This window comes from Cryptomeria japonica, chromosome 9 (assembly GCF_030272615.1).
Source record: "Cryptomeria japonica chromosome 9, Sugi_1.0, whole genome shotgun sequence".
NCBI classification, from domain to species: domain Eukaryota; kingdom Viridiplantae; phylum Streptophyta; class Pinopsida; order Cupressales; family Cupressaceae; genus Cryptomeria; species Cryptomeria japonica.
The window spans coordinates 272,838,273-272,910,361 of NC_081413.1; the positions used below are offsets into that span (position 1 = coordinate 272,838,273).

At 35.5% G+C, this 72,089-nt stretch overlaps 2 protein-coding genes and 1 long non-coding RNA gene across 3 annotated transcripts; all 3 read right to left on the minus strand.

Moving 5' to 3' along the window:
- Positions 1-20,788: 20,788 nt before the first annotated feature.
- On the minus strand, positions 20,789-21,416 carry LOC131858035 (uncharacterized). The gene is made up of 3 exons (XR_009358841.1): positions 21,228-21,416; positions 20,950-21,019; positions 20,789-20,869 (listed from the first exon to the last, which is right to left on the minus strand). It is a non-coding gene; the product is annotated as an uncharacterized LOC131858035 (long non-coding RNA).
- Positions 21,417-23,840: 2,424 nt separating this feature from the next.
- LOC131032991 (ATP-dependent DNA helicase PIF1-like) lies at positions 23,841-26,000 on the minus strand. Its single transcript, XM_057964090.2, has one exon. It carries the CDS (start codon positions 25,998-26,000, stop codon positions 23,841-23,843), a length of 2,160 nt encoding a protein of 719 aa, XP_057820073.2.
- A 4,351-nt stretch (positions 26,001-30,351) lies between these two features.
- Positions 30,352-32,128, minus strand: LOC131032989 (replication protein A 70 kDa DNA-binding subunit A-like). The gene is made up of 3 exons (XM_059211597.1): positions 32,084-32,128; positions 31,399-31,676; positions 30,352-31,297 (listed from the first exon to the last, which is right to left on the minus strand). The coding sequence occupies exons 1-3, from the start codon at positions 32,126-32,128 to the stop codon at positions 30,352-30,354; spliced, it is 1,269 nt and encodes a 422-aa protein (XP_059067580.1).
- Positions 32,129-72,089: the final 39,961 nt, after the last annotated feature.

Consider the following 72,089-nt stretch of genomic DNA (forward strand, 5'->3'; position numbering starts at 1 on the left):
TGGTAGAGGTAATGATGGTGGTGTGGCGTTTGTCTTCTCTAGTTACAAGGGGCAGCATTCTAATAATCTGATGGAGGCCCTTGCTATTAAGATTGCTGTTGAGCGTGGATGCTCCTTAGGTTGGAGAAGGATCATCTGCGAGTCGGATTCTCAGATTGTTGTGAATTTTTTGAACAACCAAAGGTTGGATGATGTTAGTTGGCAATTGGCTTCTGTGGGCAGACAGATTTTGAGTCTTTGCAGCACCTTGGATTTTGTCTCCTTTTGTCATATCCCTAGAGAGTGGAACAAAGTGGCCGATTGTTTGGCGAAGTGGGCCTCCGAGAATGTGGATGGTTGGGATATTAGTGGAAAGGATGAGCTTCCTTCTAATTATCTTGGGACCCTGGAGAGGTTATTAGTGGAGGACATGAATAGGTAGTGTGGTTGTTGGGTGGTCTGGTGGTGGTCTTTTCTGGTTGGCCTCTGGCCGTTGCTTTGTACTCTGGCTTTGATTGAATAGAATTTTTACCCCTTTTTTTAATAAAAAAAAAAAAAAAAAATGAATAATATGTTTTGTTACTTTTTAGAAAGCATCTCTTTGTTCTTATTGCTTTTTTCTTAGAAATCATCTATTCTTATTGCTTTTAAGAATGAAGATATTAGAGTGTGAATAAATATATATGATTAATGATACAATCATAGTGCATAAAATAATTAAATAATAGTATTAAAATCTAATAATATTATAATATAATAACAATATAAAATAATAAAATAATAATATGAATTTTTATTTTTATAAAATTTGTAAAAAAGGTAATTGTATAATTTTTTCTTTAATTTTAAAAATTTTAATATATAATTGACAGAAGAGGAAGAACACACGCACTCATTAATCTGTAAGAATAGTGCCTTGCCATTTATATCACTAACATTCGGCAACGGGCATGCTTTTTAAAATGGTAAAACAAGCAACAATCACCTATTTTTTTAATAGGTGATGGATAGCCATGTGAAACAGTAATGCTTTTTTATGTTGTATATTTAGTTTGTCACGCTCCACATATGGATGAATCCAGAAACAAAATATAGTTATAGGTTAATAATAACAAAATATTTTCTAGTGGGTGTTCAAGTGAAGCGCCCTTCTACATCTAGAGGCGAATCCTCCGGACCGTAAGACTAAATTATGAAAAGTCCTAGAACAATGGTGAGCCAACAGGCATGGAGTTTGCAAGGCTTTCCCCAGTGACCAGAATAGAGGGGCTTTCCCTAGAGTCGAAGCTTTACGCGCCCATGGCAGGCTAACATACATCTTCATTTGTCAAATAGAGGAGCCAAAGGACAAAGAAGATTGAGTTTGAAATGACAGAACTATGAGTTGCCTTGGAATGTTGGGCATCCTAGGCTCTCAAGGCCACAGGCTCTTTAGAATGTTGGTCAAACCAAGTTTTCTAACTTAGACTCTTGGGCAAGCAAAGTGGATACTGGTCCAAATAGCATTCCTCTTCAAAGCAAAAAGCACAACTTTGCCAGGACCAAAGAGTTTTTTCCCCCACAAAAGCAGGCACATTCTTGGCGCCCCTGCTCTCATATCAGTACTCAGAGAGAGCCGGTTATTCACAGAGCTCATGGGGTTTGTGGAGGTAGAAAGCCTTTTCCTCCTTGGCAAGTCCCTCCTTTCGATTCTAAGCTTCAAAAATGGAAAAGGAAAAGTATGGGGAGTAAGCTTTTTGTCCTTCCCTCGGATTCCATAAAACCAACGGTTGGTCGCTACCAAGAAAATGTCCTCTTTGCTCAATGGTGTGGCTGTCATGGGGATAACAATGAAATCATGCCCTAGTGGGCGTTCTCGTTCTTAGGAATGATCTCAATCCGACCTTTGTAGAATGATTTTTCTTCATAGAATGTGCGGACTCTACCTTGAAAGAAGCTATCATCCTTGGAAGCCCTCTCTTCTTTCAAGGCTCGACCTTCCACTTCCTAGACTGGAAACTAGGCTTCGACCCTGCAAACCACATATTCCATAAATCCCTACTATGGCTTTCTTTAGTTGGGCTACCTTTTGAGTTTCTGCTGTCTGAATGCACTTTTGAAGATAGGAGATGCTTTAAGATCCCTAGTGGGCATTGATGAAGACTTCTTGAATGGTCTTAAAGAAGATGTGGTTAATATATATGTGGAAATAGATTTAAAGCAAGGTTTCTATAGCGAGTTAGAGATAATCTCAGAGGTTAGCAGATGGAAGCAAAAAGTTGGGAGACTGGGGGAGGAGATTCCTGGCAGATGCATCCTTCAAAATCAAATAGTGTTGAACTGCTCTATGGAAGCTGCTAGAGGCCCTCTCTCTCTTCACCAAATAGTAGCAGTATCCAAAAATGATGATAAGGGCCTGGAGTTGGGGAACAATGGAGAGGCTTCCCAAGCAGATACACTTGCAGTGGATGCCTCCTACCAAATACAAACTTCAAAACCCCCTCGGCTTCCTAATGCTTTGGAAGAGAATATTAAATCTCTTTCTCTTCCAGGATCTGCTTCACCTACTTTTTCTTAGATTCCCCAATCCATACCCTGACTCATTTTGTCCTTGATTGTTAAGGTTCATGGAAACAAAACTTTGAGGAGTCTATTTGACCAAAAGAGAATCCCTTCTCTGACTCGGGGGGCTTTCAATATCTTTGCTCAAAATCCTAGAAAGGCATCCAAAAAAAGGAACAAAGAGAGGAGACTACAATATGGGGGTGCTCCCTCACTAATAGCAACAAGCAAAGGAAAACTTATGTCCCTAACTAACATTTTACAGGAGGAGAAAACTATTGCTAATGATAGTGTAGAAGAAATGGGGGATTCAGATGATCTCTCACTTCTAGATGAGAAGGATTCTTCAAATAGAGAGTAAGTTAATCTACCTTTAAGCTCCCTGCCCCCCTCCAAGAGGAGCCTCTCAAAGGAGCATCCTTCTTTTTTTGCATCCCCGTTCAATGATCCTCTGTCTTCTAAGCAATGCTTTGATCTCTCTTCTGAACTTCCAAACCCTCTTCTGAATTCGTCCTCCATGTTGCCTCCTAGTTTGGATATGCACCTGGACCCAAAAACTCAGAGAATCCTTCAGGATTATATGGATGATGATGAGGATATGGATCTTATTTTGGAAACCCCCTGTTTGTTATGTATTTGAAGATAAAGGAGAAAAGGAAATTGGGATTAAATCAATTGCTAGAAGGGAAGGAGAAACTTGATTATGGTCTTACTCCACCTAAGAAGGGTCGTAGAACTTTGAATGAAGTAAGAACTTTAGAAGGTGAAGCAAAGAGCCAATCCAAGATTACAGACCTTTGGAAAGTAGGGAAGGGAAATACCCTTCCTGAATAACAATGAAAATTCTTTCTTGGAATGTTAGGGGTCTCAATGCCCCTAACAAACAGAGGGTGATCAGGAGAAGGATTCTCTTGGCCAGTGCTCCTCCAAGAAACAAAACTAGATTGTCAGCAGTATCTTTTGGTTTGGGAATCAACTCTCTTTTTCAAGCTTCTCTACAAACCTCAGTGGCATCAGAAGGGGCCCTCGAGGGATCTAATGATAATCTAAAAGTCATCTCAAGTCCAAGTGGAAGGAGTTGCTTCTAACATAAATTGGCTACTAGTAAAGATCACACACTTGCAAACAAATACATCCTTCCTTATCATCAACATTTATGGACCAACATCTCCTCTCAATAGGTGACACCTCTGGCTAACTCTTGATGGGGTTATTTCTCAACTCTTGGATCATCATCTCATCATAGGAGGAGACTTTAATTCTATTAGGAATTCTTCAGATAAAAGGGGATGCATTATCAGGCTAGGCAGATCTCAGCAAGATCTTAATGATTGGATTGATAGGAATGGGCTTTTAGACATTGATTCTGGTGATAATTTTTTTACATTGACAAATAGGAGAAAAGGATTTAGCAACATCTCAGAAAAAATTGATAGATTTTTCTGGTTGGGGGATCTCAATTCCTTCCCTTTCTCTTTTGAGTGCTTAGTCCTAGCTTTCTTAGGGTCTGATCATTTTCCCATTATTTTAGCCCTTCAAGGGGTCTCAAACAACTCGAAATCTCCCTTCAGATTTGAGAATATGTGGATGAAAGATCCAAACTTCCTAGCCTTAATTGAAGATTGGTGGAAAGAAGAAATATTTGAAGGCTCTAAAATTTATTGCTTCATCACAAAGATAAAGTATGTCAAGTAGAAATTGTTGCAATAGAACTCCCAGCACTTCAAAAACATATTCTCTAGGAAAAAATACTTAGAGGACAGGCTGGCTGATTTAAATGCAAAAATCATCTCTGAAGGCATGGATCAGGATACCTTTGATCAAGAAAAGATGTTGCTCATGGAGTATGAGGATATTGTATCTAAAGAAGAAATTTTCTGGAAGTAGAAGTCCAAAGAAAATTGGCTTTAGATGGGTGACAAAATACCAAGTTCTTCCATAATGTGAGGAAGATTCGCAAAAGTATGAATAGGATCACAAAGCTGGATTTGAATAAGAACCAATCTATAGTGGACCTCGAAGGGATTAAGAGAGAAATAGTCTCATACTACTCAAAGCTACTAAACAATGAAGATGGCCTGCATCTTATATAGCAGGAAAACTTTCTGGTCCTGATTCCAAAGATCATTTCAGATGAAATAAATAAGATGCTCAATCAGATCTTTTCATTGGAGGAAGTAACTCAAGCACTCAATCAGCTCCCTTCCGGTAAGGCCCCTGGTCTAGATGGATTCCCAACAGAATTTTTCAAGAAATGTTGGAAAATTTATGGACAAGACTTAGTTGAGGCTCTATAATTGGCAAGAAGATCAGACAATCTGCTTAGAGAAATCAACAATACTTTTGTAGCCCTTATTCCAAAAAAGGAGAAAACTTCTAAATTAGGGGATTTCAGGCCTATTTCACTCTGCAACATAGTTTATAAAATAATTTCTAAGGTTATGACAAACAAAATGAAACCCCTCATGGCTTGCATTATATTGGAAGAGAAGACAAGATTTGTGCTTGGCCGCTCAATTCTAGATGACATCATTGTTGCCCAAGAAGCTATCCACACTCTCCAAAACACGAAGAGACTAGGTATGATTGTTAAATTGGATATTTCAAAGGCTTGTGATAATGTGGATTGGCGATTTTTATGCAAAATTCTGTAGGCTTTTGGTTTTAATAAAAAATGGATTAATTGGATATTTGAATGCATTTCCATTCCTAAATTCTCAATCTTAGTAAATGGGAAGCCAATTGGTTATTTCTCCTCATCAAAGGGGATCTGACAAGGAGATCCGATTTCCCCCTTTCTTTACATCATCATGGTTGAAGTTCTAGGGAGGGCTATCAAATCAAAACAGTCTAACAATCTCTTGGATGGAGTGAAAATCACTAATAACTTTGTAGCCACTCATCAACAATTTGCAGATGACAACCTCTTTCTGGGTGCATCTAAGATCAAGGAAGCAACTCAGCTGAAAATGCTTCTGGATACTTATGGGAAAGACTCAGGTTAGATTATCAACAAAGACAAATCAATTTTTTTTGCTTCTCCACCCCAGCCCCCTTAGAGGTAAAGATCCAAAGAATCTTTAACTACAAAATAGGCAATCTTCCTTGTATTCACCTGGGCATTCCAATTGATAGAGGATTGAGGAATTCAAAGCTATGGGATCTTCTAAAGATAAAGATGGATTAGAATATCAACTCTTGGATAGGGAAATGGCTCTCATGGGCTGATAGACTGGTTATACTCCAAGGAGTCATCTCTGCACTCCCCATCTACCTTTTATCCTATCTATCCCTCACTGCTAGTATAAATTCCTTCATCATAAAAAAGATGAGAAAATTCTTCTAGCAAAACATTGAAGAAAAGTAGAAAATCGCTCTTATTGCATGGGACAAATTCATCAAACCTAAGTCCCTAGGAGGTCTAGGAATAAAAAACCTTCAGTTGCAGAACAAGGCCTTGGGAGAAAAACTAGTATGGAAGATCATTAAAGACCCCAAAGAAATATGGGTGAGGATGATGGCAACAAAATACGTCACATATGGAGAACCCCAGAACCTCCTAATATCTGATTCCCATCCAAAGGGATCTAGGACCTAGAATTTCATTGTCACATGCAAAAATTTAATTGCAAACTCCATGTCTTGGGACATCCATGATGGGTCTTATAGCCTCTTCTGGGAATATTCATGGGGCAGATACCCAAGCATTGACATATCTCTCAATATACCAACAACTAAGAAATGGCTCCAACACCATTGGGGAACTCGAGTTAGTGATTATTTGGTTTTGGACAGGGACACTAACATGCAAGGTTGGAGATGGAAACAATTAGAGGGATTGCCTATTCCTATCAATGAAACCAGCTACCAGATCTCATTGGTGCAAGAACTATAAATCCTAGAATAGGAAAAGATTCTCTAATATGGGCCTCTTCCAAAATAGGGCAATATAATGCTAAAGATGGTTTTAGGGTTCTATCAAACTTTGGGAATCAAGAGGAACAAATTATCCCACAAAACCTCTTTTGGAACAGCAAGACCATCCCAAAGGCAAGTATTTTTGCATGGCTGGCATTCAAAAAGAAGATCCTCCCAGTAGAAAGATTCACTAAAATGGGCTATGAAGGGCCTTCAAGATGTATCTTGTGTAAAGCTCAAGAAGAAACAATGGATCATCTCCTTCTAAATTGCCCATTTGCTTCAAAATGTTGGCGATGGTTATGTGCAAAACTTGGTTGGATAACAACTTTCCCTAGTGATATAGTCACACTCTTTCAATGTTGGCCATTACCTTCCAAGGAAAGCGCCTTAAGTCAGATTTTGGAAATATCTCCTTCCTGCTTTGTTTGGGAAATTTGGAAAGAAAGGAATCAAAGACTTTTTGATGACAAAGAAAGAAGATTTGAATCAGTCTTATCCTCAACTGAAACATCAAAATAAACTGCAAACTAGCCTTTTCAACAGACTCTAGCAAAGTGTTCTCTTCCCGGGATGATAGTATAAGAAACAATTGGCATGGAATCAAGATTCCTCCTACCTTTAGGAAAAAATCTAGTCCAAGAGTGGATGCTACATGGTCTCCTCCAAAGCAGGGTTGACTCAAGTTAAACTTTAATGGAGCCTCGAAAGGAAACCCAGGTGCTTTAGGTATAGGATATGTGATAAGAGATCATAAAGGAATAGTAATTGGCAAGATGGTCGTGCCATTGCCACCAGATACTAATAATATAATAAAATTCAAAGCCTTGCATCTAGGTTTAATAGACTACCACAAACATGGGATTATAAATCGCATAGTTGAGGGAGACTCAGTGATAGTAATTAATGCAATAAATTAAATCAAGGAGAATTCCAAATTGGCGACTACAACCAATATTGGATAACATTATAGAGAATTTGATCAAGCTATCTAGCAATATAAGTCAAAACATGTCTACAGTGAGGCTAACACAGAAGTAGATTCTCTCTCAAAAACTGCAGCAGAAGGCATTTCTCTACATTGGTGGGAGGATAATAACAATTCTCATGGTTTAGATCTCTGAGAGAAAATACTCACTCCTCAACAGTGGAATAACATTACCACACCTTAAATGCACATCACTACAGTACAACTGCGCAAGCACTTTGCCACAATGGATTTCTTTTCAAATTCAAAGCTTTCCCACCAACTTTTTTCTCGAGCGAGCTTGCCACGTCAATTCTGATCTCATATCCTAACCGATAGTGAGTTGGCCTTATTAAAGGCAACATTATTTCCCTCTTCCATCCTGAAAAGACATCCTGCAAAACGCTGTCATTGCAAGTACGAGGCATGTGTTGTCCTTTGGGAAGAGCTCGAAATTTCAGCCTCAAGTTTTGACACGATGAAAGAAAGATATTCATTGCCACCTCTATAGGCATTTTTAATGCAAGGCACTTTGCATTAAATGCACCTTGAAGCCAGCGCTTAATGGCTTTTTCTTTGGCTTTCTTTTGTAGATTTTTGATCTGCTTTCTTTTTGCAACCCTCATCCTAGAAGTCTAAGATATCTCACAGAGGCTAGGCGATGACTAGGGAGGAGCCTTTCGGCTTTATTATGAGTGTTTACCCCAGACCAATTTCGTTCTTTCGAGCGGATACCCCCATCTCACTCTGTGCCTCAACCTACCAAGTTTCATTCAGGCAAATCTTAGACCAGGGATTGAAGAGGATCCTCTTAGTTCCAGAGCCAACAGTTATTCTGGCCGTTAAGCTCATACTAGGGAGCGGGCATATCAGCAGAAATGAATATCCTCGAGACAATACAAATATTTTGTCTCGGTTCGTTTCCTCCCTAATGGATCTCAAGCTCGATAAATAGAGAGTCTAGAACCTTACCAGACAACTCTTCCCAGGAGACATCTTTCTTGAATTGCAAGAAATTCTAAACAAATCTCGATATGACTTTGGTGCTCCATGTCCGAGTGAAAGAATTCTATTCAATGTCCTGGGAGAGTTGATAAAATATTATCCTTTTCTGCTAGACTTGGAGGGAAAGCACCTTCAAAAACACAGATCCTTTGCTGCCATGGCGCTAAGGTTTCTAGAATGGAAGTTTCTGGGTGACAATCCGGAGGACAAGGACAAAGATGAAGAATTCTTGAATTTTGCTAGGCTCAATGGTTTTCTACCATCCAAAATAGAAGCAGAAGATTCCCATGCGGAGCAAAGGAAGCAAGGTTGTGGATGAGGTACCGGTTGTGCAACTGGAATAAGAAGGGGTCATGGATGAGGACGTGCTAGAAGCCAATCTGCTTCTCCAATGCCTCCTCTCATTCCTCGAGGAGAGGATTAAACAAATAGGTTCTAGCTAGGCTTTTTGTTTTGGTAGCCCATTACAGAACACATAGTTGGCTCTTCGCTTGCTTTTCTCTATTTACTCTAAGTCTTCTAAATGAAACTCTAACAATGACTTAGAATTAAAAATTTTGTTTAAAGCTTTTATAGTTTTTATTTGAGAAGGATACATGTTTTGTATTCAGCAGATAAAGCCTGCTCTGAGTTGAGAATAAACTCAGGGCTATGGATGTGGTCATTCCTTCTGATCTTCTAAGATTTTAACAACCTGTGCATGGTCATGATCAGAATTAGATCCTCACGGTTTCTGTGCCCTACTTCTCTATGGGTCATTGTAGAAATCTGTGGTTTTTTTGTAAATTTTCTTTAAAATCGATATAATATCCTGGCCCTGCCTATTATCAACCAAAAAAAAAAAAAATTTAATATATAAAAAGAAAATAAAAATTAAAAAGTTATTCAAGTTTACTTAAAAAAAAATATCACATTGATTAGAAATGTTAATAGTCATGTCAATTTTCAAAAAAAATTCTTTTGTTACCCCTAGACACTATTTTGTTAGTTTGTTGTGTAGTTCCTAAAATGTATTATTTTGTGAGTTATTAGTTTACTACCTTCAAGTGACACAGGACTGCTAATACATGTGAACAAAACCTTAAAATTTTATATTCAATTTATGAACTTATTATATTCTAATTTATCAGCATGGCTTGAACAAGTCTGAAATTTGTTTTTGAATATGGGAAAACAGGTTTTGATGGGCCCTTGAAACCCATTACAGTCAAAAGAACAAAAGATTTACATCAAAGCGCAGCAAAACACAAAAGACAACACAGTAAGAAAGACAGCGGATGAACAAAACGCCAGCAAACAAGAGACAGCAAGTCAAAAACCAAAAAAGACCGACAGAAACCCAAATTTACAAGTCTGAAATTTGTTGAAATTTGTTACCTGTAAACACCCAATATATATGAAACATATCTACATGTAAACACCCAATATATATGAAACATATCTACATGTAAACACCCAATATATAAGAAACATATCTACAAATCTTGTGCAGGTGACATAAAAATTAAATTATAAGCATTGCATTTTGAAGGAAAGCATAATTGGGAAGTGATGTAAGGAACCTTATCCACATGCAATAGACCTCATCTGATTGCTGACTATTCACATATGAATAATTTACATGTATTACCTAACATAACATAATGGATTGCTAAATTCAACAGAGCTTCAATTATTTATGTATTAATGAGCATGTCAAGAGCCCAGAAGGCTAGATGACTGGATATGACCGAATGAAAGGATTATTTTAGCAGAGAGGATGGAAATTATTGTTGTTGTTGCTGCACTATAAAACTCTTGTAAATCACTCTAATTGAATGAAAACTATATTTTACACCTGGACTAACCAAACTGCTATATTGATGTAGGATATTAATGTACTAATCTGTACAATATTTGTATGACATCGACCCAGAATGAACTAAATTAGTTCTCCTGATGGGTGGGTAAGCCACGAAGTTTGACATGAACAGACGTTATTCTTGCCTTTTCTTTATTCTGTAAGATGACTCATCAAATCCAAAATAGCATTTCAGAAAGATTGCACGAAATGGTATGAATCTAGATGATTTCACATATCATAAACAATAATTTTTTTATAAAAAAATTATAATAGCATGTAGAAGTGTGATTGAATAGCTAGATAGTTGCAAATATTCTATAGTTTAATTGGTCAACACTGCATAATTATATTTTTAAAACTTAATTTTGTATTATTTGATTAATAGAAATATCAATACTTATATCAATTGATCTTTTGATAGTATTTTTAAGAAGTGTTAATAATTTTAATATTTTATGTACATGTGATAGTTTCAGATACTTTTGATAATTTTACATTAAAAAAAGTAACTTCAAAGATATTTTAATTTATTAATATGAATGATGATTTCTAAAGATTCTTAATAGTGACATATTAAGTATTTAATATAAGGAAGATCAATTTATAATTTTCTTTTCAACACATGCATTTTTCACATTAATACCAATTTATTATGGGTGAATATGTTTGACCAAAGCTATGAACTACAAAGAGGTATTTTGAAATGGTCCCATCCTTTTGTAAAGATCAAAATAGAATAATTAGAGATACATCTGCATCAACATGAAACAACATCAAGCCATAGACTACATAGGAACACCACAATAACAAACCAATAAGAAGGTTGCAAAAGAAAATCAAATCTCACAAATGAGTAACATTACAAAAATAAATTGAACAAAACTAACTACCAAGAAAGAAACTATTCAAGTGGCTTCAACTCATAAATCTTAAGCCCGAGCTCCAAATACTTGTCATAATTTCCTGCTTTTTTGACAACCAATTCATGTTTGTTAAATTTCTTATTTTTCATGCCCGAGGAAATTGAAGCCTCCACTTTTATTTTTCATTTAGGTAGAATATTGGAAAAAGGAAAATCAAACTAAAAAGGGTTGAATATCAATGCTATTATTACACCTAATCCCCCCCCCCCCCAATGACCTACTTTATACCCTTCTCACCAATATGCTTGAAAATAGGGGATTATTTAATCAATTCTAAGGAAGACGACTCATAAAAACCTTGATGAGCATTAGGATCCTTTTCTTCTCTCCTCTGATCCTTTTGTCTCAAACTATTGTCCATGCAAGTAGTAGGTGAATGCCCAACCATTGGACATATGTGGTAAACATTTGAGGCTGCCTCATACATGATATGTTTTTGATTACTTTAGTAGGGAGGGGGCCTTGAACCCTCACAAAACAAAAAAATTAGAGAGCAACAACACAACCTTTGGCATCAAACAACCAGACAACTAGAAAGTTCGGACATATTTATCAGAAATAAAAAACAATGATATCAACATAACTAAACATACTTATCTTGTCTAGCCACCATCTATCCATAAGATAGATACTAGCAATTAAGTATAAAAAGTCTACAAACTTATCAAAGAACTTAATTCTAATACATGTGCTAGACATATGGCACGCAGGCCTATTCATATGAGAGTCTTTAGAAAAACTAAGATTAAATATTTTTAAAATCATCACAAACCAAAAAGGAATCCGATTCAGCTACATCTTAGTCCTCCTTAATAAGGTTCCAGTCTCGCTCTAGTCACTGCATCCACTCATTCTAAATATTTGGGTATAGAGTGTCCTCTTTTTTCTCCTTGTCTTGCGACTTGCCATGCTTCCCTAGTTTTTTAGCTTTCTTCTTCATCCAAATTTTCCCTGAGACAAATCCCATGGCCGCTTTTTGCATTATGCCATCGGTAATAGCACAAATAGAGCTTAAGGACTTTCCCATTAGGTAGTATCCCTACCTATATTCTTCTATCTTGGCTTAAAGATTCATTACCTTGAATTGAAGCTCAATTATCCGATTGTGCTACTTTCTGGCACTGTAATTTTCCTTATCGGTGGGAGAATCCTGAGAGTAGGGAACCATTTCCACATCGTCCATAGAATTTCGAGGCAAGGAAATCAGTTCAAAGTGTCCTTATCCTCCAAAGAGTCACTCTCCTCATCCAACTCTTCCTTATATTTCTCCTCTTGTTCCTCCTCTTCCACCTAAAATTCCTCATCCTCTGAATCCTCATTGGAGGATTCTGTTGGAATCAATGAACACTGAGAGGGGGGGTGAATAAGTGTATTTTCCCTCCCTTTCGTAGAATACTCTTAATTTTTGAGACATAGTTCCATATGCAGGAACCAAAGGGTATTTCTTTTTCAAGAAAAAAATAGCACTTGCTGGCATTATTTAGGTATTTAGCAGTAGAGATTTTGGCCCAGTCTTTGACACCTTCAATCAATTGCCATCCAATTTTGGAAATTAAGGCCTTATTAAAGGACTTAAGCTTCCTTATCCCAAGCCCACCTTCACTAATGGAGCTGCAGACTTTATCCCAAGCGACTAGGGACATTCTTGTTTTTTCTTCTATACTTGTCCAGAGGAAGCATTTTAAATTTTTTTCAATCTAGGCTTCTTAAAGAGAGAAATGTAGTAAACTGGGATGTTTTGCAAGTAGGACTTAACCAATTGGATTTTACCAGCCAAGCTTTAAAAAGTTACGCTTTCCATCCAGCAAGCTTTTTCTGAAACCTCTCAATTATGCCATTCCAAAAGAGATTAGTGGGGGATTTAGAAATAAGAGGAAATCCCAAATAGGAGTCCGGTAAGGAAGCAACCTCACAAGTCATATTTTGGTGTTTTTTTTACTGTAAGTTTAGGTGGACATTCAAGAAGAACAATTTTCTCTTTTCATAATTTATTTGTTGGTCCAATATCTTAGCATAATTGTCAAGGATTTCCTTCCAGCCTCTAGCTTCCGAAATGTACACTTCTCCAAAAATGATATTTTCATCCATGAACTATTGGTGAGATATACGGTCTAGAGTAGAGGCATCCTTGACACATTTTAGTCTACCTGTCCTCTTTAGCCTTTCGATATTCCTCCCCAAAACTTCAGCAATAATGATAAACAAGTAGGAGGACAAAGGGTCCCCTTGATAGAGACCATGACCACAAGAGAAGTATGCCTTATATGATCCATTAACCAAAATAGAGAACATTGAAGTAGTCACACATTCAAAAATTATCCTTAAAAAATTATCTTTAAAGTCAAACTTCTTAAGCACTTCAGAGAGGAAGTTCCATGAAACTCTATCATAGGCTTTTGATATGTCTAATTTAAAAGCCATACTAGGTTTTGTACTATGTTCCCTCAAATGAACTAGTTCATGGGCAGTGATAACAACATCCATAGTATGTTTCCCTTTAACAAAGCCTTTCTGATTAACAAATATCATTTTATCAAGCACAAGTTTGAACCTATTAACAATAACTTTAGAAAATATTTTATACAGAGTGTTACATAGGGTAATAGGTCTAAAATTCTTAATGAAAATAATATTATCAAATGTTTTCGGGATCAAAGCAATGTAGGTAGAGTTAACTTGCTTGAGGAATTTACTAGACCTGAAGAAGTCCTTAGCAACATTAAAGACATCCATTCCAGCCACGTCCTAGTACTCTTGGAAGAAAGTCGAGGGGAACCCATTAGGTCTTGTAGCCTTATAAGCCCCAAATGAATAAACAACCTCCTTAACTTCTTGAAACAAGACTCTTGAATTAAGAATATGCAAGTCCTCACCAGTGATAACCTTAGGGATAACCTCAAGCAGACAATTAGGGTCTTTGAAGCCACACTAACTATTAGTATTTTGGTTACCAAAGAAGTTCACAAACAATTCAACAATCTCCACCTCATCTTATATAATTGAACCATATTCCTTCCATAGTTGTCTTATCTTGTTCTTGCTTTTGTGCTTCATAGTGGACTGGTGAAAGAATTTAGTGCTCTTATCACCTTCCATGAGCCACTGGATCCTGGATTTCTGTTTGCAAAATACCTCTTCTTTTTTATTCAGTTTGAACCAATGTTCTCTTAGCGAGATCTCCTCCAAGCGTTCCTCTTGAGTAGCAATATTACTTTCAATCTTGTTTGGAATAGCTTCCAATTGACCAAAAATACACTTTTTCTACTAAAATATTCCCAAAGGAGTATCTATTCCAACCTTTTACTTTGTTCCTTAACAATTTTAATTTTTGGACCACCCGAAACATGAGAGTACCATTAATTTGAACATTCCACCATTGCTCAACCAAGGCTCTAAAATATTGATGGAGAGATCATGTGATCTTGTATCTAAATGGATAAGATCCTCTCCTGGCATCATCATCTGAAGACAAGATAATATCATTATGGTTCGATCTAGATTTAGGGGGGCAACTTAGGGATAAGGAGTCAACATATCTCCAATTTCTTGAGACCAAAACTCAATCTAGTTTGACATGAATGAGGTTTTGTCCCATTCTCTTGTTAGACCAAGCAAATCTGGAACTAACCAAGTGAATATCCATTAGACCCACTGAGGAAATAAAGTCCACAAGATCATTCATGCTCTCAGAATAGTCTTCAATGCCACCAGATTTCTTAGAAGGGTACAAGGGAGAATTGAAATCTCTAGCCAACATCTAGAAGTCCACATAGGAGCTCAAGATGAAGGTAGCTAGAGAGGACCAAAGGCATGCTCGAGGGGTTCTCGCATTGGGAGCATAGACATGTATGAGGTTCTGGATGCAAATTGGGTTCTCAATTTTTTCAACTTAACAATAAGACAATTTTTGGTAGAATGAATCAGACTACCTTTAAAAGAGGTCAGATTCTACAAGGTAGCAATACCCCTAGATGCTCCTTCAGCAAATCACTAACAAGGAAATCAACATAAGGCCAAAAATACTTGACCGTCTTCAAAATTTTTTTAGATCTCATCTTCGATTCCTGTAGTAGGAGAATATCCACTTTTTTGATCCATCAACATACATTTCAACATGTGTTATTTCATGGGGCTATTTGAGCCGCTCATGTTCCAAGATATAATATTCATACAAATACAAGTGCAAAGGAGATACTCAACCTTGAGTAGAACAAACATCCCTCCACTAAGGGATGCAAATTACTTTTTCTTTTTCTTGGTTTTCGAGAGACCATCTAAAAGTCCTTTGTCTACCATTAGCAATCCCTCTTGTTGCATCCTTGTTCTTGAAATTTTTCTGCAATGCTCATCCAACTCTATTCTCTCCTCCTGCATCGGCTTTCTTTTACTTTTTATTCTTGTCACTAACTTGGGTCCAATCCTTGAGTCATCATCTTCTTCATCAACAAAAGTCTTTCTTGACTTACAAGGTAGGGGGGGGGAAGGGGGGGTTAAGAAAAACCCAAGATATGTAAGTTTTCTTTTAGGTTGAAAAAAAATGCTATAGATTTCTCTTTAGGGATTTTGATCACATTGTCTAGACTAATGTTCTCTATGTTGGGGTTTAGGTAACTTATTATAGTCTCCACTTCAGGTTCCTTTTGAATGACCCCAGAGGTAGTCTGGCAGGGTACCATAGTAGGGTTGTGATTCAAATCCACAATTGTATCCACACCCAAAGATCACTCACCACGTTATCCTTCCAGCTGGGCAGAGAAGGGATATCCACGTTTGGCAAAGGTTTTGACTCAAAGGTCATATTCAGCTCCAAACCAGAAGAACAAGCCATCAGATCATCAAGTTGCTTTTTCTTATCTTTAGCCAAATTTATCTCTATCTTAGCAATAGATGGGATAGGGGCAAGTATGGAAACCCCATTTGTATGGGTCTTAGTATCCTTTAGCCACCCATTAGGATGAGCAGAAGGAGCATTGAAGATATGTTGTTTTCTAATAGGCCGTTTCTTGCATTCAAAATTCAGATGACCATATCTTCTACAAGATTGACATAAGGATTTAATAGCATTTTCATATTCAATAGGTAAACTCAAGAACCAAGCCTAGACAAGAGCGTAACTTGAGTCAACAAAATAGTGTTAATGGCCACATTAACATAAATTCTAGCAAAAAGGAGTCTAAACTTGTACTCTATGATTCTATCCATTGCTAAAAATTTGGCAAAGGAATCAACAATCCCTTTAAACACACCCATATTATAGAACTCAAGGTGTAACCCAAGAAGGCGGATCCATGTAGGTGCAACTTCTCCCAAGTCTTTCCAAGGGTCAAGACCAGGTTTCCATTTTCATAGGGATATGAAATTATTACTAGTACCATAAGTCCACGAGCCTTCCGTGAGGATCTTAATTAGATCTCCCTGATTGACAAAACTGAAAAGGAAAATACCATTTTCCATAGCATTGATAAACACACTACCTTTTAACTTACACATGGCAGTAGCCCATTTCCTAACCTGGTCAATAAAAGGTCCGAAAGCCAAAAAATTACCAACAAGAGAGAGGTTGAGCTCAACAATAGCCATATTAAGTAGCACATTAGAAATATTCACTTGTTGGTCTTTCACAATACACTCCACCTGGGGAGTCGATTGCACTGGGGATTTACCCATTTTAGGGGGGCATCCCCCTAACAGTTTGTTCACAAAACTAGTAGGTTCCTTATTCGCAAAAAAAAGAGTCAAGATGGTACTGAGGTGAGGGAGGAGGCACGAAATTCTCCTTGACTAAAGAGTCACTCTTTTGAGAGTGCCCAAAAGAATCTTTAGGGTTCACATGGTTATGGGCCCTGTGAGGTGGGTACTCCCGCAAGGGGGCCCTATTTGTAGTACCCATCAAACACAAAGTAGGTGGGGAAGCAGTAGAAAACCCTAGCAAAGTGGTTTAGAGATTTCAATTCATATATGATATGTTATTCCTAAACACTATACTAATAAGAAAAGGTAATTGAAGATGGTAACATTTTATCAACATCAACATTCACATAAAATATGGTAAACAACATCAAAGCTTTCTAGCCACAAGAATGATTCTAATTATATTTCTAAAGGAATTAGCTATCTTTATCACCACCTCTTTTCCCTAAAATTCCAATTGTGAGTTAGGAAACCTAACCCAAATGGGATTATTGTTAAAATGTTCATTCAAAACATGAAACTATGACCTCCAATTTAGAAGGAAGATCTATATTCTTTGGTTGAACCAAGGGCCACCTGAAAGGATCCTAATGCAATCAACATTATTCAAAAAAGAGTTTAGAAAGAATCCATGAGATAAAGTTAAGATCTACATTTGGCCAATTAGATTTTATTTCCTCTGGGCTCATCTTGTCACAACACAAATATTAGGACTAGCACTAGAAATTTTTTCAATAAGAACATTTTGAAGCTTGGAGGAAGACCTTTCCACAATAGCATTAGGGATATAGAAGTAATTGTTAAGCATAACTAGTTCTAGGAGACTTGTCAAAAATTGGCATAAAAGAAGACTTAACACCAACCACATATGTCTAGGACCTCTTTCTCACACCATTTGAGCTTTACAAATCTAATTTGATAGAAAGTGTGTCAGAAAGTTCACGTGCATTTTTCCTTCAATATATCTAAGAATCCAAGATGGTGTTTAGAGACACCATTGAGAAACTGACCAAATTGATAGGTGAGTTGGTTCCTAGGTCAAACTCCATTATGGATTGAATTGATGAAAACGAGGAAGATAAAAGACATAATTCACAACACATGTAGATGGCCATATATGATGACGATGTAAATTCAATTATTTTAATTTCTTTAATTTGAAAATAAATATTCTAGTAACGATTCTCCAGTTTCATCATATGATGTGTTAAAAGTACATAGTGTATGTCTTTAAACACGTCATAATGAAATTGAAGAATTGTTAGAACATTTACTTTCAAACATATTATCATTATAAGAAAAGATACATGAAATATATTCTATCTCATCTCATAACCGTTAATAGAAGGTTTAGGAAAGGTGATGGAAATTTCAATTTAAATTTAGAATCTTAGAATTCAACAATCATTTCTATACTCCTCGAATTTGATCAAAGTCAATGCCACATCTCAAAGAAATAATCGGAAAGAGTAAAATAATGATCTCAAAGTGTATAACAACTAGCAGTTGCATGCTATTGTGCGCACAATGGGAAGCCGATAGGCAAAATGGTTCTATGAATGAACAAAATTATAATATCCTAGGAAAATGAGTGACAAAATTTTGAATGGAGTAGCTGTTTTGGATTCCTGGAAAGTGTAAAATGAAGTGTACTTGAAGCAAAAATATGTGCAGCTATTTTTGAAGCATGGATAATGAAATTGAGCTGTTAATATTTAATAAGCATTTGGCAACGTGAATTTTCCAAATTTATTTTACCTTTGTTTTAGCAAAATAGCCCAAAAAAAATGTACCGTAGTAGAAATAATAAGTATGTACACAAAATATTAAAAATTGAGTGAGAAATTTGCGAAAGGGTGAGGAGAAAGCAACAAGTCATGGTCATTCATTGAATTTAATTGTTAAACATAGTGGAGTTTAGCAAAGGAGAACATTGAATTAAATGTAGCAATGATGGAAGAGAGTAACAGAAGTAAGAAAACGTGAATGTTACAACATTAATAAGTGTAAGAAGTCGTTGCCTGAGTCTAGATTTTAATGACTAAAAAAAATGATATGGTAACAGCATGGTCATTTTGAACATGTTCATATTTGAGAACATAGAGTTCTGAGATGTAAAAAAGTAGCTTTTAAAGAATCAAATAATTTGAAAGCTGTTGAAAGCTGCAAGATGTTTAATGGCTCATGACAGATTGACCTGCACTGCAAGGAAATCAAGCAAATACATTTGTCAGCAATAGAAAGTGTTATAGTGAACCAAATATGCAAGGTTTAAATGTAAATTAGAACAACTTACTTGTTGATGAGCAACAGGATGAAGGTAGCATGATCAACTTGTTTTAAATTACAATGCCTGGTGAGTTTTAAAGCCTGCAAATTTTGGAATACGGTAAATTTTGAAGGTGTGTATCAAAATGTTAGGCACATTTAAAAGTGAAGAATAGTGGACATGACATCAATTTTTTTTCTTTATGGCTTCTACGTGAATAGAATGCCTTTTTGGTAAGTAATTGAAAAGATAACAATTTTTTGTTTCTAAGCGGCAGAAAATGAATATAAAGCACTGAAATATGGGAATCTGAATATTTTACAAATCTCAAATTCAACAACTTTACAATTGACATGGAGATTTAAATCAGCAACATAGGATTCATACCTAACACAATGTGCAGGAAAACGATTGTGGGTAAAAACTTTATAGCAAAAAGAAGTCAAGTATGTAGTATCTTGATAGAATGTCACAAAAGAGTCACTTCTTTCAATTTGGCTAGTTATTTATGGTCTAGGAACATTAAATAAGACTTCCTGAAGTCAAATTATTTATTTGGTGAAATGTATAGAGGTGTTTGTGAAAAGTGTTATGTGGTGAAATGACAGCCATTGAAATTGTAGAATCGTGCAAAATCAATAATATATGGGTGAACAGAATTCAACACAAATATTTAAATGAATGAAGAGTTAAATTTTTTATTTACCTCATGTTCAGTAGTATGGAGCGAGCAAATGACTTGCTAAAGTAGAATAAATACAGATTAAAACTGCAGTATAGAAAGAGTTTAAAAGCTCGCAACTTGGAAATCTTTCGAGTGTTATTTTTATCGAATAGTATAATGCTATAATTTATAAAATAATTTAATAAATACAAAAAAAAATTGGCATGTTAAAATCAGAGTAACAAGTAATATCTGACAAGAAAGAGGAATAGGCAATATACATTTTGTAGATCATGGCGAGGAATGTCATGCCTATCAAGTAGATCAACCTTCATAGATTTGTAAGTGGCAATTTGTAACTATTGCAATGTGTATGAAGTGCAATCCTGTAGAGAGGAGTGTGTAAGATGAGAAGGTGCCAAAAACATGGAGCTGTAAGAATTCCTAAATGCAGAGTTCAGTGGGTAGAAAAAGAGCAAAAGGTAGGTTAAAAAAGTGCAAAAGACGGGAAAAGATAAACCTTAGAAAGCTTGTAGAATGTATTGAATGTAGGATTGGATTATCGTGGAGGGCGCATCAACAAAATTTTGCAAGGATAATTGTTCCTACAGTGAGAAGAAAAATTAAACAAATGATAGCATTTAAAATGGAAGAAAGGTATTGGAAAGCAATGAATTATTCAAGTAAAATTGAATAATAGCAAGAAAGAAAATGCGAGCAATGCAAAATATTTCATTGAAATTTGTAACTGACCTAATTAGTGTCATAAATCTGGAATGCAGCGAAGTTTCAAAACACGCAAATTGTTTGTTTTTTTTGTCTGCAATTTTTGGAAGGGCAACACTATAGAATAAAGAAAATGTTGAAGGACAACAAAATTTAAATCTGTTTGTAATGGGGAGATAAAACATTAGAATAAAGAATGGTAAAAGTGGCCAATAGCTATAATGGTGAAATTTAATTTTTTTTAAGAAAGCAAAAGGAATATGACCTGAAATATGTGGAACAAAATGAATGGATATTGGTGAAATAGGAAAGCTGATTTAGTTTGGTTGGTCAAAGGTTTTGCCTGCATTGAAGGAATCGACGTCAGAAGGATTAATTTGGTAAAGTTGCAAAGCAGATATAAAGTATGAATTTGGAAATGACCTAAAAATGTTTGTTTGTAATCGGCATGGAGTGCAATCATGGGTATGTTGTTGTCTGTTAATATGTATCTCTACAACAAAAAGAAGAAATATGGTTAGTTTCTTAAATTCAACATATATACAATTAATGTGCTAAAACAACTGAAGTGGCGTGGCAAAGGGAAGTATGTTTAGTAATTGACATTATTCGAAGTTTTCTTAGAGTAGGCCTTGAAAGAATTACATGGCCACATAAAAAGAAGAGAATGCAAACTTTGTGTGTTGGGCAAGTATGCATACCTTCAATTTGCAACAGGAAAACTGGATTGAATGGTTGATTCAGAAGGTTTGCACTGGAGAGGCAATGTATTGTAGCTAGCGTACAAAGAGGCAAGTTAGTTTAAAGTGAGGGAAAGCAATGTTAGAGTAGTAAAATGTGTGAACAGAGTATGTTCGAAGCGAAAAAAGTAAATGTCATACCTGGGTGAGTTGTTTATGTTGCAGTAGTGACTTTTGAATGGAACAGATACTTTTGTAACAAAAGTTATTAGAGGTATAACACACAGGTACTCTAACAATGAGACTAATAAAAGCTATTATAAATGTTTGAGTTGTGTAAACTTTAAAACTGATTACAAATATATTCATTTTGGTGTTAAAAGAGTTAGAAAGTTAATTGTGGGTTGAGCAAACCATGTTTTGCAGAGAAAAAGAACAAACTAAGCATAGCATTGGTTTTATTGTGTATAACTTTGTATAATTGACATTGACAAGACAGTCTAGCTACAACTAGTGCTAACTTGAAAAGTGAGAAGAGTGCAAGCATGGGTATGTTGTTCTCTGTTAATATGTATGTCTACAACAAAAAGAAGAAATATGTTTAGTTTCTTAAATTCAACATATTTACAATTCATGTGCTAAAACAACTGAAGTGGTGTGGCAAAGAGAAGTTTGTTTATTAATTGATTTTATTCGAAGATTTGTTAGAATATGCCTTGAAAGAATTACATCGCGACATAAAAAGAAGAGAATGTAAACTATATCTGTTGGGTAGGTATGCATACCTTCAATTTGTAGTAGGAAAACTGGACTGGACGGTTGATTGAGAAGGTTTGCACTAGAGAGGTAATGTATTGTAGCTGGCGCACAAAGATGGAAGTTGTTAAAAGTGATGGAAAGCAATGTTAGAGCAGTAAAACGTGTCAATAGAGTATGTTCGAAGCAAAAAAAGTAAATATCATACCTGGGAGAGTTGTTTATGCTGCAGCTGTGACTTTTGAATGCAACAGACACTTTTGCAACAAAACTTATCAGAGGTATAATACAGAGTTCCTCTAACAATGAGATTCATAAAAGCTGTTACAAATGTTTGAGTTGTATAAAGTTTAAAACTGATTAGAAATATACTCATTGTAGTGTTAAAACAGTTAGAAAGTTAATTGTGGGGTGAGCAACACATGTTTTGCAGTAAAAAAGAACAAACTAAGCATAGCATTGTTTTTATTGTGTATAACTTTGTATAATTGACATTCATAGAGATTTCAGCTACAACCAGTGCTAACTTGAAAAGTGAGAAGAGTGAAAGGGTGGGTATGTTGTTCTGTGTTAATATGCATCTCTACAACAAAAAGATGAAATATGTTTAGTTTGTTAAATTCAACATATATACAATTTATGTGTTAAAACAACTGAAGTGACGTGGCAAAGAGAAGTTTGTTTATTAATTGATTTTATTTGAAGATTTGTTAGAATATGCCTTGAAAGAATTACATGGACACATAAAAAGAAGGGTATGTAAACTATGTATGTTGGGTAGGTATGCATACCTTCAATTTGTAGTTGGAAAACTGGATTGAACGGTTGATTGTGAAGGTTTGCACTGGAAAGGCAATGTACTATACTTGGCGTACAAAGAGGCAAGTTAGTTAAAAGTGAGGGAAAGAAAAGTTAGAGCAGTAAAAAGTGTCAACAGAGTATGTTCAAAGCCCAAAAAGTAATTATCATACTTGGAAGAGTTGTTTATGTTGCAGCAATAGACACTTTTGTAACAAAACTTATCAGAGGTATAATACATAGTTCGTCTAACAATGAGATTAATAAAAGTTGTTACAAATGTTCGATTTGTATAAAGTTTAAAACTGATTAGAAATATACTCATTTTAGTGTGAAAAGAGTTAGAAAGTTAATTGAGGGTTGAGCAACAAATGTTTTGCAGAGAAAAAGAACAGACTAAGCATAGCACTATTTTTTTGTGTATAACTTTGTATAATTGACATTGACAAGACATTTCAGCTACAACCAGTGCTAACTTGAAAAGTGAGAACGAGAACATCAAACTGGCCATCTGTGATTTCTTCAAAGAATTCTATGGCCAGATAAAAAGAAGAGAATGTAAACTTTGTATGTTTGATAGGTATGTACACCTGCATTTTGCAGGAGAAAACTGCATTGAATAGTTGATTGATAACAAGTGAAGTGGATAGGCAATGTGTTGTAGCTATATTAGAAAGAGGCAAGTTAGATAAAAGTGACATCAAGCAATGTTGAAGCATAAAAGTTTGTTAACAGAGTATATTTGAAGCAATAAAAGTAACATATCATACCTGAGATAGTTGTTTATGTTGGAGCAGTGAGCGATGTGAATCCGCAATGCGTTGCAGCCGTAGTATACCTGATATATCTTTAGACAATCATTGCAGCCTGTATAGATAGGAAAACTTGTGTGTAGAGTTCAATGCAGCATGGAGGATGTCTTAGAATGAATGCAGTCTAAAATGAACAGTGAGGGAAAAAGAGTTAGTACCAGGGACGATTAAGAATGTACATGCTGTGAAGATGTAAAACCATGTAAAATTGTAATTACCTTGTTGAAAGTAGAGGAATGTAACAAAGATGGTTTTGGAGTAAAATATTTTAAGGTGAATAGATATCTATTTGGGTAGAGAGTAGCTGCAAACGAGTTTCTTCTTTCTTTCTAACGGTTGTATAAGCATTATTTTTCAGTTTGGAAAACCTTTCAAAAGAGAATGGTGGTTCGATCCGTATCCCATCAATTGTCTTCACTCTTGAAATAGCTGTGAATGTGAGCCCTTTCTTTTCAGTATTACCTATGTCAATGGTAGCTCTGTCTAATGTAAGACCTTGGGATTTGTGAATAGTGATGGCCCAAGACATTGTTAAAGGTACTTGCGTACGCCTGCCTCGTGTTATTGGCAAAATGGGTATGTCTCTTGGATGTTCTATATCCCATGGAGGTCCATTATAATCCTTGAATTTGACAACCACATATTTTGGTAAGTTTGGCGGTTTTGTATTGTTTTCATATACAATTGTTTTAATGAGACCAATAGTGCCATTGACAAGGCCAACTTGGATCCACAAGTTAGCTATTAACATCACTTGCTGATTAATAGAAAGTAGTACTTCCAATGGTAGATGTTCATTGTTGTCATATTCAGTATTTGTTTGCTTACCAATTGTAGCTAAACTTAGAGCGACAGGCAAATTTAATTCTTTGAGCATTTTTCTGTTATGCAAGCGTGCAGATTCATTTGTTGCAAATAGGTGGATCGAAGAGTTGAAATCTTTTTTTTGTTGAATAGTTAACGTTGTATTTGTCTGGCACATCAGAAACTGCCAATCATGTTGCAATGCTTGAGCGTTTCTTAAGTTGTGAAGGAGTGCTCTGAATTGTTGTTGTCTTATAGATGCACCTTGTTGGCAGAAAATAGTGTCCAATGTTATGACAATAGTAAAAGAATGCCATAAACTGAGGGTTGTAGAGTGCGAAGCATATACAAGTTTATCCATTATAGGGGGAAGCTGAGCAAGATCACCAACAAGAATCATGGACACCCCACCAAAGCTGTCATGTTGATTGTTAGGGAAAGCTTGGCGTAAGCGGCTATCTATCTTAAGTAGTAGTTTCAGGCCTAAAAAGCTCATTTCGTCTATTAGAATATATTTGATATGTTTCAATTGCTCTTGCAATGTCATTAATGACTGCCCTGTCAAAGGATGCATTTCTTTTATAGGTATGCATAATCCTGCATGGATTGTTGTCGCTTGTATATTAAATGCAACAACACTTGTTGGTGCTAAAACAAGCAATGGGTTTGTCATCACAGGTGGAGATATGTTTAATTCTTTCCTAATACAATCTATTAAAAAAGATTTACCAGTGCCAGCAGTGCCTTGAACAATCATTCGTAGAGGTGTTGTTGTAGATAGATTATTATGATGCTGTAGAATAATGTTGAGTGCAGCTTTTTGCTTGGGTGATAGCGAGTTTTTTTTTATGTCTTCGGTGGAGATTTGCATGCTAGTGTGTTGGAATTGTAGCTTGCTTGAAGTTATGAACTGAAGGGCAGTGCAGTCTAGTTGATCATCCACAACAGTTGCTCCCCAAAAGTGGCTAATATCATAATCATGACGACCTAGCATTTGCAGATCATTCTGGGCAAAGTTATTTGTAGCTCCCATTTGTGAAAGCAGCTCCCACTCGTATAGATATGTATCATCTTGATGTTGGTAACCATTATTGTCACTGTCATCTTCATTTGGAAGGCTGCAATCATCTATAATTTGTTGATTTCCCAAACAGCTGTAATTAGTCTTTTTAAAGTTTTTCCAATTTTCTATAATTTGTTCCTTTGAAGCTCCTATTTCAGTTGGGATGTCACGGAACGGTTTGTATAGAAGTAGTTCAGACAAACAAAAAATCTTGAACTGATTGGTATCTTCATCAGGAGGCTCTGTAAATTGAGGATATACAGTGACAATTGCTTTTTTATCCCTGATGTGCCATTTTGTTTTCTTGCATTGAGAATTATATGAAAACCCTTGTGCTGATTGTAGCAAATTTGTTGCATTTAATTCAAAAGGGCGCTGCATATAAGCATGGATATAAGTTGTGGAAAGGTCAACTCCATTATCTGATTTTATGACGCAGTGCAGTATTTCTCTGCCAACATTTAGAGAGACAAATTGTCGGCTACAACTTAGAAGAGGCAATTTCTGTAACATATGGCAAGTTTCTTGTGCACTGATATGATGGTATGCTACTATGCCCATCATAAATTTTTGATATGTTAATAAGATGCTATCTTCATATTTACTTGTATTTAGTATTGTTTTCAACATTTCAATATAGGATTGTGATTTGTTTTCTGATTTGGAAGCATACTTTGAAATGTATTGGAGGACAGTTTTTTTTGAAGTGACTGGTTGACAATCAATATTAGCTCTCCATAGTGAAAGCATCCAAGGATTATGAATATTCAAATGATCATCATTCCTTGTAGGTTTATAGCATGGGTTGTTTTCATTGTCAACTGTCAACGTAGACATTTCTTGTTGAACCCATGGAGCTTTGTAACGACATTCAAATGTGGGACCTTTTTTCTTGAGGCTTGTATGTTCTGTGCATTTTGTGTGTCTCTGTAAATTATTAAGCAATGCTTCAGAGAGCCATAAGAAGCCATGAATATGTCCGGAGCCTCGGTGTTGCCATTCATACCTATACTAATGATCCTTTGCTTTGAACAACTTTTGAATAACTTCTTCACGAAATATTGTAAATCTATTGTGAAGGTATAAGGCTGTTATATGTGGATTGCAGATCACATGGTCTGTAAGTTGTTTTCTTGTAAACTATGTGGTTTGGCCATCATTTTCAGAGAAAAGCCTATGCAAATTAGGCCATTTGGTATCAGCTGAGCTCAACGTAAAGAATAGTGTTGGGGTCCCCAATTGGAAGATCATTGCAGCAAGCTCTTTTTTAGATTTATGCCAATATGCACGGGTGCCTCGAAGTGTTGCACCAAAACACAACAATTGATTAGGCAGCTGATCATCAAGAGTGTTTTGCAATCGTTCATGAAGCGCTTCCATAGTGGTTGGGATAGACTCTCCCAAACTACTTCTAATGAAGATAGCTGCAGATTGCTGCGAACGATGTCTCATAATTAGATTGTAAATATAATATCAGAATCTAACATGTTGTCCAAATCTTTGATCAGCATATCTCAGTAAGTGGAGAGCATATTCATGCAAATGAACATGTTTGATATGTGGCTGCAGTGGAAGTGCAACTCCAGATGGGAAAAGGGTTGGGAATTCCATGCTTAATAAGCCTATTGTATTATATTCATTTATTGGAGACAAGTTAATTTTAGGCCAAGGCATATTATTATCAGTATCAGCATCTAACTATAAGGTTCTCTTAACTGTATCTAGTTCACGGGTTGGAGTAGGCAGTTTTGGAATAAAAGATGATGAAATTTCTGCATCATATTCATTGCAATTGTCAAGAAGGTCTTCTATTGGTGGAATAGCTGTTACATCAGTATGTTCTTCTAAAGAGCGGAGCATATTTGATATATCTATTGTAGTATTAGGAAGCAGGTTGACAACATCATTATAGTACTGGTCATGTTGTATTTTATAGCTCAATTCATCCATAACATGGAATTTATTCACATAACAATCATATTTTGTGCCTTGTATATTACTTCGGTGGACAATAAGAACTTCAAGGTCTTTTAGTTTTCGTGGCAAAAGCTTTACAATTTCTGAAATATCTTGGGGAAAACTTATTGTGTGACCAGGATATTTGTATTGGCCACCTCTTCCATGTCTGACTTGCAAAACAGGGGCAACCCTAGCTATAAGCATCTCCTCTACTTGGGTAAGTATTTTTAACACAATAGGTTGCTCGCTTGGGTCTAAGTTATTTGCCAAGGAGAAACAATGAACACCATTTTCAGAAAAGCATCTTGAATAGATAATATGTTGTTGGTTCCTGCGTAGCAGCATTCTAATATATCTTTCCTTACAAATACTACATGTTTGAAGCATGGACAATGAATCAATGCGATGTTGGAAGGCTTGCAATGTTTGAATGTATTGTACAAAAGAGAAACAATTTGTTGTGCATTGTTGTGTTGTTGTAGGCTGCAATATTGTCTGATGGTATAGAGGTTGTCTGTTTTGTGCTGCATGTTTCTGTTGTAGTTTGCTACTATGCAATGAAGGTTGTTGTATTTGTTGCGATACAATACTGTTCTGGCCACATGAGAAAGGAAGGCTCTGATTCAGAATAAGCGAATCTGAATCTATCATCTATGGGGTGTTGCATGGTGCAGGTGTAGGCAAGACCATTTTGTGTTTCATTCGCTCCAGACAACACTTTTTAGAGATTTCTTCTCTATGTTGTGCATAATAGCGACAATTTTGTTCTCTTTTTTTTGCTTTCCTAAGATTGCATTCTTGTGGTGGGGTCTGCATTAATATTTTAGACAATTTAAACGAACAGAGCATATAAGATGTTGAGTGTGCAAGAAACAACTCGTAAAGATAGTGTCTATGTTCTAATCTATATAGTTGCATTTGAAACTTCTGCTTGATGAAATCTTTGAATTGCACATGTTAAATACTTTTGCACAAAATTTAAGCACATATCCATACATATAACTATACATGCATTGAGACATGTATGTACATAAAAGAATATGGCTAGAGACAAGGTTACTTACATATGTAGGGACAAAACTTTCAAGAGAGACAATGTTGTGCATGTTCATATTTATGTACCGCGAGTGGCTGCCTTTGTGTGAACATGTTTATAGGTGCACGACACTTTGCAGCTATGTTAAAATGTATGTGTATGGTTTTTCTTTATAAATATATAAACCAATTTCCATGATATACACATACATGTGTATGTATTTCTATATAGAAGCACAAACATATACATACAATCATTTATGCAGTGATACATGCACGCACATAAAAAAAATGTTGCACATGGATTTACTCACATATGCAGGCACATAACTTTCAGGATATATAAGATTGTTCATGGGTATATATATCTATTGTGAATGCCTTCCTTTGTATGTACATGTATAGAGGTGCATATATGGTTGTATGTATGCAAGTATGTAGCTGTGGAGGACCATATGTACGCATGTACGTGTATGGAAATATATGTAAATGCACATAGAAATCTATAGGTATTTTTTGTATATCGCGATACATAAATGGAGATATTTATCTTTATGCATAGCGGTAAATACTGGAGAGAACATATAAGGCAACAAACATTTACATAAATTGAATGAATACAAAGAAGAATATGACAGCTGTTGGATGCTCAAAACTTCCATTTCAATTTACAGTTCAACGTTAATGAGAAACATAAGTTTGTGTGGACCAAGCATTAGAACGTATCTAAAAGGATTCAAAATATTACAATAAAAGCAAGAGACAGGTCAACAAAATGCTTTGAATATTTAATAACAATAAACATAAAGAACATTATACAACATATTGACATTGCAGATTATAATTTGAAATGGGCAGGGATAGCATGGTGGAATAACATAATATAGAAATCATGATTTTGAGGTCAAGAAATTTGTTAAAACAACATAGGTTGAAGCTATTGGTTCTTGTTTTAATATTTGCCTCAATGTGTAATCTATATGGTTTGTTTCTTATTATATTTGTACAACATAGTATAAATATAGATATAAAAATTAAGAATTTTTGGAAAACATGGTTGTTTAATAATTACATAACATAAAAAGGCACAAAAGGATATAAGATAACAAGTTGCAAAGAAGCAAAACTACATTTGATTTTTTTTTGATGAATAGAAGCATGGCAGAACAAAAGCAATGTCAAAAACCAAAAGTCCTAGACAGCCAAAAAAACATGAGTTTAGATAGTGTTGATATACACAACGGTCGATAATTTAGTTCTGTTTGTTGATTACCACTAAAAACTAGGAACAAGCTATCTATTGTATGAAGATGAAAAGGCTTGTGAAAAGCATCACTATCTAGTTAGTCTGGAGCTCTGAAGTTGTAGTCATCCGAGCAATCTCTGCAAGCAGAAGAACACTTTCAGCTTGGTAATCAATTTTGGCAACTTTGGTAATCGTTGCTTTGAGCTTGGGCTCTTAATTATACATGTCTGTTCTAATAGAGAGTGTGAAAACAAAGGAAGACAAAAGCACATGCTTGATAATGGACTGGGGTGTTTTTTGTGTATTCAAATCGTATTGCAGCATGTAAAGCTCCTTGGCAGATATTTGCAGTATATTTGTGCCAACCTCATCAAAGGCAGTAGCCCAAAGAGTGCCTGTATGATCTTGGAGCTTCATCTGCAATAAGTATTTGTAATTGCATTCTGACACATGAGTTTGACATCTTGAACAAAACCATTGATTATCATTTTGCTGGACGCATTTCTTCTTACACTCTTTTCCATTAAATTTCAAAGGGCAGGCTGGATAGCAAAAAGAATCAGTTTTAATGATTCTCACAACAACCCTAATAGTAGTTTCAACTGTTTCAGAGAGAAAACTTGTACGCTCTAAAACAACTGTGATTGTCATCCTACTGTATTGTGAGTTAAGCTATCCAGCAACACACGATAGTGGTAAAAGGGCATCTAGAATCTTTCCTCTTGACATAAGTGTCTCTGTTTCAGGGATAGAAGGGTTTATATTTAGAGTTGTTGCCGTGGTTGTGTTGATCACCTTTCCATTGAAATAACCAACACGAGCATTTCTGACTGCAAGGACAACAACTGTTTGGGTTGTGTGCATGTTTTTCAATTCTTCACCTAGCCCTTGCCATGTTGCTCCCCATAAGTTAACATCGATAGTAAAAGTTGAGACATCATTTATTTTTACAGTTCTCTTCATTACTTCGCTTCCATCCTTCCTGCGAATTAATGAGGGTTCTCCAACAACAACTACAATACCAATAACATCAACTAAAGTGTTGTTGGTGCAGTATGTAATTTCATTGATTGGTATGAATTGAGAATTATTTGCTTGACTTTTAACAACAACATCACAACGCTTCAATATTGAATTGTTGTCCAAAGTTATCTCAAGATGGCTGTTAAGCTTACTCCATTTTGTGTTAGCTTCTTTAACGCAACCTTTTGACATAGTATAATATGTTCCTGGTTCAACCCTATGATAATGCATCTCTGTTACATCACCAAAGCAAGTTATTCTAATTTCAGTACCTTCATCATCTATCATGTCAAAGCTAAATACTTGGCCAGTGGACTTTGGTGTACTGTACTGATGCATCTTCTTCTTGTTTGTCACATGTCCCTTTATCGTCCATTTATTTTGAAAGGGGTTCAAGGCTTTACTCGGGCTGATATTGACAAAAGATTCGTGCTGCACAGGTAGGAGGTGTATTCCAAATTTAAGAGATCGTTTAGTTGTGGCAGGTGTGTCTTGACCCAACATTTGTTGTTCTTGCTCTTTAAAAAGATATCTAGGTTTCCCAAGCAATGGAGAATTGGTAAATTTGATAGCAAGGCTGAAAATTACTATAGTCCTGTAAAATGAACAAAATAAGAGGTTGAATAATCTGGATAGTGTGGAAAGGGAGATTTGAAAAGCCAAGAATAAACCAGGAAAACATATAGAGGGCCGTACCTCGAGTTCCAAATATTTCTACAAGCATAAGCTGTCAATGATAGGATAGTGCCAATCTTTAATGTCTTTGAAATAAGTAAATCACTATACTTAGGTGGGAGGATCGCCAATTGCATGTGCGTGGCATCAGACAAAACAACCTTATATTGGGCATTGTCATTTTCATCGTCTGTCAATTTTTCAAAAGACAAAAGCTGAAGCAGTGGAGAGGGGACATCATCCCCAATGTTGATGCAGAGGAGTACATGTGGGGTCAATTGTAGATGTGGTTCCACTTCCTACAAGGAAAATAGAAGACAACCAAATAGATACACAAGGTCATGTACATTCATATGCATAGGCATGGGCATGGCAGCCCTTTTTTTTTGGGGGGGGGGTTCCAATTTGTATTACTATCTATGTGTGTTTTTGTTTACAGGTGTTATTTTTGTGTGCATGGATAGATTATAGATTGATGTATTGAAGCATGCAAATGCACAAGGACAATGCAGAGAACATCTCTATCAATTTATTTATATATATAAATACATAAATAGATGCAAAAAAACACTTTAAACAATGACATATGTTGGTATATGCAGTTGCATTGATGGATGAGAATTCTTCGCAAAACTAAAGAAAAAATAGAGATATAATCTTTGTAAATAACATGAATATGAGAAAACATATGTATAAACAAGCTCACCGAAGTTTCTGTAGAAGGTTGTTGCGAGGCAGTAGGAGAGGCCATCGAAGATGACATAGTGGCAGCCGTGCTTGAGAGATGACGAATGGGGTTTTGAACGGTGAAATAGTGAGTCTATGTCACAACAATTAAAATAAGTGAATATATTTCAACGGTAAGCACAACTCATATTGCACTTGGGATCAAGAGCAAATCTTCAGTCCAATGAGAATGCAATGAAAATTGAAAGTTACAATCAGCAATGTATATGTATAGTTAGAAGACAAGCACTTATCAAGAACACTTGGAATATCCTCCTCTGCATTCAAAGAGTTTTAGTAAAAGGGAAAATAGAAAACGCTCTAATCAACGATAAAACAAGTGCTGCATAGATACAATAAATGCATTTTAGACTCAAGTAAATTTCTAATTACTTATATATGCACAAATGTTCAATATTTAGGTTCAGTTGTACATAACATGCAGGTACAACTATTGGAGCAATGAATCTGGTCTGCCTCTCTTATTGTAATTGACCATAAACAATTGCCACATAGATGCAATAAATGCCTCCCAGAGTCAAGTAATTTTCTGATCACGAGAAACTGTACAAATTAAATCTGGCATCTATCTATATTTCTGACAACCATTCACATAGTTCAAGTTTTGCAAGGGTTAAAGTGAAAAAGATTGCAGGATTTGAAGGGGTTAAATCAGATAATTTCCTCAATTGCAGAACAAGAAGAGAAATATAAGGCAGTGCATTAGAAGAGAGACAGGGCCATTTGATGGGATCGATTTGAATAAATATTGCAAAATATCATCTCCACCACAACAAAATAATTGCTCAAATACAATTTGTAGTGTATGCAGTGAAATTTAGAAACTCTGCAGACATGGCAATGGGGAAAGTCAATGATTCAATGATATGGTTTTTTTTGGTCCAATGGCACACTAATCATTGGGGGTTGGTGTGAAACTTGTGCTTCATTTCATGATACTTATTCAGTTGTCAATTCTTAGTTCAGATGCTAAACTGGGTGGGTATGTGCAGAGTTGGTGTGTGTAAGCTATGTTATAAAGGGGTAATGTGTGCTTTGAACTCTAAGCCTCTTTACAAATTTAGCAGACAATGGTTGGCATAGAGGCAACCTACATAGCATATACATATACATATATGTGTAAACATATAGATATATACGTATACAACTATATGTTTATGAGTAACTGCAATATACTTATGCATCGATTTGCATATGAAGATGAGCAACTATAATGAACGCCACAACGAATTCTAGTGAATATGTATATGGTTGTATATGTCAGCTACATCCATATGCATATACATATAAGTTGACTGAACTGCTGTTGATTGTATATGGTTGTATATGTATTTTTTTGGCTGGGTGTTGACGCAATGTGTATGACTATTGACTGAATTGCCAAGACACTTGCTAAAGTGGCTTCAAATTCAAAACATGTCAGTATACCATTAAGTAGATGTAAGTAGCCACATCAAAGGGAGTTGGTGAACATTTTATCCTCAATATTTGTGTAAAGTGAATTGTCATAGAAATAACCTCAAGAGCAACGAGCATAAGATTCATTTCACAGTTCAAAATATCTTGTGGTGAAGAAACAAATAAGCATCCAACACTAAGTATTGCAATAACAGCATATATGAAAACAACAACATCTAAATCCACAAAACCAATGCTTTCATTTAACAGATAACAACATATTTGTTTTAGAATGAAATAAAACACAGCAAAAAGTGATCTGGGTATGCACGGGTTCCCAAAAGAATTCACAAAAATCATGGTGAATGACTTATTTAAACATGCTGCACAAAATTGTGCCACGCTGTCAACAATGGCAACGAGGAAAAATAGGCATAGTTTGCATGATAAATGCAACAGAACCCCGCCAAAGCAGAATTTTCTTAAAAACGAGACAAACGAAAACCAGTCTCTCTAAGCTTGTAGATCAATCCTTGTACAAAAAATGGAAGGCAGATGTAAAAACAGTGTGGTTTGAAGAGCTACTAGATTCTTGGGGTCGAGACAAGCTTTTTGCAGCGTTTTAAATTCCAAGCACACACAACCATGTAAATGTATGTGCATATGTATATATCTGCATATGCCAACTAAATATACATATGGTTGTATAGCAAATACCAAGGAACTTCATATACATATACATATATATAGACATACACACATATATGTATACCGCCATATGTCTTTGAGCAACTATAACAAACAACATAGCAAATTCCATTGAAAATGTATGTGGTTGTATATGTCAAGTACGTTCATGTGCATATACATATAAGTTGACTGAACTGGTGTTGAGTGTATACGATTGTGTATGCATTTTTTTGACTGGCTGTTGACACAATGTGTACGAGTATTTACTGAATTGCCAAGACGCTCACTAAAGTGGCTCCAAATTGAGAACAGGTCAACATGCCTTAACTGAGAACAGAAAATTAAAGGGAACAACAGAATAAAAAAATAGCATTAGAACCCACAAAGCAAAACACCTCATTCACCTGCAAATTTGAAAGAAATCTCCAACAGGAGCAAACGAACGCAATAGTGGACAAGGTAGATCTACACTTTACATAAAATGACCAAAATGGTTGTAAAAGGGCAAGGATCAAGCTAGGACGCAAACAAAGAAAGCAGCACCTCCTCGTTCAATGCAACACTAGGAATAAATTGACATTTAAAAGCAAGGATGCAAACAAAAAAAGCAGTACCTCTGCGTTCAATCAAAGGTAAGCTGTTTTAATTATTTTTTGTTTTTTTACATTTAATGAACATAAATGTTGAATAGACGTGAGCTAAGTTATATGTCCCTTCGAATTTCCACCCTTTGAATTTGCAACGTGTGAAGTAATCTTTCCAACTGGCAACAATAAATGCATGGCCGGGGAAACAAACGCCATTGCCCAATTTTCAACCGCTTTTCTTTCCGATTCTTGTTTCTAGATGGTTGACACTTTGCTACTAGATTCTTGAGTTCGAGACAAGTTTTTTGCAGCGTTTTGAATTTCAAGCACACACAACCATGTAAATGTATGTGTAAATGTATATATCTAGATATGGCAAGTGAATATACATATGGCTGTATAGCAAACATCAACGAGCTTCATATACATATACATACATAGATATATGTATACTGCCATCTGTATATGAGCAACTATAATATACATATGTAGGCATATGTATGTGCATATGAGCAACTATGATGAACTACATAGCAACTTCGTAAATGTATGTGTAAATGTATATATTTGGATATGGCAAGTGAATATACATATGGCTGTATAGCAAACATCAAGGAACCCCACATACATATACATATACATACATAGATATATGTATACCACTATCTGTATATGAGCAACTATAATATACATATGCAGGCATATGTATATGCATATGAGCAACTATGATGAACTACATAGCAACTTCGATCAAATAAGTAGATGGCTGTATAGGTCAACTACATACACACGCATATGCGTACGCAGTAGTGGGCAAGGCAGATCTACACTTGACATAAAATGACCAAAATGACTGCAAGAGGGCAAGGATCAAGCAAGGATACAAACAAAAAAAGCAGAACCTCCTCGTCTGATGCAACATTAGCAATAAATTGACATTAACAAGCAACGGTGCAAAAAAAAAATGCAGCACCTCCTCGTTTAATCAAAGGTAAGCTATTTTAATTTTTGAAGTTTTTTATATTGAATGAAATAAATGTTTGAATTTCAAGCACACACAATTATGTAAATGTATGTGCAAATGTATATATCTGCATATGGCAACTGAATATACATATGGCTATATAGCAAACATCAAGGAAATTCATACACATATAGATATACATACACAGATATATGTATACCGTCATATGTATATGACCAACTATAATATACATATGCAGGCATATGTATATGCATATGAGCAACTATGATGAACTACATAGCAGCTTCAATCGAATAAGTAGATGGCTGTATATGTCAACTACATACACATGCATATGCGAATGCAGTAGTGGGCAAGGCAGATCTACACTTGACATAAAATAAACAAAAATGACTACAATAGGGCAAGGATCAAGCAAGGATGCAAACCAAAAAAGCAGAACCTCCTTGTCTGATGCAACGCTAGCAATAAATTGACATCATTCATATGTTCCTTCGAATTTGACTGCTTCGAATTCGCAACATGTCAAGTAATATTTCCAACTAGCAATAATAAATGTATGCCGAGTGAAATAAATGCCATTGTACAGTTTTCAACCGCCTTTCTTTCTGTTTCTTTTTTCGGGATGACCGACACTTTCCTAGCAAACAAAACCACATAGGAAAAGCCTATCGGCTTAAAGATAGAAGAAATGACCAGTAGGAAAATGACAATATCAATCAGACTTTTATAAATATAATCGTGAATTTTCAACTGCAATCATCAGAAGCTTGCCAAGCAACCAAACTTTCCAGAGACCTAGTTTTTTGTCCCAAATCTCATAAGAATTAAATTGTAAAATCATTTCACTTGTAAATTAAACCCTTAATCGATGTTGTGCTAAACTTAACATCAAAAAGGTACGAAAACATGTGACACACAAGAAAGCAACATGTCACAAAATCATTACATAGCCGCAAAAAAATCCATGAATCTTCACCTAAGCAAGCATCAAAATCTTCATCAGCTGACTCAGCCACTTTAATAATAACCTTGAAGCGACAAAACTAAATGTCCCTATAAACAAACCCCAAAATTAAATTCTGCCTAATCATAGGAGAATACGATATCTTCACAAGGAAACCCCTCATCTTCATGATGAGTGAAACCCTCATCTTCATGAAATGAAGGTTACGGAGGTGCACATCTATTGAAAACCCTGCGCGGTGGTGGGCGACTGATAGAAATTATATGGAAGATTCGACACAAGTGGCGAACTGTATGATTCTCTGATTTATTCCATCTAAAGAGTGATAATTGTTGAACATAAGGGCATGATGGATCTATAAGAATGCCTTTGGTTCTTCCAGATGAGATGGACCGAGAATAAATTGACTCAGTAGGAAAAGACCTCCGGCCCTTTAATTCATGACAAATTCTTAGGAAATAGGTTCTCATATTCCCTCAGCAACTCCACCACCTGTTCACAGTCTATTCATGCCAATAAGCTACAATACTAAACATTTTAGGGTATTCTTCAGTTCCTTTGACTTCTCTCTCTCCAACAATTTCATAAATTTTAATATTCTAGAGCTCTTCTTCCTCTGCAGGATATTCTCGGTCCATCTTCCAGCAATACGCTGACCTGTTCAACTTTTCCATTGTTGCTGAAGATGAAATATTTTATATACTTCAAAATACCAGACAGCGTGGGATCCTGTGTTGTCAATCTGAATGTCGCACAAAATTGTTGAGAAATCGTATCCCAATCTCTAGTTGCTGGGGCTTAAACTCAATTTTGTATTTTATTTAAAAAAACTTTCCATTAATTGGGGGTTTAATAGCTATAGGACATGAGATGCAAACAGGGCTCCAACAATGCCTGCGATTTACTCATGGCATGAGATACTAATAGGGGTCCAAGGATGTCTGAACTTTTGCAATCGATTGATGCACAGGAGCGTGCCCACCAATTCCCAGGGCAAATTAAACTTGGGTCTTCCTGCAGGCAATGCTCTAGCTTACTATTAAGTCACACACAATGGACCTATAAAGAAAGAACTCACCTGCAAATTTGAAACAAATCTTCAGAGCTTCGGTCCTTTTCTCCTTTGATTCAGCAAACGTAAACAGACCAAAAAAATCACCTTCTTCCTGCAAAAACCCAAATAGGCAGCAAACATTACATGAGAAAACTAAAGAAAACAACAGAAAAAAAAAACCAAGATTAGAACCCACAAAGCAATGAGAAAACTAAAGAAAACAACAGAAAAAAAAAACCAGGATTAGAACCCACAAAGCAAAACACCTCGCTCACCTGCAAATTTCAAAGAAGTCTCCAACAGAAGAATACGAACGCAGTAGTGGACAAGGCAGATAAAAACTTCACATAAAATGACCAAAATGACTGGAAAAGGGCAAGGATCAAGCAAGGATGCAAACAAGAAAAGCAACATCTCCTCGTTTAATGCAACGCTAGTTTCCCAAAAACAGCAAGGATGTAAACAAAAAACAGCGGCACCTCCTCGTTTAATTAATTCATATGTCCCTTCAAATTTGCACCCTTCGAATTTGCAACGTGCGAAGTAATCTTTCCAACTGGCACTAATAAATGTATGCCTGGTGAAATAAATGCCATTGCCCAGTTTTCAACTGCTTTTCTTTCCGATTCTTTTTCCCCGATGGCTGACACTTTCCCGACAAGCAAACCCCCATACAAAAAGCCTATCGGCTTAAATATGTAAAAATTAATACTATTGAAATTAATATTAAAAATAAAATAATATCGAACAGAAGATAGAGTAAAACGACCGTTGGAATCGTACATCATGTGCCAACCTTAAAATATAACCGTTGTTAATATAATTCATGAGCGTGAGAGAGCTTCTATTTTGCAGTAAAAAAAATTTTGAATGGAAGAACGTGTATGGATTCCCTGTTATACTATAGAAAACTAAAACAGATGAAGCTTAACGGAATAAGAAACGGAACGTGTATGGATTCCTCATTATGCTGTATGGATTTCATGTAAGAGACATTTTTCAAGTGTGATACATATTTAATGATCTTTGGATCCATCTTTTTGTAGACATCAATCAATTTTTTTTACAAGGTTTCAGAGTTTTTATGATCTCAGACTTGGATAATTGTAGATTGAATTCTTCTCCTTCAGCACTCAATCACATTTCACATATGGATCACAGAGGCCATTTGTAAGATAATTAAATGACAATAATCAACTAGAAATGTCTCCTACTTCACATAAATCATAAGATGCTTATCACTGCACTAGAATTAAATGTAAACAAATCACAAGTAAACTAGTAATAGAAATGCTATGAACAAAGTATTCTTCGATTCATTTGTCATATTTTTTTGGTAATAAGCCACATCCAAGCCAACAAAGGGCTGGTCCTATAAGGGGCTAATAGTTTAGTGGTAGAGCACTCCAGCAACAAATGGAAGGGTTCAAGTCCTAGCTGGTCCATGCAAGCTCAACATGGTATTAGAGCTAGACCTAGGCTAGGAGCCCCAATTATTCTACTAGAGTGGCTTAAGGGGGATGTTGGTAATATACCAAAGAAGGGTTGATCCTATAAGGGGCTAGTAGCTCAATGGTAGAGCATTCCAACAAAAAATACACATAAAAGTTTTAATGTGGTTATTCAAATACTTGAAAGATAGTGAATGAAGGAGATCAATTTATTATTTTAAGCCTAATCCTGCATCTAGAGAGGCCACTTGGTTATTCAAATACTTGAAAGATAGCAAATGAAGGAGATCAATTTATTATTTTTAAGCCAAAGCCTAAGGAGATTATAGTAAATGATTTTTTATGTGGTTATTCAAATACTTGAAAGATAGTGAATGAAGGAGACTAACTTATTATTTTTAAGCCTATGCTTGATTTCTTATGTTTCACCACTAAATCCCAATTCACATATGGATTAGGGTGATCTCACAATAGTGGGTTACACTTATAGCCTAACTTGACACTGAAATCAACATTTTGAAATAAAGCTTCACTTTCTGACATCGATATCAGCTAAACCATTAGGAATTAAAAGATGATGTGAACTAGTGATTTGTGAGATTTCTCTGTAGAGTCTAAATGTATTTTTTCAAAAAAATTAAATAAATAATAAAATTGTATATTTTTGCGCCTCCCTTGATAGTTAGTTTTTAATAGTAAACAACACTTTTTAAAAGTGATGTGTATAATGTCACACATAACTTTTTTCTACGAAGGATAGATTCTAATTATTTTGAATTTAGATTGATAACATCGATATATAGTTCTTGCATTTGGTTTGATAATATTATGTTTAATATATTTTTTAATTAAGTTTTGAAGTCAAGCCAATCATGATTTAGACATAGGTGTATGATATCCAACATAACTTGTTTTCTATGTATTGATTTTTTTTTGTTGTTGGAACAAGGACATCAACACCTAGAGCCTAGAAATTTTTTAGATTATTTCTTAGTAATTTTTTATTCTTCTTGATGTGGAACAAAAAACTTGACGTTTGGTGAAAAACCCATTTTCAGTAAAACTAAAAAAAATCATAATAAAATCAAAATATATTAAAATTATACATGTCAGAAAGATTGTTCAGAGAACTACAATCCTACAACCTGGTTTGTCAAGATGATTCTATTTAGACCTTCAACTTAGGCTTTGAATGCCAAAAGTTTGCAAGGGAAGGGTCAAACGAGCCCTTGAACAAAGACCCCCCTTTGTTCCAATGCCCCTTAGAGAAAAAGGGGCCTTCAAATGGACACCCAAACATGGCACAAGCATCATTTTTACTGATCACCTTTAATTGAAGGCCCTAATTAAAAAAAATATTCAATATTTTTAATGGCTAACCTTCTTTGAAAGGCCTAGTTGACCTCCTTTTTTTTATATATTTTATCTATTGGTGCATATAAATAGGATATTGAGAAAATATTTGAGAGAGGAATTGTCTTCAATAAAATGGGTATCATCATGCTACATTAAAATATCTTGATCAGAAAAGTAGTGTCTAGGAGAGGAATAAGCCTTTATTTCCATCAAAGTGTCAAGATTTAGGCTATCAGTATCTAAGTCATGCACGTCTTGCACCAAATTATTCTCATGGGGGAGGTCATTTTTAAGATAGAATTCATCATTATTCAATGCCTCATCCCCAAGAGAGAGATCATTGAATAAAGTGATAAAAGTATATTCTTTGTGCACCAAAACTTCCTCATGAATAAGGGAAACTTTAGAAGAGGGACAAGCATGGTTCATTAGGGCCATATCTCTAGAAGGGAGGACATTGCAATGAGTAGAAGGTAAAGTGACATCAAGAAAAGTGTTAACCATATCAAGTTCTTACATCACAATGTCCTCATGAGTGGGATGAGTTTGGGGAGATTTAAAGGATTATTTAATTTAGATGAAGTCGTCAAGGTATTCATCTAACACATCAAATTCATCACCACTAAATTGATAATCAAAGGCATGAGAATATTGTAAAAAGAGATACAACATGGTTGGATGAGATTGCTTTCTTTAAGATAGGGGTTGATTTTTGTTTTTAAAGTTTTGATTTTCTAATCTTAAGAAAATAAAAACTTGGTCTAAATAATGTAATTAAGTGATGTACTCTAATAAAAAAACATCCATAACACAAATGCAACAAGTAAAATAATATTATTAAATAAACAAAAATGCAAATAACTTTTTTTGTGCTTTTTAAAATTAAAATGCAATATGAAATGACAACGATTTATTAACCAATGTAAGTAATGAAGAAATGATGTGATAAAATAATAAATTCAAATACATAAGCAATGAATGAATGCATCTTTTTGAAAATTTCATGAAAACATAGCATCTAAAACTAAAAACCATAAGTAATGCATGTGAAAAAAGAGTTTGGCTCACCAAAATGTATTGTGGTGGAAATGGGATTCACTAGTTTAAACATGCAAACTAGGAATCAAACCCAATCCCAATTATTATATTGGAGAACAACCAATAGGCCCAAATACAAAACCTTGGGAGAGCTAGGCACTATGGTTTGGTTATTCTCTTTTTGTGTTTGATTTATTGGATAAGATAGATGCAACTAAATAGTGCAAAATTGACAATAAATAAAATAAACAGATAGATGCAAAATGATAATCAAAGAACAAACCTAGATATAGAAAGGGGATGCAAAGAGGAACTTGTCACATAAATGTAAGCTCAAAATAAGTGGATTATGTGTCTAGCCATCTTATTCCTTATAAGTGTTCAGGTGTAGAATAGGGGTCAAATTGATTTCAGGAGCTTCCAGGCTATCTTTTGGTAAAGTTTGAAGTCAAAATACCTATACCATGGTGCTAGGTACTCTAGTCCTCCTCTTTTGCTAAATTTGATCTATTTTCCTCTATTTTCATCTATACTATGCTCCTGTATCCTTAGTCTAGACCTTAAACGTGTTTGTGAGCTCGTAAATGCACAAAAAAGTGAGAAAATGGTGTTGGACTATATAGGGGCTTGCCTTAGTCAAATATTGGGATGGACTTAACCTTACAACAATGTTGATTAGGAAAGAAATAGAAAGATGAAGTAAATATGCTAAAATTGAAAAAATATTACCTCAAGATTAATGATATTGATGATGCAATTCTCTTAGGATAAGTCCTCCATGTGTTGATGCAGTAACATAATAAATCATAACAAAATCCATTATAGAGTCATCGATAAAACATAATTGTAGATTCCTTATCGTAGGTTAATTCTCCTTGAACTCAATTCTAATCTTGAATCATAATATTTTCTCTTTGAATGAAACTTGTAGATGATGAAATGAATTAGAGAGTGATGTCTTATATAGGGTTCTCAAGGTAACTTCACTTTTTAGTCAACTAAAAGGAATAATTTTCCTATATCAAGGATATAGATAGAAATGTCAAGGTCAAACATTATCCTCCCAAAATTTTATCCAAAAAGTGTTGAACTATGTGGCAAAGCCACATAGACCAAACAAAATAGGCCCAAATTTTAAGGATCACAAGATAGTAGAGCCCAAACATTGGATCTTGAAATTTAAAATGAGATATGACCCATATAAGATAAACATGATATAAGATAAAGGGCACACTTAAAATAAGGGCTCAGATAAGAGTGTGTTGATGTTTTAAAGTAAACTAGGACTCATATTATTTAATTGAGAATTAATTCAAGGAAAGAATAAGTCCCATAATACTTAGAGAAATGGGAAGATTAAAATAAGTGCTAGGGGAGTGTAAAATTAGAATCATAATTAAAGGAGTACAATTTACGACACTAGAAGTGTAAGGATAGAGTGTCAAACATGAGGTAGTCTACACGAGGTTTGTGCAAGCACATTGGTGTTACCCCAAAAAAATTTAAGATGCCACCTTGAAGAGGAATACCTAGAAAAGATGAGGTGTTGGAATGATTTCGTGAAATGATAAGAAATGATTAAGACAATATGAGGTGAGAATAGCTACTAGAAATACAAGAGATCCTGAGTGAAGAAGAAAGTGAAGTAGAAGAACAAGGAAGAGAAGATGAACAACCAAATTATGCTAGACAAGAAAAAATTTTGAGGGCTCTTTTGAGAATTGTAAAGAGTAGCAAAATGGATGTACCAAGTTTTTTTTGGAACGTTAAATCCAAAAGATATGATTGATTTGATAGGAGAGCTAGAAGAGTATTTTGAAATAGAGGAAATGTAAGACCCATAGATGTTAAATTTAGCTCAAAAAAAAAAAAAAAAGCATGTTGCATTATGGTGGAAGGAATTATAGAGAGAGTAGATAGAAAATGGAGATCCTTAGGTAAAGAGGTGGAATCAAATGGTGATTAAGTTGAAAAAGAAATTCAATCCTAGAGTTACAAAATGAAGTTATTCATGAAATTATTCAAGGATTTCTACAAGTTGGCCATTCAATTGAGAAGGCATGAAATTTATAAGAAAAAAACAACAACAAATTACACACAATCTAAACCATAAACAACAATAATAAGTTCTATTATGGATTGTGAAAATTCAATACATTTAAAGGAAAAGATAGCTTGGTATGTGAAATTTGGCTTATGGTTATATATTCAAGATTAAGTGAGCATGCTAAGGTTATCTCAATAGAAGAGGCATATCAATACTCATTGGCTGCTAAGGATAAATTCATAAGGAGGTAAATTAATAACTCCAGAAGTCATGGAAGATTTGCAGCAAAGAAAGGACAAGAAAGAAGGTGAATCTATCATGATGAGGAGAGTGTTTGTGAATCCAAAGGTGGTTGAGAAGGAACCATCCCAGAGAAAGAGTCACTTTTGAACTATGTGCAAGGTTAGAGGTAAGTGCCTCAAATTTGTAGTAGATAGTGGTAGTACAGATAATCTAGTTTCAAAGGAGATGGTGGAAAAGAAAGGTTTGAAAAGGTGTAAGAACCCTACTCTATACTATGAAACTTAGTTACAAAAGGAACATGAAATTATTGTGAGTGAGCAATATTTGATAAGTTTCCATAATGGCTCTTATGGAGGTGAAGTGTTGTGTAATGTGATGCCTATTAGTTCTTGTCATGTGTTATTGGGAAGGTCGTGACAATTTGACAAGGAGGCCATTTATGATGGTAGAAAGAATGTGTACACCATTAAAAATATGTATAAAATTATGTGTTGAGTTCTCTGAAGGAGAAGGGGAAGCAAGCAAAAGAGTCAAATATTTTTCTTCTTGTAATACTAGAAAGCAATAAATCGAGGAAAAGGAAAAGACTTAACATAATGATTTGAAAACATTCAAGGGGTAGATTTCAATAAAAAAGGAAAGACAAAATTCAAGTTTACTATAATATCATAGTAAAGGGAATGGAAATATCAACCTAAGAAGAAGTGGACATGTGATGGGAATTTGTTCAGAGTTATATTATAGCACCAATGTAGGAGGCTTATGTGTTGAAGTTTGTGAAGGATAGAAAAGTGAAAGAGGAAAGTCTCACATGGACAAGGAGTAAAATTGGATAAAAAAACAAACATTGTATTAATATCCCATGCATCTCCCAATGTTCCAGAGTTTTCCAAGTCATGGAACATTTCACTTACGTAGTGTGTCTGGTGCAAGAGCACCTAGGTGAACTGACAATCAACACCAATATTTTTTTTAACTTTTTTCTTTAATTTTAGTTTTTTTTGGTTTTACATGGAATCTCTCCATTTTGAGAACTATCTATGCAATTAGGTTTGTTGAGTTTCATTATCACCTCATTATTGGCTTTAACTCACAATAGAAAAGTTGAAATGATTGTCAAATTTCATTCACTAGCTTTGTGTCATCGGATTCGACAAAATGACCATTTTGTTGTCATAAGCACTTGACTAATAAAAGATAAGGAAATGAATGAATTTTGGGCAATGATTTTCCTTGAGACATGATTCCATATCTTCCTTGCTACAAGCTACTCAAAGAAGAACTTGAAGGCATGTAATAAAGAGTAAAAAGGGCATTATGTCTCTATGTGGAATGAGCTAGAGAAAAAAATGACTTTAGAGACTCTCTCGTGGTTGAGATTAAAAAATAATTAAAAGTCTTCTATTTGTAATAGATTTTTGACTCTAAATCTCAAGAATTATCAATGAAATAAAGAATATAAATCAAGGAATAAGATTATCTCTGAATCTCTGATGTAATTAATTTGGAATAAGATTATCTTTCTAATCTAGAATTAATTGTTGAATTTGGAAGCAGAGAGTCTTTGCATTTGTTTAGATATTTTTGAGCTTTGAAGATGAAGGCAAGAAGAAGCACCCTATATATCACATTCTTAGAAGGTAGACTAATTTTTCTTGATTTTGTTTATAACACATCACATCTAGAAGATTTAGGAGTTAGCACGGTTGACATTAGAGAAAGATAGATGGAGGCCATTAGAATCTTAATGATTTATTTTTCATACCTTCTATCGTATTAAGAGGATCTAATCTAAAGGAAACAAGAGACCTAACTTATTGAGTAGAGTTCCTACATTTTGTAATTCTCTATGCATGGGTAACATATGCTTGTAATATATAATTATAGTAAAAGTAAATACAATATATTTTTATATTTTCATAACTATCTATTTTATATTATACAAGTTATGAAAAGAGGAGAGGATGCAGAGAGGAACTTTGTATTCTTCTTTAGGTGGGAAACCCTGTGCTGGCCTTGCAATCCAAGATGCTAACGGTAAGGATGGATCACATGAAGCTCCTGAGTCTGCAGATCCTCAAGAGGATGGCAAGGATCCAGTCATTGGGGACCCACAAGGGGGTGACAAACCCTTGGATCCAGGGTGAGGGGGAACAACACGTGATGGAGAGTCAAGAAAGGGGCCCATTTGAGTGGACACATTTCGCCCTTGGTCCTTTCTATTTGGCGTCAAACCATGCGGGAAGTCTTCTCTCCCTAAGGTATGCAATATTTCTGACCTTGTGAAAGGGAAATTTTCTATTGAAGTCTCTGATCTGGTTATCGAGCACGATATTTCTCTGATGGCCCTGAATATAGCTGGTAAATTTCTAGGTCCTAGGCCTAATATTGATGTGGTTAGGGAGTATGCTAGGAAAAAATGGGTTCTTAAGGGACAGGTGGAAATTATAGCTATGCCGAAAGGGGCCCTTTCCCTTAAATTTTCCTGTGAAGAAGATATGACTAAGATTCTCTGTGGTGGTCCCTGGGTGATTGGGAAAACTGCTTTGGTGCTTCAGAAATGGTCACCTTTGCTGGATCTTAATGCTCCCTTCTTTGCTCAGGCACCTATTTGGGTAAGACTCCCGGGTCTGCCCCTGGAATTTTGGGTTGAAGATGTCTTTAATGGTTTAGCTTGTTCCTTCGGTGAGCTCCTCTCCATTGATCCCACTACAGCTACCAAAGGATGACTTACCTATGCAAGAATCTTTGTGGGTGTCTCTCAAGTAACGAATATACCTCTATCCATTGAGATTAACTCTAGGATTAGGATATGGAACCAACCATTAGAATATGAGAGCGTTCCTTTTGCTTATTTCCATTGCAAAAAAGCAAGACATATTGCCAATAAATGCCCCTACAGGCGAAAAGGGAGAAAGATAGAAAAGATAAGAGATTGCAATGGAAAGGTAAAAATTCCAACAATAAGGAAACAAAGATCCAAAATGCTATTGTTCCTGACACATTTGTTCAAAAGGAAAATGATAATAAGGCTTGTATCGAGGAATCTAATAAGGAAGATCTCGAAGGTGACTGAGCTAGATTTGATGAAGGAGATAAGCCTAGCCCTAACTGTGATGAGCAGAAGGATGAAGACCTAGTGGAAGGTGAGATCCGTGTTGTTCTACAAGCTAACAATATGGAGGAGGACTTGAATTCTGTTTCCAAGGACTCGAATAATGAGGAGCCATATCCCAGCTTTGAAGATGCCCAACAATGTAATATTCTTGGTGGAAACTCATCTTCTGAATCCCAGAATGAGTTTGTTAAATCCTCTTTTGCATTGTCACCGACAAATTCTCTTCTCAATATTAGCTCTAAATGGGCATATGAAGAAGGAAAAATTGATGCTTTGCTAAAAGCTCCTATCCAAAACCCTATGGATGATGAAATCCAGATCAATGATGTTACAGAAAAAAAGCGGGTAGGAAAAAAGGGTCCCAAATATACACCCCAGACTACTCTCATGAGAACCAAGGGAAGAATCAAAGGTGATGTAGGTTCAAATCCAGTAACGCCAGGAAGGAGATCAACTACTCAAATGAGGGAGCTGGAAGCTAGCAAGAATATAGCGGATGGTACTCAGTTGACCATCCATGAGGTATGCTCTTAAAATGATTATGAAGATAATTTCATGGAACATTCATGGATTCAATGGACTGCATAAACTGGAAATACTTAGGAACTTAGTTAGGGATCATAAACCTGATATTGTTCTGATTCAAGAAACGAAAATTCCTAAGGAGAAAGTGGAAAAAATAAAAGTGTTTAAAAACTGTGGGGTATTTGGGGGTAGCTCGGATAGTGTCTTTGGAGGTATTGCTTTCTTTTGGAACCTTTAGCACGTCCAGGTAAATCTTGTTTGGATTGACAATAATATGATGTTTATTAGATTTCATCACATTAAAGATGGGAATACTTGCTTTTATATAACATCTATACCCCAAATTCTAAACTTGGTAGATGTAGACTTTGGAAAAAGTTAGATTCTATCAGATCTTAGTTCAACTCTAAAGGTTGGCTAGTGATGGGAGACTTTAACACTCCCCTCAAGGATAAATTTGGGGGAATTCCTTCTCATCTTGATAGTAGGATGGATTTGATGAACCTCATTGATAACCAGGCGCTTCATGATGTGGATCTGCAGGGTGCTAATTTTACCTGGACTAATCAAAGAATTGACTCTGACCTGATCTAGGTGTGACTTGACAAGGCCCTTATCTCTAATTATTGGTTCAATCATTATACTTGCTCCTTAAATGTGCTTCCTCACATTGGTTCAGACCACTCCGATTTCTTTTGTTGCAAACCCCATCTTTGGGAGGAGAAATTTCCCCTTTAGATTTGGAAAAATGTGGATGGGCCACCCCAAGCTTGAGGAAGCTATCAAAGACTAGTGGACCATTTTGGTGGAGGGATCTGTCGTGTTCCAAGTGGCCAAAAAGTTGAGGAATGTTAAGAACAAGGTAAAGAGATGAATAAGGAAGTGTTTGGTGACATTTTTGCCTCTAAATCTGCGACCCAACTTGATCTTAAGGATATTCAGGCTAAAATCCAAGCTAATGGGTATAGTGAGGTCTCCATCACTTTTCAGAACAAAATATTATCTAAATATCATGATATTATTTAAAAAAAAGGAGATATTTTGGAAGCAGCGTTCTCATTCTATGTGGCTTAAGGAAGGCGACAAGAACACAAGATTCTTTCATATGACTGCAATGAAACATAAGGTGGCCAACATAATAGCTAAAATGTCCATAGGGGGGACTCTGTCCTTTGAGGAAGATGAAATAAAAAAGGAAGCTAAGTCCTACATATCTTCCCAACTGACGGCGGATTGCAATCTGGACAAAAGTGCCCAAGATTTATTCCTTGTTGTTGTTGGCATTTTGATGATCTTTTGATTGTCATTGATGGACACACACTTTCTTGATGTATGAGTTATGCTCAATCGGTAATTGCTCCAACGGGTATTGTGTATTATTGAATGTATAGTCTTTAGAATATCGGTATTTTGCAAAAAATGGTTTACTGATCACAGATTGTATGAAGACCGCAAGCGGTATGAGGATCCCAAGTGGTTCGAGGAGCTCAAGCGGTACGAAGGAACCAAGCGGTAGTTAACTTTTGATCAGAACACTATGATCTACCAGTCTTCATTTTTGTCAACCGGTAATTGGTATATTGTATTAATCACTATTACTCTGTGATGAGTTACCAATCGGTATTACTGTAATGTGTGATGAGTTATCATCCACAGACACTTTGGCGGTGATTTTGTGTCATGTTACCAAATGTGTCTAGATGTATTGAACCTAGGAACTTGTAGTCTAATCCTATTGGACTGACATGAAATCATGTTCCTTTATAAGGACATCATGTCTAGGGTTTGCATGTATGATGTGTGAGATGTGTGATAGAAAAGTTTATGTGCAATCATTGAAGAGAAGATTAGGTCTGTGTGAAAAGATAGAGTATGGAGATATTGAAGACTAAAGTAATGCTGAAATGCATTAACAATGTGTTGTTAAGCATACTGTGCTATTGTCTAGATCTTTCACTTGTTGATTACTAATATCTTCAACAAGTCTGAAACCCTTAACCGGGTAGGCTCAACAAAGCCTTTGTAAGTTATCTAACAAGGTGGTTCACAACGATGGATCTAAAATCCTTTAACAAGGTAGTCTTTAACAGGACTTATCTCCTAACAGGATCTGTTCTGGTGAAGAACATTGTATGACCTTAACCGGTCTGACCTTAACTAGTCTAGTTTCTATTCTGTAGATAGTTACTTGTGAGTTTCTTCTCACCGTGGTTTTTCCCTTTTGGGTTTCCACGTCAAATATCTTGTGTTATGGTGATTGTGCTCTTGTGGATGAATGCTTTGTTTTCTATTTGGTTTGCATTTATCTTAACCAGTTTATTAGTGAATCTGTTGTACCGGTTATTTGCTAAATTGTTTAAAAGTTTTTTTACAGTATTTTTTGGTTTACTAATTCACCCTCCCTCTTAGTATTCATCAGTTGGTATCAGATCCAACCTTTCTATAAGTCTAACCACTTGGAAGGAGATATGGGGAATACAGTGTGAGCGAACTTACTCATCATCTCACTCAGACTGAGAGAGCCTATGATGAACTCAAAGTCAATTATAAAGCCCCTTTGGCCAAAAGAAGAGAGAATGCTGAGAAACTGATGGAACTCACTGAAAATAGCTCTTCTGATGAAGCTGACATGGATGCCCTAGTTGAAGAAGTTGAAAAACTGAATGAATCTAAAGCCAATCTGAGAAAACAGTTGGAAGGACTGACTATCAAAATGTGTCAAGAGCTTGATAACAGAAGGAAAGCTAAAGATCTGGTAAAAGACAAAGATCATGAGATCTCCAAGCTGAAGCAAGAAATTAGTACCCTTACCACTCATCTCCAAGAGAGTAAAGTGGAAAAAGAAGAAATGCAAGGTGAACTAAACATGGATATTTCTAAGAATGCAACCTTGATGGAATCCAATGCTGCTATTTCCAAGGAACTTACTGAGTCAAAGGAGATACTTGTCAAATTTAATCAGAGTACCGCTAAGCTAGAGAAAAAGCTAGAATCGACAAAACCAATAAAGAATACCACTGGACTTTGTTTCTCTAGATATGAGGAAGGTAAGACCTCTAGAAAACAAGCTAAAGCATCAAAGAAGCAACCGCCATCCAAGGATAAAGGTAAGCAAAAATTTAAACCTGTTTGCTTTAATTGTCTCAAAGAAGGACATACTGCCAATGCATGTAGAAGCAAGGCTTATAATAATTTTCCTTATTTTCAAAACAATATTCCTAGACCAATAAATTCAATGGAAACTGTTATGCATGCAACAAGTTTGGGCATAGAGCATTTGAATGCGGGTCAGTTTTTCACAAAACTGAGAGATATCCTCCAAGGATTCAAGGAGTTATCCTAGAACCTTCTGTGAATCAGAATCCCAACCAGTACAATACCTATGACCATCGGTCAGGTAGTTATCAAGCGACAACTGGTTGGAGAACAACTTGTTTGATCTATCATGGTAGTGGTCACACTGCTGCAACATGCAGAAGGAAGAATGGAAGTATGAATAACGGACCATGGAGAACACTTGGAATGGTATGCTATCATTGCAACAAACTGGGATACACTACCAGAACTTGTAGACTGAGAAAGAACCTATCGGATGATATACCGATCACTCCAGAAGGGAAGATTGATGTTGAAACCATTCAAACGGAAATGAATAAAACTTGAAAAAAGAAATCAGAAGAAGTGTCACAGGATGAACCGGTTTCTGCACCTAGTGTATAAGTCTCTGAACTAGCAAATTGAGCTTCAGAAAAGATTAGGGGGAACATATCGGTGAAATATTTTGAACCCCCGGTTTATATCGGTAAAGACCTTAACCGATATATGTTACCTGTCAGTTGACAAAAGACTTGAAGCGGTAAAAGGAAAAATTAGGGTTTGTGCCCTAACAGCGATGCATTTATTATGGTAGGTGAGAGTTTGTATAAAAGGGTTTTCATCATCATTTTCACTTATCTATTTCCGAGAGAAGAATTTTCAAGAGTAGAGTGACAAAGAGCGATTTGTCTAGCAATTCAAAGTGAATTCAAATTGCAGAGGAATCCAAAGATCTTTTTCAATCTATCAGTGGAGAACACTAAGCGGTAATCTAGCAACCGAAGTGGTGTATTGTGGGTGACATTGGAAAACCCTAAATTTTGGATTGTGAAGGTATTTCTCGAAATTCTCTCTTATCATGGCTTCTGCATCGCACTCTAGTTCTAGTGCACCTGAAGAATCAGACGAATTTCTCCAAAAGAAAATGAAATATAATGCCCTATCACAAATACCCGCCAGAGTTATTGTTGAGGGAGATATTTCAGGGTATATTGACTATAAATTGGAAGACCTAGGATTCCTAGTGATTCATTCCCAACTAAGTTTGTTATGTGGGGATGACAAAAAGATCAAACCTGAGTATAATGTCCTTGAGAAGATGAAACCGCACAATGCAGTATACTTTCTGGAAGAGTTCACAGAAGAACATATCCGTATCATCCTCAATAGAGTACATGGTGATAAGATGTATCTCGAGCGGACGCATGACATCACACCGAAAGCAATTCACGTCGTCACCGATTTCTGCAATATTGGAGAGGTACCAGCTCTATGAAAGGTCACCAAAACTAAAATGACAAATCTCACCGGTTCTGTGAGTGACCAATGGGTGATGACCGTCAACACCATCTTTGATGATTTGGTAAAATATACTTGCATGGTGATTGGTTACCAGATGTTTTATGCCAGTTGAATGAATTTTGTCCCTACTGCTGCAGTGAATGCCGCTTACATAATGATCAAGGAAGACACTACATTTGACCTATGTACCTATCTACAAAAGCAATTGTTGTTGAACCTGAAGTCCATCAAACAAGACAATTATCTAAGGTTCAGGTTTGGACAACTTCTGGTCGGTTTATTCTTCTACTTTCAAGGTTATTTCCCTGGAGTAGGTGATGTTCAATGGTCTGTTGACCTACCGATTTCCAGGCAGATCAAGGAGAGTCTACAAGTAGTGGGAACTAGATATCCTGAGGTTCTTAATAAGTACTTTGATGAATTCAAGTGAAAGATGAGCCAAAGAATGAGGATATCTGATGATATTGTGAAGAAGTATGAATATGACATCTTCTTCACAATAAGGATAGATGAATGCATAATGGAAGTGGTGGAACCCAGAAAGGAAGTAGTTGAACCTATGGGGTATGAAGTGATGAATGAAATGTTGATCGGGTATGCCTCTACCCTACTTGCCTCACCACTGGATGCAAAGAAAAAGAGAACCGGTACCTACTTGGAGAGGGTCACACCGGTTGAAGATCCAAAACAGAAAAAGGGCAAAGCAGTGCCATCGGTTACCTCTGCCAGTCCGAAAGTGACCAAGCGGTCACCAGCTAAAAAGAAACCTGAGATTATTCTAGCAAAGGTATTTGAGAGGAAGCAGAAAACCAAAACCAACTCACCAGAGTTAGAGGACACTGAACCAAAAATTCAAACAAAGAAGACAAGGCAATCAAGCAAAAAGGCAAAGTCTACTGGTAATGTTCCTACAACTTCAGCATCGGTAAATATAGACATCTCCTCTTATAAACCAATGACACATTGTCAGAGGACAATTAAGAATATTAGGAGAAAAGTGGTTGATGATTTAAAGGAATATTTTGATGATTTTACTGATAGTGAGAAAGAAGAAGCAGAACAGGAAGTCATTAAATATTTATGTGTTAATGACTGGTCGCCATCAAAGATTAAATCGGTTACTCCAAATTCTTTGTACAATTATTTGGATAATAAATGGCGCATTGCCATTGAGAAAGAACAGGAGATCGGGGAGAAAATTTTTGCACAATACTTTCCTGATGCTTCTAATTCAGAATTATTTGAGGTAATGGATAAGAACAAAGGCATCTTCTTCATGAGAAGGAGAAGACTCATGCTACTAGAAGGTAAATCTTTTGAAGTGGAAAAGGATACAGACATACATGTGAAAGCTACTATTAATATGCATCGATTATCTGAAGCCAATAAGAAGGCTGAACAAGAACCTGACCTATCCTCAGGCAAACCAGATGATGCATTTGATAGTGAAGGTGAAAGAGTGATAGAACAAATTGATACTATTGATGTTGATGCATTAGATTCTGAGTATGTCACTCCTGACAAAGAACAAATGGAGAAAGAGCAAGAAGAAAAAGCAAGGCAGGAAGAAAATGAGAGAAAAGAGGAAGAGAAAAAGAAAGAGGAAGATAAGAGAGAAGAGGAGAAGAAGAAAGAAGAGGAGAAGAGGAAAGAAGAGGAGAAGAGGAAGGAAGAAGAGAAGAAGAAAGAAGAAGACAAGAGGAAGGAAGAAGAAAGGAAGAAGGAGGAAGAGAAGAAAAAGCAGGAAGAGGACAAGAAGAAAGAAGAAATGGAGAAGAAACAAGAAGAGGAGCCAAAGAAGAAATAAGAGGATAAGAAAAAAGAAGAAGAGGAGAAGGAAGCAGAGAAGAACAAACAAGAGAAGACTCCTAAGGCAACTGGTGGTCAAACCAAACAAGTTGATACCACTAGTCCTATTGATCTTCAATCAGCAGATGAGTCTGAGCTGCTACGAGGTATCAAACTTGCACAAGAGAGACTAGAAGAGTTGCGGAGGAAGAAAGAACAGGATGTCATAAAAATTGCAGTTGACACCCTTACCATTCTAAGTCTCGGTACCAACGTCCCCAGTACCAATTGTTCTCTATCCATGCTTAAACTTCTGTGTACCGTAGTGGAGGACCAGGTACAGTGCTTGGAAGATGTTGCTGAAGCAATGACAAAGAAGAACCATGAAAAGGCACTCAATACTGCCTTAGTCAAGCAAATGAATGAATTCCGGACACAACTACTGAAGTAGCAGAATGATATCAGTGTTGCTATGGGTGAAGTAAATTATTGTTGAGTAAAATGTACCAACCTCATATATTTTGTGATGATGTGCTTATCCAGAAAGCTAAACTCCAATCAGAGTTACAAGCATATATCAGAAATTTCAAGATGCCATATGATTCATTCACTACATATGGGAAAATGGTTCATCATTATCGGCTTTAGACTGCCAAGATGGACTCAGAGATCAGCAACTAGACTAAAGATCTGTAGGAGCTTCAACTGCTCCTATTTCCAAGACTGCAGATTCTTTAGAAATGTTTTCTCAACCTAGAAGCTATCACGGTAACTCAAGAGATGAGTACCATTCATGCAATATAAGAACTGGTATTCCAGATGAAGACTGAAAGTGAGGTTGCTACCTCATTACTTGAGTCATGGACATTGGCCATGAAAACTTTTATGCAGGACTTTAAATCTGTTTTTGAGAAATTTCATTCCTTATTGTCATGAACATTTACTCTATTTTTTATATAAGGAAACATGGGTTATTTTGCATTACTTTGTCATCGTTGGTAAAGGGGGAGTAGTGAACATTAAAATTTTGGTGAATGTTACCATTTCATGTACTTTCATGTTACCACTTTGGGGAATAGTGTACATTGTAATTTCTACAAAAGGGATAGTGTATATGCTTAGGGGGAGTAATTTTGTTTGTGGCATTTTTGTTGTAAAAACACTTAGATGTCAAAATTTTCCTAAGTGTTGCCATCAATGCCAAAGGGGGAGATTGTTGGCATTTTGATGATGTTTTGATTGTCATTGATGGACACACACTTTCTTGATGTATGAGTTATGCTCAACCGGTAATTGCTCCAACCGATATTGTGTATTATTGAATGTATAGTCTTTAGACTATCGATATTTTGTAGAAAATGGTTTACCGGTCACAGATTGTATGAAGACCACAAGCGGTACGAGGATCCCCAGTGCTTCAAGGAGCTCAAGAGGTACGAAGGAACTAGGCGGTAGTTAACTTTTGATCTATACACTACGATCTACCAGTCTTCATTTTTGTCAACCGGTAATAGGTATATTGTATTAACCGGTATTACTTTGTGATGAGTTACCAACTGGTATTACTGTAATGTGTGATGAGTTATCATCTACCGACACTTTGGCGGTGATTTTGTGCCATGTTACCAAATGTGTCTAGATGCACTGAACCTAGGAACTTGTAGTCTAATCCTATTGGATCGACATGAAATCAAATTCCTTTATAAGAACATCATGTCTAGTGTTTGCATGTATGATGTGCGAGATGTGTGATAGAAAAGGTTATGTGCGATCATTGAAGAGAAGATTAGGTTTGTGTGAAGAGATAGAGTGTAGAGATATTGAAGACTGAAGTAATGCTGAAATGCATTAACAATGTGTTGTCAAGGATCTAATTAAGCAGACTGTGCTATTGTCTAGATCATTCACTTGTTGATTACTAATATCTTCGACAAGTTTGAAACCCTTAACCAGGTAGGCCCAGCAAAGCCTTTGTAAATCCTCTAACAAGGTGGTTCACAGCTGTGGATCTGAAATCCTTTAACAAGGTAGTCTCTAACAAGACTTATCTCCTAACAGAGATCTAGATTCCTAACAGGATCTGTTCTGGTGAAGAACATTGTACGACCTTAAAAGGTCTAGTTTCTATTCTTTAGATAGTTACTTGTGAGTTTTTGCTCACCGTGGTTTTTCCCATTTGGGTTTCCACGTCAAATATCTTGTGTTATGGTGATTGTGCTCTTCTGGGTGAATGTTTTGTTTGCTAATTGGTTTGCATTTATCTTAACCTATTTATTAGTGAATCTGTTGTACCGGTTATCTGCTAAACTATTTAAAAGTTTGTTTACAGTATTTTTTGGTCTACTAATTCACCCCCCCTCTTAGTATTCATCAGATGCTATTCCGAAGATGTTCGCGAGAGACCATAATATTTTTCTCTCTGCCATCCCTTTGGAGACTGAAATCAAGTGTGCTGTCTTTTTCTTTGAAGATAATAAAGCTCTTGGCCCAGATGGTTTCCTGATGTTCTTCTTTCAGTCATTTTGGCATATCATCAGTCAGGAAATTGTTAAGGGTGTAAGAGAATTCTTTGCTTCTAAGATGCTTTTGAAAGAAATTAATGCTACTTTTTTGGTCCTTCTCCCTAAGACCCTGAGAGCCGACTCTATGGATCTTTTCAGGCTGATTAGTCTATGCAATTCCTTTTACAAGATCATATCTAAGGTTCTCACCCTCAGATTGCTCTCCATTCTACCTGATATTATTTCTCCTCAACAAACTAGATTCATTCCTGGCAGGCAGATTTTGGATTCCATCATATTAGTCCATGAGGTTATTCACTCCCTAGAAGAATCCAAAAACCAAGGCTTCCTGATGAAACTTGATATGTCGAAGGCTTATGATTGGGTGGATTGGTGCTTTCTTCTTAGTATCCTCAATGCTTTTGGATTTGGTGAGAAAGTGATCCAGATGATGTCCCAGCTGATCTCTACTCCCTCTTTGGCAGTTATTGTCAATGGTTCTCCTACCCCCTTTTTCAAGTCTTCCAGGGGTCTCAAACAAGGGGATCCTATATTTCCTATTTTGTTTGTTATATTGGTTGAAAGCTCGGGCATATATATTAGTAAACTTGTATTTGAAGGTCAACTGAAAGGTGTAAGACCATCGTCGATTGACAGGATCTGTTCCCATCAATATTTTGTTGATGACACGGTGTTAGTGGGTGCATCTACTATCAAGGAAGCCAGAACCCTAAAATTGGCACTAGTTAACTACTGCAAAGCCATGGGCCAGCTGATTAATTGGACAAAAATATTCCTCTTTTTCTTCAACACTCCCGAAGATAGGCAAGGAAGAATTGCTAGAATTTTGAATTGTCAGATCAGCTTGCTCCCCTCTACCTATTTGGGTCTCCCTCTGTGCAGAAAGCCCCCTGAGATGTTTTGGAGTAGCTTGGTGGATAGATTCCACAAAAAAATAGTTGGCTGGAAAGGGGCCCTTCTGAGCCAAGATGGAAAAATCTATGAAAATCTTCCCTCCAGAGTCTTCCTGTGTACGCTTTAAGTCTGTTTAGAATTCTGACCAAATTCGCCGATGCTATTGAAAAAATTAAAAAATCCTTCCTATGGTCAGGGGTTGAGGAGAGGAAAAGGATATCTCTGATAGCCTGGGACAAAGTTTGTAGACCTAAAAACCAGGGTGGCCTTGGTCTGAAAAAAATTAAAACCATCAATAAAGCCCTTCTCGCCAAACAAATCTAGAGATTGTTTGAAAAAACTAGTGAATGGAACTCAATCTGGCAAGCCAAATATATGCAACCTCAGATATCTCTTTCATATTTTTTAATTCCTATGATACTCATACTGGTTTTTCTATTTGGAACAATGTTGTCCAAACGAAAGTTGTCGTTGGATTAGGTAAAAGATGGACTATTGGTAATGGAAGAAAAGTCAATTTTTGGGAGGACTCTTGGTTGTTGGAATCCCCCCTCTCTAATAAGGTTTGTTTCTCTCCCTTTATATCTGAATGTAAGGCCAAATTTGGTATAAAGGTGGTAGATTACTGGAGGGATAACCACTAGGTGAACCTGAGCTCCATAGACTTAGTCCTCAACCCTACTATGGCTCTGTTTAATTCTATCTTGATTGACCCTCTGCTTGAAGATAAAATCATTTGGGTGGGAACCTCCTCTGGTAGTTATTCAGTGGCCTCTGCAGTTTTGTTGTTGTCCCAATCCCTTGATCCTTCCCCTTGTTGGTCTAAAGCCTGGATTAGTGGTCTCACTCCCAAGATCAATATATTATTTGGATCCTTCTGTAGAATAAAATCCTCACCACTGATAATCTTTGCAAAAGAGGTTTCCATCTGCCTAATAGGTGCTACCTTTGCCAAAATGAGGAAGAGAATGTTGACCATTTATCTATCCATTGTCCCTTCTCCTTTGTTATTTGGTCGCAGATTTTGCAGCTTTGGAACCTGAATCAGGTCTTTCCTGCCTCTATTCAAGAGCGCTTCACTAACTGGAGATTCCATTCCTTGAACAAATCTATCAAATTTCTATGGGATCTTACCTTGCCTCATGTGGTTTGGGGAATCTAGAAAGAAAGGAACAACATGATTTTCAAAGACTCCTACTCCCCTCCTAAAGTGGTGTCTACCAAAATCAAGTGGGCCATTGTGGAAAATTTAAAAGCTGATGGTAAGCCTCTTCTTTTCAGAGGAAAGGATGATTCTGACTTCCTAAAAAAATGGAATGTTTCTGCTTCCAAAGACAAAGATGACACCAAAAACAAGAGAGAAAGTAGTAAGTGGTCCTTTCCTCCTGTTGGTTGGATCAAAGCTAATTTTGATGGGGTGGCCAAGGGAAACTTGGGGTTGGCTGGGTGTGGGGGAGTGATAAGAAATGAGGCTGGCTATCGTATTGTAGCGGTGGCACTCCCCATGGGATCACAAACCAGCCACCTAGTTGAGGCCATGGCTGCTTACCAAACTCTTGCCCTAGTTAAATCTATGGGATTTACTAAAGTCTAGCTTGAGGGAGATTCAAATAATATAGTTCAATTCCTAAAGGGCCTATCCTCTCCTTCATGGACCATAAAGAATATCATATCTCAAGATAAGGAGATAATCAACTCTTTCGAGCTATGTGTTATGTCTCACAATTATAGAGAAACCAACACTATTGTTGATTGGGCTGCCAACATGGCCGTCTGTTCTGATCATACTATGAGCTGGAGAGGTGAGCTGGATCTTCCTCATGAGGTGCTCGCACTCCTCATTTATGATAGAGTGCATGGTTACGAGGGAGTGATAAGTAATTATGACAATGCACTTATCAATAAAAAATGCCATAATGAGTAGGAAAGAGCGGCACTTGAAAATTGAGCTGGTGTTTAATGCAGACAAGACTCCTCATGTTTTGTGGGTGCCCATTTCTATTTTGAAGACCCTCTCACTCTGCACTTTGATCTTTGTTTTTGCCCTATTTTGTATTGTGAAGGATAAGAATTATCTATTTGCGGATGCCATGGGAGGTAATAGGAAAATAATTGAGCCACTTTCCTGTGATGAATGGAAAGACAAGCCGAAGGCCTAGGCTACTTTGGAAACAACTAAGATGATAGGGTATATGGAGAGAATTGTAGGGAAAAACCCTACTATGACCAGAATCTTCAAAAAGAATTGGAAATATGGTAAAATTACCATAGGAAGAAGAAAGGTTGAAATTGACGAAGGAATGATCGCGGAAGTTACTGGTATGCCGATGGAAGGCATAAAGTTTTGCAAAGACAGGAAGCTCACTGAAGCTTCTATCAAGTGATTCCCAAAGGAAGAGTCTGAGAGAAGCAAGTTGGTGAAATCCGACAAAACCTATTACTCATCGAAAGTGATAAAGAAGGTATGGAGATGGATTTTGTTTGTTGCCATGCAATATGTTACACTTGATGGTAGATACTCTCATGTCTACGGTTATCACTTTTTGCTTCTGAATCATTTTCATCATAAAGATCTGGTGTCTATTCCCTTCTATTTGTTTATCTCCCTTAACACTAGTATTAAGGATTTTAGAGCTAACCCAGACAATAACCCTCCCATGCATGAAGGGTTAATGTTTCTATTATACAACCATGTCAAAGCGTCCTTTGTGCAACATTCTATCACCGAGCTCTCAGATTTAGATGATGAGTCTGAGAACTCTGATGACAATGAAGATGACAAGTCTGATACTGTGTGGGAAGATGATGTTGATAGGATTACCCCTGCTAACGGTTCTAGCAAGAAGAAGGACAAAGAATTGGCTTCTGGGTCTGAAAATAAGAAAGCTAGAAAGGGGGTTAAAGTAAAAAGAAGTAAGGTTCAGGAGGAGGATAGTTGGCTTGAAGATGATGAAGAGGATGATGAGGGGATGAAGATTGATAGTGATTATGTTACCCCTCTGCCAAAAAAGAAAAACAAGCGGAGCCCTATCATCACCGAAATCAACCCAAATAAAGGGAATGATTCTCTTAATGTTAAACCCAATCCTCAGGACCCCAATAAATCCATAGATGATGTGGAAGAAGATGGGAAGACGGTGAAGGAAGGTGATACTTTGCCTCCCAATACTATAGATGTTAATGTGGAGACCTTGGATAATTTTGCCCCTGAGATCAACATTGATTGTAGAAACTCCCCTTTAACCATGTTGAATACTGCGAAGAGTGGGATTATGGAGTTCTACAAGGTTATTGATTAGATCTATTCGGAGATCAACTGTTTGAAGAATAAGTTGGAGAATTCATCCAGGAAAGTGACTACCCTTGAAGTTGTTGGTATTGGTAAGCTCAGTACACTTCCTAACTACTTGAATGAATGGACTAAAGCCATCAATGATGTAGAGGCTATCACTAGAGCATATGGCTCTCAATTTAAGGTCATGGATAGATTCAATGATTTGGAGAAGCAGGTTCTCAATCATGAGAATACCTTGAAGAAAATTGGAGAACAAAGCCAAAAAATTCTGAAAGCCTCTGTCGATAGCTTCAGTATGATGATTAGCAAGCTGGAACATGTTCAATAGGAAAATAACACTATTGATACTACCGAGGATAAGGTGCTGACTCTTGAAGGGGGGACTACTGGTCATGGTAAAAGAACTCGTGCTAATACTAGGAAGATGACCCAACATGCCAAGGAGTTAGAGGATTTGAAGAGTGCTACTACCTCTATGGTCCTATTGAAGCAAGAAGCAGCAGAGCTTATCATAAACCTTTCTTAGGGTCTGTTTCTCATGGCTATCCCTTAGTTTTCTCTGTGCTATCTCTCTACCTCTTTTGGCTTCTTGCTGGCTTTTTGTCTTTGCCAGCTATTTCTTTGTTGTGTTTTGATCTTTCTAGATGGTTTTTAATGCCCTATCTTCTGATTATCTTTCTATAAAAGGGCTTTGGGGCCCCTTCAAAACCTATTTTTCACTTAATCGAAAACCATCTATTTTTTATTTTGTTTTATTTTGTTCTGTACTTTATGCATCCAAATCAACTATGGTTCAAATGACTTATTATAGATATTTCATCACATTTTCTTTTTAATTTGGAGTGCATATGAACTATGTGAGCCACATTTAAGTATGATATATAATAAATGAAATTAATAAATAGACGATATTTGAACGTCTTGCAATTTCTTTATGTTCTAATAGAACAATATTAGACCATACTAGGCACAATTTTTTTTATTAATGGTAATTACAAATCTTGTTCAAGTGATGCAAGGCCCATCTCAGTTAGTACCTTAACCACATGCAATAAACCTAATCTAATTGCTGACTATTGATATGAATAATTTACATGTACTACTAACATAATGGATTGCTAATCGCTTTCACGACATTGCATGTTCAAAGTTGATCTCTTTACCTTATAACATATGTTGAAATAGTTTATGTATTATTTATTTATGGATTGCAAAATGCAACAGAGCTTCAATTATTTATGTATTAATGAGCATGACAAGACCCCAGAAGGCGAGATGAATGAAATTGTTATAAATAATTAATAACTGCGTTATAAATTATTTATGTTATAAATAAAGTTGTGTTTCTATAAGTACCTGCATTTTTTTACAACAAATCAAATCGAAAATGGTGTTTTCAAAAAGATTGCAGGGAAATGGTATGAATCTAGAATGATATCACATATCATAAACAATAACTTTTTTACAACAATTTTCTAATAACATTTAGAAGTGTGATTGAATAGCTAGATAGTTACAAATATTATAGTATTATCTATAACACTTCCTAATTATATCTTTAAGAGTTATTTTGTATTTATTTTTGATCAATTGTCCTTTGATAGTATCTTTAAATGTTAATAATTTTGAAGAATTTCATTTTTTTATAATTGTATTTCAAAGATATTTTAATTTATTAATATAAAAAATATTTTAATTTATTAATATTAATGAAGATTTCTAATAGTGACTTTGTGGATGGAAAAATAATATATCTGAAATCTTATGAGACAAGATCCAAATTTATTTCAACATCTTCAATAGAATACCCGCAAAACACATACAATGCAAACCAAAATCTAAACTAAAAAACACACATGCATGCTATAAAAATTACTCCATTGCACTTCTATCAACCAAGATCTTGTGTTAAAAAAATGATTGTCTCAGAGGCACACACACAAGAAGCTATGGTGTATAAGATTTGAAATATGATGGATGCAAAATAAGAATGCTAGAATGCAAAAAGTACGATCCAATGCTAGATTGTTAGATTCTAGATTGCTTATTAAGATTGATAAGAATGAAGAAATCCTCTTATATAGAGAACACCTTAGAAAATGAAAGGATAGGATTAAGATGTGAAAGAATAATTGGTTTGCTAGGATTAAAGAGTAGGTAGGAAAATGATAAAATAATGAAGAGGGTAGGTAGAGGAAACTTAAGAGATAAATGACATGTGTCATAGAGTGAAAAAGATAATGAATTAATTAAATACATAAAATTTTATTTATATAATTTAGGGAAAAGAATTTAAATAAATAAAAATATTTATTTAAATAGGGAAAGACTAGAAGAGGCTAAGTGAATTAATTAAATAAATAAATTATTATTTAATTAATAGAAGACTTAGGATAAAATAATTAAATCAATAAAATATTTATTTAATTAAGCTGGACAATTTTAGGTGTCTACAGACATAATAAGTATTGGTTATAAGGAGAATCAATTTATAATTTATTATGGGAAAAGGTGTTTGACCAAAGCTATGAACTACAAAGAGGTATTTTGAAATGGTCTCATCATTTTATAAAGACTAAAATATAATATTTGGAAATGCATGTGCATTAACATGAAACAACACCAAATAATAGACTACATGTAAAAACAACAACACAATACTAAACAAATAAGAATTTTGTAAAAGAAAATGAAATCTCATAAAATGAGTAGTACCACATAAATAAATTGAGCAAAACTAACTACCAAGAAAGAAACTATTCAAGTGGCTTGAACCCATAGAGCTCAAGGGAGCTTTAAGTACTTTCCATAGTTCTACTCACCAAGTTACTAAAGTAGAGTTTCAATCTCCCATTTTTGATAGCCAAATCATATTTGTTAAATTTTTGATTTCTTGTGTCTAAGTGAATTATACCCTCCACTATTAGTTTTCTTTGGGAGGAGTGTTGGAAGTAGGAAAAGAAAACTAGAAAAGGTTCTACATAATGCCATTATTATACCCAATGCCCTCCCCAATTGTCTACCTCCTTTATAGGCTTCTCATCAATATGCTTGAAAAGGGGGTAATATTATATTCAAATCTAAGAAAGATGGCTCATAAAAACAATTATACTCCTTTTGCTCTTTCCTCCTTTGATCATTTTGTATCAGAATATTGACTATTGTCCATACAAGTAGTAGGTGTGGACATATTTGGTAAGAATTTTAGGCTATCTCATACTTGATATAATATTTCCAAACAATATGCTTAGAAGAAAAAGTTATTGAAGGTGGTAATTTTTATCAATACCATCATTCACATAAAATTTGGTAAACAACATTGGAGCTTCCTAGAACTAGTCACAAGATTGATTTTAATGTGTTTTCTAAAAGAATTAGTTATCCTTATCACCACTTTTTTCCCCTAGTATTCCAATGTTAAGCTAGGAAACCTAACCCAAATGGGAATCCTATTAAAATACTCATTCAAAAGTTCAAATTGTGACCTCTAATTTGCAAGGAAGATTCACATTCTCCTATTGAACCATGTGCCCCCTAAAAGTATCCTAACACAATCAACATCCTCTAAAAAAGATATTAGAAAGAATCCAAGAGATAAAGTTGAGATCTCCATTTGGCTAGTTAGATATCATTTCCTTGGGGCTCATCTTGCGACAACACAAATATTAGGCCTAGCACTAGAAAAATTTGCAATAAGGACATTTTGAAGCCTAGATGAAGAACTTTCCACAATAGCATTAGGGAAGTAGATATAATTGTTAAGCACAACTAGTTCTAGGAGGATTGCCAAAATAGGGATAAAGGAAAACCTACCGATAGCCACAAATGTCTAGGACCTCTTGCTCACACCATTTTTTTATAAGTCTCAATTCAATGAAATTGAATCATTTTCATATTTAACGTGTTGTCATTTTTTTAGTTTTTAGGGTGGCAATCTCAAATTCAAATGTACTTGGAAGTCAATTTGTTTCCTTAATTCATTTAAAAGGACATTATAGATAATTTATATTTTTTATGTTTTTAGTGCTAATTTTAATACACAATAGTTATGTTTAGCAATGTTCATGGATGAATGTCGCAATATTTTCTCTAACAATGTCTTCTATGAATTTAATTCATCTTCTTCACCTCCTCAAATTAATTATTGATATTTGATCGAATCTCCACTATCCATTTGATTATTAATCCTACCATCCTTCATCATTATAATCACAAATATCTAAGAAAAATAACTCTATCAATATTATAATAAAAAAATAATTAATGTTATGCTATATAGTTGAGCATCCAAATTATTCAAGTCTTGAGAAAATTTCTTGAATTCAAATTATCTAAGGTTTGTAGTTAAGTTTGAAAATAAAAATAAAAAATTTTATTTGTAATTATTATTATATTTTTTCAAATTTTAACTACATACACTTGTATCATGTGACTTGTGCTTTTCTAGTTCAAATGGAAGAAATATTGGGCACACATATGATCACATATCCTAAAATATCACATTAGTTGTGTATTTGCATCTCTAGATAGTCTATCATATATATATATATCTAAAATATTATCATTTTGTATACACATGGGGCATATAATGACCTCAAGGATATTGTAATATATTGATCTTTTGACATATTGACCTCACCTTTATTCTCTTGATCTTGTGTGGATTACATAGCAAAATATTGCACAAAACCTTTAAAATAGAGCAATAAATTATCAGACAGGAGCATAATTAAACATTAGGAAAACTAAAATGAAAGATAAGGAACTAACAAAATGAAAAAACTAAGGGGAAACCCTAGGTAATGTATGAAAATATTGGATCAATTTTTATTTTTTTTCTAATTATACTTAAATAAAATATCTAGGCTAATAAACAATAATTAAGGAAAACATGTAATTGACCTAGATATAAGAGCTAGTAAATTTATTGAAATAAATATATAAAAATCAAATGAATAAAATAGGTGTACTTAGCTCTAGGATTGATGATAGACAAATGTTGTTGATGTTTTTATGAATTAATTTATCACTATCAAAAAATTAAATGTACCAATTTGATGAATGTATCTAAGTTCAAAAGTCATAGAAAATGATGCACCTCAAGACCTATGACTTTGATCACAACTACTACTAATTTGATCAAACATGCAAAATTAATTTCAGCCATGAAAATCTAATATGATAGAAAGTGTGTAGAACGCTCACTTGCCTTTGTCTTCAATATATCTGAGAATGCAAGGTGGTGTCTAGAGAAACCATTGAGAAACTTGTCAACTTTGTAGGTGAGTTGGTTCTCGTAGGTCAAACCCCATTATGTACAGAATTAATGAAAATGAGGAAGATCAAAGACATCATTCACACGCATGTAAATGATTATATATGATGGTGATGTAGATTCAATTGTTTAAATATTTTTTAACTATGAAAGTAAATATTTTAATAATTCTCCACTTTCACCATGATGTATTAAAATATATAGTATATGTCTTTAAGTACCAAAGCATAACAACATGTACTAGCTCATCTCACAATAGATAATAGAAGGTTTAGGGAAGGCGATAAGAATTTGGATTTCAATTTAAAGTCTTCAAATTTAACAATCACTTCTACGCTCCTCTAGATTCAAATCAATACCAAATCTTAAAAGAAATAGTCTGAAAAGATAAAATAATAATGATCTCAAAGTGTTTCATAAATATGTAAAAATTAATACGACTGAAAATAAAATAAAAATACACCAAGATCGAACCACATAATATCAAATCCAACACAAAAATATGCCATTGCATATTTATTTATAAAATTTGGTTTATATTTGTTTGGCATGTCTAGGCTGTCGAAGAACACCAGTGATAATGATTGAAAAGAACAGAAGATAGAGAAAAACGGGCATTGGAATCGTACATCATGTGCCAACCTTTAAATATAACTGCTGATAATATAATATATGAGCAGGCATTGTCAGACATCTTCTATTTCGCAGTAAAAAATTGTTGAATGGAAGAACGTGCATGGATTCCCTGTTATACAGATGAACCGTATGGAATAAGAAACTCTAATTGTAAAGCATATACCCAATTCATTGATTCCTTTTGTAAGGCATATACCCAACGCACTAAGCCTGACGTGAAAGCGTGCTTCATTTTCTCAAGGCAACAAATTGGAAATTGCTTTCCTTAAGAGACGCGTATACTACATCACCTAATAATAATTATAATAAGTCGTATTGGGCACTACCGATGCTACCAAACTTTCTATAATTTGTCGATAGGCAATTCCATGTGGGGTTGCACCCGATAGGTTTTCTGTGACAGTTTCTATAACGCGTGGCTAGGGTTTATATTTCAGCTGTGGTGGACATTGTTGTGCTTGCCTGCATACGGGTTACGTATTCATCCAGAGGTGTATTGCCGGCATTCGATTTAGAATTTCGTGTAGGCATTTTCAAAGACCACCTGAACCCATTTTCAATCGACTCTTTACTTACACTGGATCTACTCCATCATATGGTTCAACTGGATCAAGATAAGAATTGACTGCTTAATCTACTGATGAATCAACAGAGTCGATAGTGGGATTTTTGGTAAGTAACAAGTGATAAATGTTTCTGGTCCGCTGTTAATTAGATTGGCTTGCATTTAAACTGTTTGGCTACTGTTTCTCCAACTTCCTCTTTCACTCACCCCTGATTTCAGGAATGTGTTCTACATTGTGCTCATCCTCTGTCATAATGAATGATGATTGTAGGCGTTCTGCATAAACAATGCCCTAGGATGCATCTCGAGTCCCCTGAAATTTTGATATTTTAGATGTTAATATACATCTTGACCAAAATCCTATGTCAATTATGTCTTGATGGAGGTTCGTACCCTGTTCTAAAGCTCCCGATTTTTGTACAGGTTGGGACGAGGCTGCACAAGGTTGTGGAATTTGGCTTTACACAAGAGATTCTTTTATCTTGGACATGTTGTCTTAGATCACTTTTCACTCACACACACAAAAAAATACCAACCATCTGTTTGCTGACTACCAGACAGTAATTTGGCCCACTTGAATTGAAGTTGTAATTCATTTCACCTGAATTGGATAAGGAACTATATGACATTAGACTGTGTAAAAAAGTATAGGGTGATTCTGTTAGCCTAGCAGAAAATAACAATCTGGAATCTATGTTAGCAGCAGATAGAAAAAAGAATGGAAAGAATGGCAATCTGAATATAATTTGTATTCCAATAAAAAAACTGTACATTCAAAATAAAATAAACAAGCAGATATAAAGAGGAGGCAAAAACAGTTGTAAACTGTTATACAAAACTGATGGAACAGAAAAACCTAATAAATAAACTAATGAAAAATTAATCTAAATAAAACTAAACCCGTGAAGAGAACTAAACCCGTGAAGAGATATTAACATCCCCCCCTTAAACTGAAGGGGTTAAGCCGAGCATTTCTCTGAACATCTCAAACTTTTCTCTGCCCAAAGCCTTGGTAAGAATATCTGCTGGTTGATCTATAGTGGGGCAATATTTAAGGTATATGGTGCCATCTTTCACATAATGCCGAATCAAATGAAACTTTGTATTGATGTGCTTGGTGCGATCATGAAATACTGGATTTTTAGCCATTTTGATATCAGATTGATTGTCAATGAAGAGTGGAGTTGATGAAATCTGTGGTGTTTACAAGTCTTCAAGAATTCTTCGAAACCATAAGATTTCCCGAGTTGCTTCAAAGGCGGCCATATATTCAGCTTCGGAAGAAGAGGTAGCTGGAACAGATTGCTTTTTAGATCTCCAAGAGATGAGAGCAGATCCAAGATACATTAAATACCCGGATGTAGATTTTCCATCTGTAGAATCACCTACATAATCGGAATCAGAATAGCCAACCAAAGAAAATTGATTTGTCTTGGAGTATTTGAGCCCATAGTGTTGAGTACCTTGCAAATAGCGAAGAATGCGCTTGGCAGCGAACCAATGAGTTTCTCTAGGTTGTTGCATAAACCTTGAAAGAACTCCAACAACAAAAGAAATATCCGGATGGGTAGTTGTAGCATAAATCAAACTACCAACAAGTTTCCTATAGATAGTTGCATCAACCAATGCTGAAGGGTCATCTGAAGAGAGCTTAAGATTTTGCTCCATAGGAGTATTAAGGGGTTTACAATCAGCCATGCCAAACTTATGCAAAAGTTCACCAATATATTTTTGTTGGGTGATAAAAATAAAATGAGGTGTTTGAGTTACCTCAATACCCAAATAGTAATGAAGATGGCCCAAATCAGTCACATCAAAACCTTGCTTCAGTTGTTCTTTCACATTTTGAATATTATTCTCATCGGGACCAGTGATAAATAAATCATTCACATAAACAATAAGATAGACAATAATCTTATCAAGTTTTTTAACAAAAAGTGTGGCATCATCAAATTCAAAATGCTGGAAATTCAACTTTAAAAGATACTCGGTAAGTTTTTCATACCAGGCTCGAGGAGCTTGTTTCAAACCATATAATGATTTGACAAGCTTTCATACCTGATGTTCTTTTCCATTGACTACATACCCATCTGGTTGAGTCATATAAACTGATTCTTTGAGATCACCATTTAAGAATGTTGTTTTAACATCCATTTGGTGAATTTTCCACCCATATTGAGCTGCAAGGGCCAACAAAGCACGAATGGTGGTCCATTTTGCTGTAGGTGCAAAGGTTTCATCATAATCTATCCCCTCCTTTTGAGCATAACCTTTGGCAACAAGTCGGGCTTTGTGTTTGTCAAGTGTACCATCTACTTTATATTTATTCCTGAAAATCCACTTGCAGCCAATAGGTTTACAACCAAGTGGAGGATCAACCAACTGCCATGTGCCATTTTTCAAAAGAGCATCATACTCATCTTGCATAGCTTTCCTCCATACTGTAATATTTTTGGCTTCATTATAGGATGATGGTTCAAAGTCAATTATGAGATTGAGTTCACCAATGGCCTCCAAGTTATCTGCACTATTGGTTTGAGCTTGGAGCCTTGCTTTGTAAGAGCTTCTTGTACCTGTTTTACCTATTTCATCAGGTCTTAAATCTTTCAATGTTTGTTGGACTTGTTTTGCCCACTTATGAGAAGACTTTGGTTGCACAAAAGATGTGACCATTTCATTACTAGATGTTGTATTAGTGGTTAATAGTTCAGAGAGTTCAAGCTCATCATGATGGGCTTCTTCTTGGTCATTTATTGATGGAGAAATGTGAATTAGATCACTTGGAGATATAGATTCTATATGTGGAATCTCACAAGAGTTTTCTATCAAAGGAGACAAATTTGTAATTGTATCAAGTTGTTTGAATTTACATTCATCATTTTCAGCAATGTTGGAGGTTTCAACAAATACAACATCACATGTAATAAAGAAAGTTTTGTTGACTTCATCATACAACCGATATGCTTTGGAAGATTCTGAATAACCAAGAAAAATACACTTAATACTGTGATGATGTAACTTACTTCTTTTGTCCTTGGGAATTAAAGCATAGCAAGTGGAACCAAAAATGCGGAGATGTCGAACAGAAGGAGGATATCCAAACCACACTTCATATGGAATAGATTGATGTAATGCAGATGATGGAGATCTATTATGAAGATAAACTGCAGTTCTTGCTGCTTCAGCCCAAAAATGTAATTTTATTCCTTTAAAATATAACATTGCACGGACCATATTCATGATAGTTCTATTCATTCGTTCAACAACACCATTTTGTTGAGGAGTACCTGGAACAGTAAGATGATGTTGGATCCCATTTTGATGTAGATAGTCCTAAAAAACTAGAGAAGTAAATTCTCCACCATTATCTGTTTGAAGAGTACCAATTTGAGATTGAGCTTGTTTTTCAATCATAACACGAAACCTTTTAAAAATTTCAAAAGCTTCTGATTTTTGCTGCAAGAAATAAATCCAAGTCATGCGACTATAATCATCAATAAACAACATGAAATACTTAGATCCTCCCATAGAATTTATTGGTAAAGGCCCGCATAAATCAGAATGAATAAGCTGCAATTTTCTTTGTGCTCTCCAAGTGGAGCGAGGAAAATAATTTCTATGTTGCTTGGCAAGATTACATGCTTCACATTTTTCAATTGTTTTAGGCAAAATAGGTAAGCCATCAACACCATGCTTTTGCAAGATATGAATGTTATCATAACCAATATGCTACCTTCTTCAGTAAGATATGCAAAAATTTTAGAAAAAGAAGTGCCATTTAGTTTTAATAATCTCCCATCCTCACATCCAGTGAATACAATTTGATTATTTGATTGTTTTCTAACAACAACTTGCCCATCTTTTAACAGAATAGAGTAGCCTTGTTGTCGAATCAATACTAGTGATAACAAATTATCTTGCAATTGAGGAATAAACAATACATCATGAAGCACAAAGTCTGGAAGATTAGGCAACTTAAATCGAACAGTTCCTTTTCCAATAGGTTTGAGACTTGATTTATCAGCTAAATAAATTGGACCACATGCACTTTCATGAAATTCCTCAAAGTAATCACGCCGAAATGTCATATGTTGTGTGGCTCCAGTATCTAAGATCCAAGAATCATACCATGAGGAATTAGATGCAAAGTCAAAAACAGAAAGTACATATTGATCACCATCACTATCACAAGCAAATTGGGCTGCTCCTGGAATTTTATCATCTGAATGTTTATCATCATTAGAAAATTTTATTTTATCTTTTTGCTTAAAAGTATTTTCTTTAAAACTTTCTATCTTATCCCATGACAACTTGCATTCATGTGCTTCATGACTTCCTTTTCTACCACATCTTTAACAATATAAATGTTGTCTATCATTTTGATTATCATTTTTCCTCCATTGACCTCTACCTTTGCCTCTATCATTATAACCTCCTCTTGAAGAGCTCTTATTTAGAGGTTTTTCTTGGTGAGCAAAACACACATTTTCATTAGTATTATCTATTTTCCTTCCAAAAAATTTTTCATGTTCAGCCAACTTTTCAACCAATAAATCAAAAGTAATGGTTTTCAATTGGTTACTTGCTTGAAGGGACTCTAGATAAGTAGAATGTGTTGGAAGGAGTGCCTTAATAAAAGCAGTGAGATAAATATCAACTTTCCCACCAGCAGCATTGACATCTTGTTTTATAGCTCTAATTTCAGAAGCCAAACTCATAACATCACCATTTTTTAATTCAAGATTGAACAATTTTAATTTTAACTGAATAAATTCTAATTCTGAATGAGAATCAAATAAATTTTTTAATTTGTCAAGGGCTTCCCAAGCAAATTTGCATCCCTGTATATGACAATATACATCTCCATTAATTGAAGCTCTTATCAAAGCCAAGGCTTTTGAATTTTTATAATTC

Bases quoted from the DNA above. Each gene is read 5' to 3' on its own strand.
- LOC131032991 (XM_057964090.2), bottom strand. From the start codon at position 26,000: ATGGGCATAGTAGCATACCATCATATCAGTGCACAAGAAACTTGCCAT.
- LOC131032989 (XM_059211597.1), bottom strand. From the start codon at position 32,128: ATGGCCTCTCCTACTGCCTCGCAACAACCTTCTACAGAAACTTCG. The intron at 31,677-32,083 runs GTGAGCTTGTTT...TTTTCCTTGTAG, and splicing joins AACCTTCTACAGAAACTTCG to GAAGTGGAACCACATCTACA. The intron at 31,298-31,398 runs GTACGGCCCTCT...TTCATTTTACAG, and splicing joins AGAAATATTTGGAACTCGAG to GACTATAGTAATTTTCAGCC.